This window comes from Neovison vison, chromosome 1, assembly GCF_020171115.1.
Source record: "Neovison vison isolate M4711 chromosome 1, ASM_NN_V1, whole genome shotgun sequence".
Taxonomy (NCBI): domain Eukaryota; kingdom Metazoa; phylum Chordata; class Mammalia; order Carnivora; family Mustelidae; genus Neogale; species Neogale vison.
Window position 1 is genome coordinate 7,647,647 of NC_058091.1, and position 52,176 is coordinate 7,699,822.

Below are 52,176 nucleotides of genomic sequence, written 5' to 3' on the forward strand. Positions count from 1 at the left end.
TTATATACTGTTTTCCCCTAGCACTGGAGTTTTGCAGTTCTGTGTGATCAGTGAACTTGCTCTTGGCCCGATGTTCTTGCGGATCTTCTGGAGGAGGGGCCTATTGGGTTGATTCTCAAATGTTTTTGCCCCAGGCAGAATTGCACCACCTCTGCCAGGGGCCAGGCTAAGTAATCTGTTCTAGGGTCACTCTCTGTGGCTTTCATTCCCTAAAGGCTTTCTGCACAGCTTTAAAGGATGAAAATAATAATGGCGGCCTCCCATTCTCCAGCCCCACAGCTGAAAGCTCAGGACCCCACTCCTCTGTGAGCCCTCAGAGAAAAGCAGTCAACCATTCCTGTCTCCCTGGTCTCTGGCTGCTGCCCTGAGCTCACCCAGCCTGTGACCAAGCGTTTCTATCTCTGGCACACGGCCCCATTTGGAGTCTCCACACCCAGCAGATTCCAGAAGCTCCTGTGCCACTCCTCCCAGGGAGGAAGAGAAGTCTTGCCAGTTCTGCCACTTGTTGGGCCCCTGCTTGAAAAGCAGTGATCCTAGTGTGCCATGGATCATGGATTATGGCAACCTGAGCTGGAGCCCACTCCTCAGCTCACTCCTGCAACCGACTTCCCTGCTGCAATACCTGAGAGCTGTGCTGCACTCAGGCACCCCCAGTCTTTCTGTGACCCTGAGAGACATGAGACAACATTGTCCCAGCTTGGGTCTTACCCCCTGCTTAGCTACCCGAGCGACATCCCTCACCAGAGCAGACTTCTAAAAGTTCTGATTTTGTGCTCCACTGCTCTATCACTCGCTAGTACCTGGCTGACAGAGGTTCCCTCCCCCTGCCATCTATCTTCCCATAAATTACCTCAGATTCACCACCTTGCACAAAGTCATCCCTTTTCTATTTGTAGAGTTGCAGCTATTCTTTTCTTACATCTCTGGTTGAATTTGCAAGTGTTCAGAATGAGTTGACAGCTTTCTAGATGAATTCCTGGGAGCAGACAAAACTAAGGTCTCCTACTCCTCTGTCGTCTTGACTCAGACTCCAGACAAGTGGCTCTAGCCACTTAGATTTGCTGTAGTTTTTCTTTGCCACATGTTTTGAGACCTGCTACACACTGGATTTGTACCCCCATCTCTGGCCAGACTGTTCTTTGTATCTTTTACTTGTAATGGGATGGTGATGTCCTGGCATCAAAAGTTTGATATTGGGGAGGAGTCAAGATGGCGAAGTAGCAGGCTGAGATGACATCAGGTAGCAGGAGATCAGCTATATAGCTGATCAAACCATTGCAAACACCTACGAATCCAAAAGGAGATCAAAGAGAAGAAGAGCAGCGATTCTAGAAACAGAAAATCGACCACTTTATGAAAGGTAGGACCAGCAGAGAAGTGAATCCAAAGAGACGGAAAGATAGACTGTAGTGGGAGGGGCCGGCTTCTGGCAAGTGGTGGAACAACAGAGCACCAAATCAGGACTTTAAAAAGTCTGCTCCACCAAGGGACATCGCTCCAGAGGCTAAACTGGGGTGAAGCCCACGCAGGGTCAACATGATCCCAGGTCCTGCGGGGTCACAGAAGTATCGGGGTGTCTGAGTGTCACAGAGCTCGCAGGTATTAGAGCAGGGAAGCTGGCTACAGAGACAGAGCTCTCAGGTCGGGATTACCTTGAACCAGTCACAGGTTGGGTGAGCTGGGAGCCCGGCCAGAGGCCAGGGAGATGGGAGTGACTGAGCTCTTTTCTCTTTTTTCCACGTTGAGGAGTGGGGCCCTAAGCTCTGGGCTTCTCCCGGCTGGAGATTGGGAGGCCACCATTTTCATTCCCATCCTCCAGAACTCTACAGAAAGCATTCAGGGAACAAAAGCTCCTGAAAGTGAACCTGAGCAGATTACTTAGCCTGGCCCCTGATAAGGGCAGTGCAATTCCACCTCAGGCGAAGACACTTGAGAATCACTACAACAGGCCCCTCCTCCAGAAGATCAACAAGAACATCTAGCCAAGACCAAGTTCACTTACCAAGGAGAATAGTGGAATTCCAGAGGAGAAGAAAGCAAAGCATGGAGTTCATGGCTTTCTCCCCGTGATTCTTTAGTCTTGCAGTTAATTAATTTTTTTTTAATTTTATTTTTTTCCTCTGCTAAATTTTTTTTAACTTTTACTCTTTCCTCTTTTAACATTTCTTTAACTAGTTTATCTTAACAATACCTTTCATAAAAAATAATCTTTTTTGAACCTTCATTATTATAGTCATATTTTATCATTCATTGTATCTAACTTTATTTTTTGTATACACATAGGGTTTTTTCTTCTAAAATATTTGGGGTACAACTTCTTCTAATAGATCAAATTATACCCTAAATCTAGCTCTGGGCTTGTTCTAGTCTCCAGCCTGAGCAAATTCTCTCCACTTTCTTTTTCTTTATTCTCCCAATCAACTTACTTTATCAACTCCTTTTTTAGAAATTAAAAAAAAATTTTTTTCATCTTTATAGGCATATTCCATCCCTCCATTGTGTTTACCCTTATATATGTTTTTCATTCTTTAAAATTTTGGGAGGTAGTTTCTTCTAAGAGACCAAAATACTCCCAAAATTAAGTGGGTGACCCTGTTCTAGTCACCAGTCTAATATATATATATTTTTTTCTTTTTTATATTTTTTCTTTATTTGTTTTCCTTTTTAAATTTTTTTTCTGACCTTCTTTTTACTCCCTTTCTCCCTCCCATGATTTGGGGTCTCTTCTGATTTGGTTAAAGCACATTTTCCTGGGGTCTTTGCCACCCTTTTAATATTTTATTTGCTCCTTCATATGTTCTTATCTGGACAAAATGACAAGGCAGAAAAACTCACCACAAAAAAAAAAAAGAACAAGAGGCAGTACTGAAGGCTAGGGACCTAATCAATATGGACATTGGTAATATGTCAGATCTAGAATTCAGAATGACGATTCTCAGGTTCTAGCCAGGCTCGAAAAAGGCATGGAAGATATTAGAGAAACCCTCTTCAGAGAGATAAAAGCCCTTTATGGGGAAATAAAAGAACTAAAATCTATCCAAGTTGAAATCAAAAAAGCTATTATTGGGACGCCTGGGTGGCGCAGTTGGTTGGACGACTGCCTTCAGCTCAGGGCGTGATCCTGGAGTCCCGGGATCGAGTCCCACATCGGGCTCCCAGCTCCATGGGGAGTCTGCTTCGCTCTCTGACCTTCTCCTCGCTCATGCTCTCCCTCACTGTCTCTCTCTCTCAAATAAATAAATAAAATCTTTTAAAAAAAAAGCTATTATTGTGGTGCAATCAAAAATGGAGGCTTTTACTGCTAGGATAAATGAGGCAGAAGAAAGAATTAGTGATATAGAAGACCAAATGACAGAGAATAAAGAAGCTGAGCAAAAGAGAGACAAACAAATACTGGACCACGAGGGGAGAATTCAAGAGATAAATGACACCATAAGACGAAACAACATTAGAATAATTGGGATTCCAGAAGTAGAAGAAAGGGGGGGCAGAAGGTATATTAGAGAGAATTATTGTAGAGAATTTCCCTAATATGGCAAAGGGGACAAGCATCAAAATCCAGGAGGCGCAGAGAACCCCCCTCAAAATCAATAAGTATAGGTCCACACCCCATCACCTAATAGTAAAATGTACAAGTCTTAGTGACAAAGAGAAAATCCTGAAAGCAGCCCGGGAAAAGAATTATGTGACATACAATGGTAAAAATATTAGATTGGCAGCGGACTTATCCACAGAGACCTGGCAGGCCAGAAAGAACTGGCATGATATATTCAGAGCACTAAACGAGCAAAACATGCAGCCAAGAATACTATATTCAGCTAGGCTATCATTGGAATTAGAACGAGAGATAAAAAGCTTCCAGGACAAACAAAAGTTGAAAGAATTTGCAAACACCAAACCAGCTCTACAGGAAATATTGAAAGGGGTCCTCTAAGCAAATAGAGAGCCTAAAAGTAGTAGACCAGAAAGGAACAGAGACAATATACTGTAACAGTAACCTTACAGGAAATACAATGGCACTAAATTCATATCTTTCAATAGTTACCCCAAATATAAATGGGCTAAATGCCCCAATCAAAAGACAAAGTATATCAGAATGGATAAAAAAAACAAAACCCATTAACATGCTGCCTACAAGAAACTCATTTTAGACCCGAAGACACCTCCAGATTTAAAGTGATGGGGTGGAAAACAATTTACCATGCTAATGGACATCGGAAGAAAGCTGGGGTGGCAATCCTTATATCAGATCAATCATACTCAAAGGGTCTGTCCAACAAGAAGATCTAACAGTTTTATTTGTTTTGTTGACTGTTTCCTTTGCTGTGCAGAAGCTTTTGATTTTGATGAAGTCCCAAAAGTTCATTTTCCCTTTTGTTTCCTTTGCCTTTGGAGACATATCTTGAAAGAAGTTGCTGTAGCTGATATCGAAGAGGTTACTGCCTATGTTCTCCTCTAGGATTCTGATGGATTCCTGTCTCACGTTGAGGTCTTTTATCCATTTTTAGTTTATCTTTGTGTACGGTGTAAGAGAATGGTCGAGTTTCATTCTTCTACATATAGCTGTCCAGTTTTCCCAGCACCATTTATTGAAGAGACTGTCTTTTTTTCCACTGCATATTTTTCCCTGTTTTGTCGAATATTATTTGACCATAGAGTTGAGGGTCCATATCTGGGCTCTCTACTCTGTTCCACTGGTCTATGTGTCTGTTTTTAATGCCAGTACCATGTTGTCTTGGTGATCACAGCTTTGTAGTAAAGCTTGAAATCAGTTTTAGATTGTTATATTTCTATTGATTCCATATGTTTGATTTTTATTTGTGTGTATATATGCCTATACACACAATCTTACTCATTTTTTTAGTTTATTTTGTCTTCTGAGTGTGTAAAATTACTTATAGAATAGATTATTTTTTTAAACTTAGTTTTATTACTTTTTAAAATTTTATTTTATTCATGAATGTTCTGTAGTTCCTCGAGTACAGGTCCTTTACCTCTTTGGTTAGGTTTATTCTCAGGTATCTTATGGTTCTTGGTGCTATGGTAAATGGAATCGATTCTCTAATTACCCTTTCTATATTTTCATTGTTAGTGTATAAGAAAGTCACTGATTTCTGTACATTGACTTTGTATCCTGCCACGTTGCTGAATTCTTGTATGAGTTTTAGTAGTTTGGGGGTGGAGTCTTTTGGGCTTTCTATATAAAGAATCATGTCATCTGCGAAGAGAGAGAGTTTGACTTCTTCATTGCCAATTTGGATACATTTTATTTCTCTTTGTCGTCTGATTGCTGTTGCTAGGACTTCTAATACTATGTTGAACAAGAGTGGTGAGAGCGGGCATCCTTGTCATGTTCCTGATCTCAACGGGAAGGCTACAAGCTTTTTCCCATTGAGGATGATATTTGCTGTGGGTCTTTCATAGATAGATTTTATGAAGTTCAGTAATGTTCCCTCTATCCCTATAATTTGAAACGTTTTAATCAGGAACAGATGCTGGATTTTGTCAAATGCTTTTTCTGCATCAATTGAGAGGACCATGTGGTTCTCCTCTCTTCTCTTATTAATTTGTTCTATCACATTGATTGTTTGCAAATGTTGAACCATCCTTGTAGCCCAAAAATGAATCCCACCTGGTTGTGGTTGGACCAGATGGACCTCATAGATATATACATAACATTCCACCCTAAAACAACAGAATACTCATTCTTCTCAAGTGCACATGGGACCTTCTCAAGAATAGACCACATACTGGCTCACAAATCAGGACTCAACTGATACCAAAAGACTGAGATTATTCCCTGCATATTCTCAGATCACAATGCTTTGAAACTGGAGCTCAATCACAAGGAAAAGTTTGGAAGAAACTCAAACACCTGGAAGCTAAAGACCACCTTTTTTAAGAATGCTTGGATCAACCAGGAGATCAAAGAACTTAAACAATTCATGGAAACCAATGAGAATGAAGACACTTTGGTCCAAAACCTATGGGATACAGCAAAGGCGGTCCTAAGGGAAAATACACAGCCATCCAAGCCTCCCTCAAAAAAACTGAAAAATCCAGAATACACCAGCTCTCTTTATACCTTAAAGAACCGGAGAATGAACAACAAATTAAGCCAACCCCACACACAAGAAGGGAAATAATCAAGATTAGAGCAGAGTTGATCAATGAGATAGAAACTAGAGATACAGTAGAATGCATCAATAAAACTAGAAGCTGGTTTTTGGAAAGAATCAATAAGATTGATAAACCATTGGCCAAACTAATCCAAGAGAGAGAGAGAGAGAGAGAGAGAGAGAGAAGGCCCAAATTAATAAAATTATGAACAAAAAGGGAGAGATCGTGACTAACACCAAGGAAATAGAAACAATCATCAGAAATTATTATCAACAGTTATATGCCAATAAGTTAAGCAAACTAGATGAAATGGATGCATTCCTGGAAACCTATAAACTTCCAAAACTGAATCAGGAAGAAATTGACAACCTGAATAGACTAATATCTAGTAACAAGATTGAAGCAGTGATCAAAAACCTCCCAAAAAACAAGAGCCCAAGACCTGACGCATTCCCTGGGGAATTCTACCAAACTTTCAAAGAAGAAATAATACCTATTCTCCTGAGCTGTTTCAAAAAATTGAAGCAGAAAGAAAACTTCCAGACTCTTTTTATGAAGTCAGCATTACCCTGATCCCCAAACCAGGCAAAACCCCATCAAAAAGGAGAATTTCATACCAATGTCCCTGATGAATATGGATGCTAAGATTCTCAACAAGATCCTAGCTAATAGGATCCAGCAGTACATTAAAAAGATTATCCACCATGACCAGGTGGGATTCATCCCTGGGCTACAAGGATGGTTCAACATTCACAAGATCTAACAATTTTAAATATCTATGCCCCTAACATGGGAGCAGCCAACTATATAAACCAATTAATAACAAAATCAAAGAAACACATCAACAATAATATAATAGTAGTAGGGGACTCTAACACCCCCCTCACTGAAATGGACAGATCATTCAAGCAAAAGATCAACAAGGAAATAAAGGCCTTAAATAACACATTGGACCAGATGGACATCACAGATATATTCAGAACATTCCATCCCAAAGCAACAGAATACACATTCTTCTCTAGTGCACATGGCACATTCTCCAGAATAGATCACATCCTGGGTCATAAATCAGGTCTCAACTGGTATCAAAAGATTGGGATCATTCCCTGCATATTTTCAGACCCGATGCTCTGAAGCTAGAACTCAACCACTAGAGGAAATTTGGAAAGAACCCAAATACATGGAGACTAAACAGCATCCCTTTAAAGAATGAATGGGTCAACCAGGAAATTAAAGAAGAATTGAAAAAATTCATGGAAACAAATGATAATGAAAGCACAACAGTTCAAAATCTGTGGGGCACAGTAAAGACAGTCCTGAGAGGAAAATACATAGCGATACAAGCCTTTCTCAAGAAACAAGAAAGGTCTCAAATACACAACCTAACCCTAAACCTAAAGGAGCTGGAGAAAAAACAACAAAGAAAGCCTAAACATAGCAGGAGAAGAGAAATAATAAAGATCAGAGCAGAAATCAATGAAATAGAAACCAAAATAACAATAGAATAAATCAACGAAACTAGGAGCTGGTTCTTTGAAAGAATTAATAAGATTGATAACCCCCTGGCCAGACTTATCAAAAAGAAAAGAGAAAGGGCCCAAATAAATAAAATCATGAATGAAAGAGGAGAGATCACAACTAACACCAAAGAAATACAAACAATTATAAGAGCATACTATGAGCAACTCTACACCGACAAATTTGACAACCTGGAAGAAATGGATGCATTCCTAGAGACATATAAACTACCACAACTGAACCATGAAGAAATAGAAAACCTGAACAGACCCATAACCAGTAAGGAGATTGAAACAGTCATCAAAAATCTCCAAACAGTATTCATTATTTTTTCACCACACCCAGTGCTCCATGCAATGAATACTGTTTTTCTGAAAATAAATAAATAAATAATAATTTTTAAAAAAAATCTCCAAACAAACAAAAGCCCAGGGCCAGATGGCTTCCCAGGGGAATTCTACCAAACATTTAAAGAAGAATTAATTCCTATTCTCCTGAAACTGTTCCAAAAAATAGAAATGGAAGGAAAACTTCCAAACTCATTTTATGAGGTCAGCATCAACTTGATCCCAAAACCAGACAAGGATCCCATCAAAAAAGAGAATTACAGACCAATATCCTTGATGAACACAGATGTGAAAATTCTCACCAAAATACTAGCCAATAGGATCCAACAGTACATTAGAAGGATTATTAACCATGACCAAGTGGGATTTATTCCAGGGCTGCAAGGTTAGTTCAACATCTGCAAATAAATCAATGTGATACAATACATTAATAAAAGAAAGAACGAGAACCATATAATACTCTCAATAGATGCAAAAAAAAATTGACAAAGTACAGCATCCCTTCCTGATCAAAACTCTTCAAAGTGTAGGGATAGAGGGCACATACCTCAATATTATCAAAGCCATCTATGAAAAACCCACTTCAAATATCATTCTTAATGGAGAAAAACTGAAAGCTTTTCTGTTAAGGTCAAGAACATGACAGGGATGTCCATTATCACCACTGCTATGCAACATAGTACTAGAAGTCCTAGCCTCAGCAATCAGACAAGAGAAGTAAATTAAAGGCATCCAAATTGGCAAAGAAGAAGTCAAACTATCACTCTTTGCAGATGATATGACACTCTATGTGGAAAACCCAAAAGATTCCACTCCAAAACTGCTAGAACTTGTACAGGAGTTCAGTAAAGTGTCAGGATATAAAACCAGTGCATATAAAATCAGTTGCATTTCTTTACACCAACAACAAGATAGAAGAAAGGGAAATTAAGGACTCAATCCCATTTACAATTATGCCCCAAACCGTAAGATACCTAGGAATAAACCTAACCAAAGAGGCAAAGAATCTATACTCAGAAAACTATGAAGTACTCCTGAAAGAAATTGAGGAAGACACAAAGAAATGGAAAAATGTTTCATGATCAGGGATTGGAAGAACAAATATTGTGAAAATGTCTATGCTACCTAAAGCAATCTACACATTTAATGCAATCCTTATCAAAATCCCATCCTTTTTTTTTTCAAAGAAATGGAACAAATAATCCTAAAATTTATATGGAACCAGAAAAGACCTCGAACAGCCAAAGGAATGTTGACAAAGAAAGCCAAAGTTGGTGGCATCACAATTCCAGACTTCAAGCTCTATTGCAAAGCTATCATCATCAAGACAGTATGGTACTGGCACACAAATAGACACACAGATCAAGGGAACAGAATAGAGAGCCCAGAAATAGACCCTCAACTCTATGGTGAACTAATCTTTGACAAAGCAGGAAAGAATGTCCAATGGAAAAAAGACAGCCTCTTCAACAAATGGTGTTGGGAAAATTGGACGGCCACATGCATAAAAATGAAATTGGACAATTTCCTCACACCACACATAAAAATAGACTCAAAATGGTTGAAGGACCTCAATGTGAAAAAGGAATCCATCAAAATCCTTGAGGAGAACACAGGCAGCAACCTCTTTGACCTCAGCCGCAGCAACTTCTTCCTAGGAACAACGCCAAAAGCAAAGGAAGCAAAGACAAAAACGAACTATTGGTACTTCATCAAGATCAAAAGCTTTTGCAAAGCAAAGGAAACAGTTAACAAAACCAAAAGACAACTGACAGAATGGGAGAGGATATTTGCAAACAACATATCAGATAAAGGGCCAGTATCCAAAATCTATAAAGAACTTAGCAAACTCAACACCCAAAGAACAAATAATCCAATCAAGAAATGGGCAGAAGACATGAACAGACATTTCTGCAAAGAAGACATCCAGATGGCCAACAGACACATGAAAGAGTGCTCCACATCACTTGGCATCAGGGAAATACAAATCAAAACCACAATGAGATACCACACCAGTCAGAATGGCTAAAATTAACAAGTCAGGAAATGACAGATGCTGGCGAGGATGCAGAGAAAGGGGAACCCTCCTACACTGTTGGTGGGAATGCAAGCTGGTGCAACCACTCTGGAAAACAGCATGGAGGTTCCGCAAAATGTTGAAAATAGAGCTAACTTACGACCCAGTAATTGCACTACTGGGTATTTACCCTAAAGATACAAGCGTAGCGACCCAAAGGGACTCATGCACTTGAATATTTATAGCAGCAATGTACATAAGAGCCAAACTATGGAAAGAACCTTGATGTCCATAAGCAGATGAATGGATAAAGAAGATGTGGTGTATGTGTGTATATACACACACACATACACACACACACACACACACATATATATATACACACACACACATACAATGGAATACTATACAGCCATCAAAAGAAATGAAATCTTTCATTTGCAACAACGTGGATGGAACTAGAAGGTATTATGCTTAGCGAAATAAGTCAATTGGAGAAAAACAACTATCATATGATCTCCCTGATACAAGGAAGTGAAGATGCAACATGGGGAGTTTGGGGGGTAGGAAAAGAATAAATGAAACAAGATGGGATCAGGAGGGAGACAAACCATCAGAGACTTAATCTCACAAAACAGAGGGTTGCTGGGGGGAGGGGGGTCAGGAGAGGGAGGTGGGGTTGTGGACATGGGGGAGGGTATGTGCTATGGTGAGTACTGTGAAGTGTGTAAACCTGGCAATTCACAGACCTGTACCCCTGGGGCTAAAAATACATTATATGTTTATTTAAATTTTTTTTAATTATTAAAAAAAAGTTTGATATTGGTTAAAGTTTCCACCCACTCGTTCTTCCTGATTAAACTCAATGCCCAAACCATATCTCAGTACTACCTGTACTGCTTCTAGCCTTCTGTATGGGGACTGGAAAACGGCAAGGCTCTGAGCAGGTGTGGCCCTGAGGTAGGTTCTTATCAGAGGCAGAAAAATAGGAAAATGTGCCCACTGCCTGGGCTCAAAATTTGGGATCTTGAGGGCCCCTCTCCTCCAGCAACTGAAAGTTAAGAAGGCAGAAATTGTAGTTTGAATTAAAAAATTCACTCATAACATCCCTGGGGTTTGATGTCAAAAATCTTAGTGATCAACAACACAGTTTTAAAGTAAGACACACACCACTCCCTTAATGATTTTGGTGTTGTTGTCAAAAGCCAGACAGATCTGTAAGAAATGAGCATCAAATAAAAGAATTTACATATGCTGTTAATTCTTCCACAACAGGAAAAAAATAGGATTACACACTCATTCAGGAACTGAAGTATAATTGTATTTCTATTCTCCATTTGAGAAAAAAAAAGAAAATATTAGTACACAATTACTCAAGCTAAATTAGCCCTGTGGACAGGGTCCATTCAAGTCTTTCTGCATCCTATCATCCTGAGCAACTGTGTTTCCTTCTGAAGTTACTTCAATTGTCTGGCTGTTTTAGTCTGTCTCTCCAAACTAGAATGTAAGTTCTATAAGAACAAGAGATACTGACTCTCTTTCTCTCTAACTGAATCCCCAGGACCTAAAGATTTATGGGCATATAATAGATGGTCAGTTAATATCTGCTAAATAAATTAATGGTGGGTAATTGGGTTAATGGATCTATCAGCAGACAGAGGCATGGTATCCTTTGATTTTAGCTTTTCCCTAGCACAAAATAAAAGTATAGGGGGTGGGAGGGAGAGGAGTCTGGCTGTGCAGCCCAACAATCATGATTAATCCTGTAATAATTAAATATCCAGACAAGAGTAGTTTTCACTGTCTGCATTAGCTACCACATTGATCAGTCTCAGATGGGTCATTAATTCATTCACTGTACTTCTTTGGTATTGATTTTTTGTCATTCTCAAATACAACTTTTCCTTTAACTTACCATTAACTTGTGCATCTTTCTATCCCATGGCTCTCACAGGGACACTGGAGGAAAATATGCTACTTTAACTAAATTAACTAGGATTCTGGCACCAAATTTTAGAATTACCCAGCCTTTTCCCATGGATAGGGGTGGTCCAATATTGCACAACTGTTCTTTAGAACAAAGCCAGCATAGAACAAGATTTCAAGGGCCACTTGTATGTTTTATATGAGCCTCTGGGGTAGGATCCTTTCATTTGTCTTGGAAATCTCTCTTTCTCATCTCAAGAGAGCAGCCTTTGGTTAGGACCCTGGAATTGAACACAGTGGGTATGTCTCCAACTTTGAACAGCCCCCATCATTTCAGGAGCAGCTGGACAATGAGAACCACACTGAAAAAGGAAAATTATTCTGGAACCTCCTAATTCCAAATAACAGTGGGTCGTGTTTTGTTTCCCAAGTCCCGGACAGTATTTCTCTGTGTCCTTCATTTGGGTCATGGGTATCTCACCTTATTTGGCCCCTTCCACAACCCAGCACCAACAGTTAGAAGGTTTTATCTTTTCATTAAGCTTTTGGCTAATTGTAATCAGTAGATGATCATCACATGATTCCCTCAAATTAAAAAAAAGCATAGATTTAAGTGCATATATCTGATAATGACCTTCCAATTAGTAACCAAGGGAAGTGTTTCTACTTCTTCCTTGGTGGTGGTCCCTTCATGGCATGGACCCCTGCTATCCCTGGACCTTGGCCTCTTCCTGTCTGACCAGCCCCTGTCTTCACCCTCCCAGAGCCTATTTGTAACAGCAGGAGGAAGTGGGGGGCTTCTGTGTCTGCCAAACTTCCTCACCCTTTGATGGTTCTGGCCTGGATGGACAGTGGCATTTTGAAGGTGTGACTATAATTACTGTTGAGCAGGTGACTGATCAGGTAGGCCGGAAACATCCATTAGTTTCCAATTTTTCAGTTTCAGTTAAGAAGGCATATCATTTTGGAATACCATTTTTTTTTTTAATCTTTCAAGGAGAGAAGCAATTCTGTATCATTTCCGCCCAGGGCACAACCTGGTGGTGTGTTGTGCAGTTGGGCCCAGGGCAGCAGCTCCTCGCTGGCGTGAGTCACAGTGAGGGCAGCCTCCATAGGCTCCGCTGTCCCTCTACTAGTCCCCCACCCACATGCTAGTCATCCTCTCCTGCATGCACCAAGCAGGCCAACGTTTCCTATCCCCAACCTTCCAATCTCCAGCTTGGACAGAGCCCAGGAAAGATCTGACCTTGTTTTCCAGGTCCAATAATTCTGCATGCCCAAAATATGTTAATATAAAAATACCATATGGTTTCACTCATATGTAGAACTTAAGAAACAAAACAGATGAACATATCAGGGGACGGGAGAAAAAAGAGAGATCAAAATAAACCATAAGAGACTCTTAACTATGGAGAAGCAACTGAAGGTTGATGGAAGGAGATGGGTGGGGGATGGGCTAGTTGGGGGATGTGCATGAAGGAGGGCACTTGGTGTTGTATGTAAGTGATGAATTCCTAAATTCTACTCCTGAAACCAGTATTACACTGTATATTAACCAACTAGAATTGAAATTTAAAAATTGAAATTAAAAAGAAAGAAATGATCAAACCATAGACATTATGTACTTGAAGCACGCTTCACTTCCTCTTTCCATCTGCTTCTCATTATGACTGTGAGCCTTGGCGGTAATTGAATCTTGAGGAGAGAACTCACGTTAGTTGTGTTGAACAATTAACAGAACGTCTTGTAAACTTGATTAGAAACTCGTGTGCTTTTTCCTTGGCACAATTCCTATTATTTTTCCCTTTTGAGTATTATTATGGACTTTTGACTCTTTGTATAGGCTCAACTTGCTTCATTTGACCACAATTACTGTTTTTAGGATGGTACAGTTGTCCCTTTGTGGTCTTTGTGGACCCTCCATGGTTCAAAATACATCTTTTTAACACTACCTTAGCCATCTCCGAGAGTCTTTGGCAAAATGTTTCCTTTCTCTTTTTGAATTATGAATTTTTCTTGTTCCTAAGCCTAGCATAGCAACTCTTCTTGGAATCATGATTTTTTAAATTAATTTTATTTAATTTATTTAAGCAAATTATGCATGAGAGACTAAAATCTGGCCTCCCGGAGTGCACATTTGATGGCCCCACAGGCTGTTGTAGCAAGTGGAGCAATGCCAGAGGGCACCTGGGCCATGGAGTGAAATGACAAATCATTTCAAGACACTTGACTGGAAGTATAAATGAGGACAGACATGAAAATCAGGCCACAAAAGCCTTGCCTTGTACATGTCGATGACCAAACCAGAGCAGATAAAGACCAAACACTCTGCAGCTTCGAGCTGATGGCCAGTTGCAGAGGGTGTCTGCGAGCACCAGCACATGGGGTCAAAGGCAATGACATCAGCACTTGGGAAAGAAGTCTCAGAGATGGGAGATGGGGTGCACTGACCGATAACCCAGCTGGCACAGGGTGAACATTTTCATCACCATTCGAAGGTCCCCGAGGCGCGGATGCAAACTGAAAGCGTTTCTGGGAATTAGGTTAACTGTGTGATCAAGATGATCCTCTGAAGAGTCCTGACCCTCCCTCTAGCCCTGGTGTGAAGCACAACTAGTTTCTGATGGGAAGGATGGAGGACAGAGCCATGCCTTACCAACTTCTCTTCCCAGCTGCTCTCTGGCTCTTCAAAGACCCTGTTATTATCCTCCTGGGACTAGCAGAGGCTCCATCTGATGTCACCAGCCAGGGTCTGGGTGAGAAAGAGCCACTGGAAGATGCGATCAATTTCTTTTTGACCATGTGGCTATCATGATCCCTTTTGCTTGTAGGCAGTGAAGGGCTTTGTCACTGCAGTAAGAGAACAGATGTTCTAGACCTCAGCTGTCACTGCACATGAGAGCTGTGCCAGCTCTGGGACACCTGGCCATCTTCCACATCCTCACCTCTTTCTTAGCAGGTTAAGGACGTGGTGTGGGGGGTGGGACATGGGAACTGCCTGACCTATACTGGGCCACCAGGCCAGATGAGCGCCTTATTCCCACATCTCCTTTCCAGCTCCCTTCGTCCCCTATTTTTAATCTACAAAGCAGATTTGCACTCCACAGAAATCTGGGCAGCCGACTGGCATTCCCTTCATTTCCTTGTCCCCATCCCAACCCTGTCTTCATTGGTGAAAGGTCCCGGCGGGGTCTATTTGCTAAACTAAAGGCCATCTGGTCCGTGGGATCAAGTATGTCCCCAAGGGGACGGCAGCACCGCAGACACAGACGGAACTCTCTCTTCCTAAGGGGCAGAAGTTAAGAACGTTGTGTCTCGCCTTTGAAGGCATAGTACTTAGTGGAGAGGGGAGTTATTTAATTAAAACAGAGCAAACTTTTTCACTGCCAGGTTTGGGAAATGTACCCACTGAGAGATTTCAAAAGCAGTCAGCCACGTTTGGGGTTATTTTTTATATGTAATGTAACATGTGGTGTGAAATGTAATGTATTGGTAGTGTGTGTGTGTGTGTGTGTGTGTGTGTAGAGAGAGAGAGAGAGAAAGAACAAGAACAAAATTAATTCATAAGATAAGGCAAATAGGATTTGGTTCAGCAAGCACAGTCAGTTTGCACACAAAATGCTTGGAGGAGCAGAGATAGATTCTTTCCAGTTTTGACATTTCTGACACACGCCAGAAAAAGAAGGTGCTAAGGTGGGGTTCGTACCTTGACTCACTGGCTTTGCTCCACTCGTTACTATGAAGCTTTAAGCAAGAAACCAGATCCATGTGCTCACAAATGGAAAAAATGTTGAAAAAGCACGTTGCCAACCGCGGGGCATGGCTCTCAGGCCGCAGAAGGTAAACGAGCCAGAAAGGGAGCCTGTTGTTCTCTGATGTGGCTTTTCATCTCCAGCTCTCACTCCGGCAGGTGGTGGAAAACCATATCCTGCCAACTCCAGGAAGCCTGATCGCTTCAGGTTTCTCTCCGAGAATTCCGGTCAATCAGGGCATTTGCACTCTCCTCCCCTGGCCTCCCCAGAGAGGAGACTTGGGTCTCTGGAGCCTCCCTCGTGCCACGGCCAAGAATGCAGGTCCCCTCTCCTCCCAGACTCTCAGATTTGTTTTGAAGGGTCAGACATCCCACCAGCCAGAGCGGGGACAGCTGGTTGTCCTCCAATGTCCATTGTCACCACTTCCTTGGTAATAAAACCCCAGCTTTATGTGAGTCCACATGCCCCCTGGTTTCCTGTTCTTTCTAGATATGCTGCTGGCTGGTGAGACACAGGGCCTAAAGGAAGACTGTGCTCCTCCTTGTCCCCCATCTCCTGTGATGCATATACCCGCAGAAGGGGTGGCTGTAACCAGTGATTTCCAGAAGCCACCTGGGGAGGGAAGTCCTGCCTAGCACAGCAGTGAACCAGCGGCCTCGGCCCTGCTCTGTGCCACCCCACCAGCTCTGGGGGCATCCTCCAACTTCTTAAATGTGAGAAAGAAATAAACTTCTATCTTGTCAAAGACCCTGATACTTGGAAGATTCTGGTAACTCAGAGGCAAACTTAAGCCAGACTTCACCACCTTGGGAGCCAGTGCAGAATAGGGGGCCGGACCCCAGAATGTGTTCTCAAAGACCAGCACCTAGCCCTTCAGCTTTTCCCTCCGTGGCCCTCCCGGCCCAGAGCACTGTTGTCTCTTCCGCTGATGGGCGGCAGATGCCTTCTGTCCTGTCCTGAATCTCCACCACCCCGAGCAGACAGCCTAGGTGCCAAGACCTGCATCTTTTGCTTTCCAGCTTTACTGTGACAGCCCAGCGTGGGGCGATAGCTGCTGTTCGTGGCGGCCAGAGTTGGGGTGCAGAAGGGGAGTGGGGGGAAATGCACATTCTTCGTGCTCCCAGACTCGGCTTGCCCGATATTCCCAATATTGCCCGCCGTTTGGGTGTTGAGAGGCAGGAAGGGGACTCAGCCTGCTCTAAGCAGCGCCCCCCTCCCCGGTGTGAGGTCACGTGGGGAGTGAGCAGCTGATCCTCCCTCCATAGGGTTCTGCCAGATGGTGGGTTTTGAAGTGATTTTCTTTGTGTGTGTATGTTTCTTGGTGTTTTTAAGTTTTAAAAATCAAGAGTCAGTATTCAGGAAAGGTGCAGTTTGAGAATTGTGGAGAACTTCCACAGCCCTCGCCAATGGGGTCCAGAAGATCTGAAGTCAAGGCTCAATTCTTTGCTTTATTAGCACAAGCCACTTACCATCTCTGAATTTAGCTTTCTCAATTTTGAAATGCAGATAATAATATCAGCTTTAAAATGTTGCCATGGGGCACCTGGGTGGCGTCTGACTCTTGCTCTCAGCTCGGATTGTGATCTCATGGGTCTTGGGATCAAACCCTGCGTCAGGATGCTTGCTCAGTGGGGAGTCTGCTTGAGATTCTTGCTCCCTCTCCCTCTGCCCCCCACCAAATAAATCTTAAAAAAATAAAAATACAATAAATAAAATGTTATTGCCATGACTGAATGAGCTCCTGTCTGTGAATGCATATTATAAATGACCTTTTAAAAGGTGTCTTTGTACAACGCGTAACCCCACGTCTCTGATTTGCTCTGGCGACATCTGAGAACATCAGGCATTCGACCTTCACCTTCACAGAGGACATAGAGGTGGAGCAGACACTAGGACACAACCAGGCACAGGGAGCTGGTCGGATGGCTTGGTTTCCTCTCCAGCTAGAGACAGTTGACTCCCATGTACGATACAGATGCAGGGCCCATGTTACATGGAGCCTGACGGGGTGTCCCCGGGTGGTGCTCTTCAGCTTTCCATATCCTTCTCACCACATCCTCAGAGCCTCCTGGAGGTGGGCGCCAGGAGGACACAGAGGCTCGGATAGTTAAAGAGCTTGCTTCCATCCACAAAATCAGCAGATGGTGGAGGAGATGTGGGAACCACTTCTGGGTCATAGCAGAGTCTGGGCTCGTCCCATGACTTCATATCGCCTCACTAAGGCACCATGTCCTAGGCGCAAGGCTGGAAGTGGGCTTCCTGCACTTCCATCACACCCGCCCCTCTTGGGCAGCGTTCCAGGACCTCCAGTCCCCACTTGCTTTTACGTGATGAGTGGCCCCATCCCCATCACTTAAGGACCACTGTGTGGTTTCCCTTCTTCCCTCTCCCCTTCTGCCATCTCAGTGATTGGCCTTCAAGACCCACAGTATGAAATCTCTAAAGGTTGCATGTTAGGCACTGAAGACGTTTGGGGCAGGGCTGGGGAGGTGATTTTCCAGATCCTCCTCATGTCCCTCCATCCGCTGAGAAGCTCAGCTGTCTTGCTCCTCCACGCCCACCAGCACAACCTGACTCACCTCCCAGGGCGCTCCTGGGAGCTCCTGGTCAGGCCATCGGAAGCGTAGCCTGCCTGCAGCTGTCTGCAGGCTTTTCTGAGAGCCCAGGATGACCGAGGCACACAGCAGGTGCTCATAACATGAACTCATAGTACCCCATAACCTTGCCCCCCAGAGGAGGAGTCCAGGGGCCTCACTCCAGGTCCTCACAGGAGGTCCTGACACTTGTGTCACACCTTTCCAGCTCTCCCAGTACTTAGACATCACCTGTCTCTGTGACCGACTTCTCTCCACCTTCACACTATCTGACAAAGCCCTCCTCCACCCTTGCTCCATCTGGATTGACCGTGGTTCCACACGGAGGGCGGCAAGGAGGAAAGGACAGCCTGTGCCTCTCCGTGACGAGACAGGCAACATTTAAATACACTTTCTGTAGGTGGCTTCACTTAAAACCTGGTCACCAGGACCAAGCCTCCCCGCCCCCCACCACTCCCAGGAGAGCAGGAGGAGGAGGCTCCCCAGCGCCCCCACCACACACACTCTCTCTTCTTTGTCTAAAGCCTCTTCAGAAGTTTCATCAGAGGCTAAGAAAGATCAGAGAGGACATGTAAGAAAACAATTTGAAGTCCACAGTTTACATATTTGTTACCAGTGAAGAGTTTATATGTTATGGTCGGAAAGATAAGATATTGGGGAAGGGACTTGCTGGAAAGAAACAGAAATGAAGCACTGGTCCCCTCCATGTATCCAGATGGGTTTTAAAATAGAATTCAGAAGACATGGCTTCGACATGGCTTCCCTTGCCTTCCTTTCCCTTCCTTTCCCTTCCCTTCCATTCCTGTCAAGTGCAAAGCTTCAGGTTCCAAGTAACCAATGTCCATTCTCAAAGGAAGACCAAATGCTGCTTAGACCTGACCACCATGGTTTCATGTCCTGGAGAGCGTCACTGGGCTTAGCCCATTAGGCCAGAAGTGTTTGTAAGACAAGCACCTGTCTCTCACCTGGCCTCCCATTCACATTAGAAACTTTGTTTCCCCATGTGCTCCGAAGACTGGCTATCATGTTGTTTGGTTTATGTCACAGGTAAAGAAATTTTAATATAAACCTTCTGGTGTACTCTAAGAACAAAATCACTTCTTCGACCAGAACAGGAACCATTTATAACTCACAGTAAACCAAACTCCTTTTGATGTATTTACTAGAATATTTTGCAGTTGGCATAGGAGTTAAACTTCAAGAATCACCAACAAGAACAAAAACCAAGAGTGAAATCAAATACAATATTCCTGGAGCAAAGGGGACAAAAACTGCTTTCTAAAAAGTAACAGTTCTAGCCTTCAGAAAAGGATCATATTTCCAACATGATTCGGGTACGGTTTGCAGGAAGTGCAGCCATATTTGAAAACGAAGTGCCCTTCAAGAAGGCAACATATTAAAATACTTTTGCCAAGATAGATACTACAGATACAATGACATTTGCTTTCAAATAGTGAATAAAACAACACTGCCTTTAGGAAACCAGTGACAGAGGCCTCCTTTATAGAAATATTAAATTCTATTAGATCTTCCAAATATTTCAGATAATTAAGTAACTGGTAACCACCGACAGTTCTCGCCAGGAAAAGTAAGTAGATAAAAGATAGGGCTTTGGGAGATTTCAAAGAAAGAAAATAAAGCAAAGCACATTTAGTGTTCTTCAGGTTATTGGTTTAGGGGCAGTCAAGTGTGAGGAAGACCACAGAGAAACGAGGGTTTCTTTTTTTCAGATGAAAACCCCATCTTCCTCTCTGCCACTCAGTCCCCGTGAAGCATCTCTCTCAGGTGCTGGCACGTTCTGATGTTTGGATCTGAAGGTAAATCGTGTTTTCTTTGGGCTTTGCTATCCTGTAGCAGCCAAAAATAAAAGTGAAAGTTAAACAGTCAATGTTTTGATTAAGAAACTATTGCAGGGCTCCTGGGGGGCTCAGTTGGTTAAGTGTCTGACTCTTGGTTTCAGCTCAGGTTATGATCTCAGGGTCGTGGGATCAGGCCCTGTGCTGGGCTCATGCTTAGCTCGGAGTCTGCATAAGACTCTTTCTCCCTCTGTCCCTTCCCCCTGCTCTCTCTGTCAAATAAATAAATCTTTAAAAAAAAGAAAGAGGGAGAGAGAGAAGGAAAGAAGGAAAGAAACTATTGCCAAAAAAGAAAGAAGAAACTATTGCAAAGTTGTCTGTGGGAATAAATCTCAAAACAAAAGGTTTCCTGTCTTGCTAATTCAATAGACGAATGGATAAGGAAGATGTGGTCCATGTACACTATGGAGTATTGTGCTTTCATCAGAAAGGATGAATACCCAACTTTTGTAGCAACATGGATGGGACTGGAGGAGATTCTGCTGAGTGAAATAAGTCAAGCAGAGAGAGTCAATTATCATATGGTTTCACTTATGTTATGTGGAGCATAACAAAAAGCATGGAGGACATGGGGAGTTAGAGAGGAGAAGGCAGTTGGGGGAAATTGGAAGGGAAGGTGAACCATGAGAGACTATGGACTCTGAAAAACAATCTGAGAGTTTTGAAGGGGCAGGGGGTGGGAGGTTGGGGGAACCAGGTGGTGGGTATTGGAGAGGGCACGGATTGCATGGAGCACTGGGTGTGGTGCAAAAACAATGCATACTGTTACGCTGAAAATAAATTTAAAAAAAATTTTTTTTAAATCTCAAAACAAAAGGTGAAAATGAGATTAGCAAGCAACAGAGGCCAGCAGAGGGAGGTCTCAAGAATGAGCAGGTGTCTATGAACAAATTGTACTGAAACGGCTTAAAATCTGCTAATCAACATTAGCTCTCTGTCAGCAACTAGAAAATGTGTTTACAATTAAAATAGAATGTTTGTTCCTTATCAGTAGTGAGACACCCAGAATTTCTCAAAGTCAGGTTTAGTTATCACTTAAATGCACTTGGTTGGCGGAGTCTATTAAAAGCACAGACTTCCTGGGTCCCACCCTTCATTTACTGAGTCAAAAACCTTAGAAGATGGCCCAGGAATCTGCATTTCAGTAAACTTCTTTTTTGGTGATTCTCCCGCATACCAAGTTTTGAGACTTACCAAGGAGTTCACGCAAGATGCGAGAAGAATGGAGACAATCTCAGACTTACTGAGCACCTACTTTGTGCCAGGCAATCGCTGGTCATCTACTTTATCTTAAAATAATAAAATGTCATCTACTTTATCTTCAATAAAAAATAAAATGTCACCTATTTTACCTTACTGCATTTTCCCAGCAACCCTCCAAACTGAGTACTAGTGTGGCTCTTTCTCCGGCAAGGAAGTTCACTCTCTGTGAGTTTCAGCAACATCCCCAAAGTCACATGGCCACGTGGATGACTGGATTTGAGTCCACGTCTCTCCGACGCCACAGACCATTGTCTCTCCTCATCACAGGGACACATGTGTCTTTCCTATGGAATCCACAGAGTGAGCCTGGAGAGGGAGCTAAGTGGCCACCTCCTCGAGCACTGTTTATTCCTTTCCTTTCTTACCACTTTAAGAGTAGCATCTGAGGGGCACCTGGGTGGCTCAGTCCGTTAAGTGTCCGACTCTTGCTTTCAGCTCAGGACGGGAGCTCGAGGTCATGGGATCCAGCTCCCGGTGGGCCGCGTGCTCAGCAGAGAGTCTGCTGGAGCTTCTGTGCTTCTCCCTCTGGCCCTTACCCCCCATACTCACTCTCTCTCTCTCTCTCTCTCTCTCAAAAAACAAAAAATGAAAAGAGAAGCATCTGAGACTCCATTAAAGCACTTGTCCCTGGTACAGGAATGAATGTTTTACATTGTTCTCCTTTGTAAAGAGAGTCACTAAAGAGTCTGAACCAACAATTGTTGAAAGGACAGATTGATTTAAAAAACATTCCCAACAACACAGAGCAGTTCACTCCGGGGATGAGCTAGGGACTCAGTCCTCGGTCAGTCAGCATCTCAGACACAGATTCTCCATCCCACAGTTTAGAACCGATAACTGCCCACTAAAAACACGTAATTGTGCTCTCCAGTCTCTCCTTACGCAAAGCCACTGGTTGTTTGTCTTTCTCTCTCCAGCAACTCTGGGAGTAATAAAAAATGCACACCATACCTGCAAAGCTCCTACACCCTTACGACCAAGAGAGGACATGCAGGCACGTGGCCCCGAGTCTCTGAGCACCATGGGCTTACCTCCCGAGGTTCTCCGCATCCTCGATGGTCTCTGGCAAGGTGACACCTTTGGTCTCAGGAAGAAGCAGCGTCATTCCCCCGGCAACCAGGCCCAACCCCGCTTCAAAGGAAACAGAGTTCACATAGAGCCCTTAGAGCACAGCCAATGGCATTCCGAGGGATGCCGGCCGCTGACTAAAGGGCTGGTGGTAATGAACCTGGTGGTTTTTAGAAGTCAGGAGCATCTCGGGAAAAAGTTGAACAATAGGATTACTGGGAAAATGTCCGAGTAAGAATAGGGAATATGGCCTTCATTTTACTTCTATGTAAATTCTACCATAACTGATGTTTAAGTATTGGGGAATTTATTTATTATTATACATAATATGTATTATATTGATTTTAGTTACTGTATAGAAAACGATACATACTAGATAATTATATTATAATGTATTATTTTTATATATAATACATATTATAGCTACTATAAACTATAAAATATATTATAGTTACTATATGTTAATATTATATTACTATATATGATATGAAGCATAAAGAATACATTTTGGTCAGGGTGGGCCACTCTTGTTTCTCCCTCCCCTTTCCTCCTCCCTTCTTTCCTCCCCTATCCTCATTTCTCTCCCCTCTCTCCTTCTCCCACTCCTTGGTGGGTCTGCCTGGGGTGCAGACACAGCAGCTCTCTGCACACAGACAGCAGTTTTGCCTTCTGCCAAACAGGTAAGCTGGGTCTTGGAAGACCCAAGGTCTTAGTCTGGGGAGGAGGAAAAGTGTTCTCCTCCTGCTCTACTCCAACATTATCACTAACAAAGCTAATACCTCCTTGTGTCTATTCTCAATTGTTAAGCAAAAGAAGGGCGACAATTTAGCATCTTCAAGCTTCCCACAATTACATGTTATATGCAAAAAATTGGGAGTCAAATTCATAAGAAAGCGAGAGGCTATGTCAAAATGCCTCCCAAATTTTGTCCTATGGGATGAATTATCAGACTCTAGAACCTTAAAATGTAACATCTGGCCTGCCTTCTGGGAATGGCATCTTATCTTTCCCTTGAAACAAGACAGAGTGAGTCAGAAGACAATGGAAGGGCAGGCACCGTCCCTGTCTCCTGTAAACTCACCACTGAGTTTGACCAGTTCACTGGTCAAAGAGGTCTTAGCAATCATGCTGGGCTGGAAGGAAAGAATATTGAATAACCCATGAAGTCTTACCAAACAAAATGAGTGGCAAGCCTTGCCAAACCTCCATCAGCCTGAAGACCAGGAAGGGGGTGATGATTCCACCCAGATCACACAGGGAGGAACACACCATCACTCCAAGATTCCTGATAAAATACAGAGAACAAAAAGGATGATATGTCTGTGATTCAACTTTCCAGATGTTAACCTTATCCTAGAGCAAGAGCAGGGAGGGGAGAGAGGCTGGAGATAGAGTTAATCACCAATGACCAATGATTTTTAATTAGTCATGCCTACGTAACAGAGCATCCATAGAAACCCCAAACTATAAGTTCAGAGAGCTTCTGGGTTGGTGAAAATACCCATGTGTTGGGAGGGTAGCCCACCCCAAGTCTATGGGGACAGAATCTCCTACAGGGGAAAAAAGGTCCTCCTGTGCTCAGGGGACCTTTCCAAACCTCACCCTAAGTACCTCTGCATCTGGCTGTTCATTTATAGCCTTTGTTATGTCCCTTGTGATAATAAACCTGTAAACATAATTAAGTGTTTCTCTGAGTTCTGTGAAACATGATAGCAAATTATTGAACTTGAAGAGCAGGTTATGGGAATCCTGATTTATACCAGTGAGTCAGAAGTGCAGGTGACAGCCTGAGACTTGTGCCTGGCATCAGAGGTTGGGGGGGGGCAGTCTTGTGGGGCTGGGCCCTTAACTTGTGGGGTCTGCTCTAACCCCAGGGGGTTAATGTCAGAATTGAATAGGATACCCCAGTGGTGTCTGGAGACTTGGAGAATTGGTTGGTGTGAGTAGAGTTCTTTTTTCACATGAAGAGATAGGGAAGGGTAGCAGAAGGTATTGAGAAATAGAGAACAAAGAAAGCTAGAGGGGAGAATAGAGAAAAGATCTACCTGGAAGGATCCCCTCTATCCCTTGTAATAGTCTTTGCTCTGACACCCACTCTGTCTTCTGTGAAGATGGTCACTTTTGATCAGTGTTTGCATGGAATGTGCTTTTCCATCGCTTTACTCTTAAACAATCTCCACCACTTTTTTTTAAGATTTTTTATTTTTTTATTTGATAGACAGAGATCACAAGTAGGCAGAGAGGCAGGCAGAGAGAGAGGAAGGGAAGCAGGCTCCCCGCTGAGCAGAGAGCCCGATGTGGGGCTCGATCCCAGGACCCTGGGATCACGACCCAAGCTGAAGGCTTCAACCCACTGAGCCACCTAGGCGCCCCGCCACTATATTTAGAGTGAGTTTCTTGTAAGCAGTACACAGTTGGGTCTTACATTTTTGTCCTGTCTGACAATCTTTGCCTTCTAACTGGGGTGTTTAGAACATTAATATTTCTTGATAGATTTTACATTGTTTAGTGCTAGATATTTTATATTCCTATAAATAATCTTGACTTTGTTTTTAAAATATGGTGAAATTAGGATAAATAAACTGGGAAAAGCTTTATTCTTTAGTACATTACTTTTAAGTCTCCATTATGCTCATTTGCATAATCTCTTTCTCCCTACAATTGTAATTATAAAAGTAGTGCATTGCATTTCCTTTCCAAACCCCCACCACTACCTCATCTTAGTTGGTTATATCATTTCTTAGTGTTTGCCATTATATTTTTAAATATATTTATAACTTACTTTATCAGTGTCTAGTGATATGTTTTTTCTTAGCTGGAAATAGAGGAAATTATATGCAAAATTATCTATCCCTGTTTTATGGAAAGATTGTAATAACAACAGCAGATGTTGAATTTTATTAAACGCCCTTCACTATCTAAAGAGATAATAGTATAGCTTTAATTTATTAGCGCTATAAAAACTCTTTCAATATACTTGCATGAATTATACTATTAGATTTTTTAATATTGAATTGTCTTTGTGTTCCTGAATAACTCATCTTAGATATGATATATTATGATTTTAATGTCTCCACTATTCTCTTCTGATAATATGCTGTTTGGGATTTTAATCAATATTCACACATAATATTTGCCTATAGTTTCCTTATTTTCTTTATCTTTGTTGTTCTTTGATACCAATATTATTCTAGTTTTATTAAAATGTTTTTTGGGGGCACCTGGGTGGCTCAATCAGTTAAGTGTTTGCTTTTGGCTCAGGTCATGATCTCAGGGTCCTGGGATCAGGCCTCACACTGAGCTACCTGCTCATTGAGGAGTCTGCTTCTCCCTTCCCCTCTACTGCTCCCCCTGCTTGTGCTCTCTCTCTCTGTCCAATAAATAAATAAAATCTTTAAATAAAATAAAAAAATTTTAAACCTTTCTCCTTGTTCTATAGTCTAGAACAGTTTCAGTACTATTGGAGCTTTCTATGGATTAAGTGTTTTATAAACTCTCTGTGTGAAACCATTACGGATTTCCTCTTTATCATTGTTAAAGGACTTCCTTATCTTATTAAACACATTTTTGACATAAATTCAACTTTGTCTGATAAGATTATGGGTCTTGCTATATTTTTTGTTTGCATTTACTGATAAGCTTTCATGCATTCTTTTCTTTTCAACCCTTGCAAAGAAAAGTTGTACTTCAGCCATGCAGCAAAGTGTTCAGTTTTGCTTTGTAACCAAAGAAGTTTCCTTTTGTCAATAGAGGAGTCGAGCCTCATTGTATTTGTTTAAATGTCAGAAGCACTTAGAATTACTTCTGTCATTAGCTTTTATACCATGCTCTTTATTGCTTCTAGTGTCTTCTTTTCAGTATGTGTTGGCTATGTGTATTTTTTTCTGATAATTTGGAAAGTTTGTATTTTTTTAAACTGTATTTACATATATATATATATATTTAGTAACCTACATCAAATGTGGGGCTCAAATTCAGGACTCTGAGATCAAGAGTCCTATAGTCCTCTGTCAGAGCTGGCCAGGGGCCCTGGAAAGTTTGCGTTTTATTCAAATGTTAAGCTTTATAACTTTATATAATACATTTACTGCTCTATTCCTTTAGGCAGTATTCATTAACTTCCTATTATAAACAATTATAAAATTTATATATTTCCACTTCCTCCATCCTTTCATGCACTGCTTTCAGTAAATCACACCACTATTTTGGTGTTTGCCTTACCCTTTACATCTTAAAGTACACCTAAAGCACTACATAATTTACCAGCTTTTTTAAAAAAAATTTTATCTATTTATTTGAGAGAGAGAGCCCACAGGCAAGCATGGCAGAGGGTAGAGGGAAAGGGGAGAAAGACAATCTCAAACAGACTCCCCACTGAGCTTGGAGCCTGATGTGGGACTCGATCTCACAACCTTGATACCATGACCTGAGCCAACATCAGAAGTCAGATGTTCAACCCGCCAAACTACCCAGGCACCCATATCAGCTTTTAGTAATATGGCTTTTTCCAAGCTGGAAAAAGTATACTAAGGATACCATATGCAACATTCCCTCTCCTTTCCCTTCCCTGTCTTCTAGCATTTCTTTATTGTCAGATTTATGACATTTACCGCTGTTCTGTAGTCAAAATCACATTCACTTTAATCCCACATTCAATGATTATATGACATTTACCGCTGTTCTGTTGTCAAAATCACATTCACTTTAGTCCCACATTCAGTGATTATCAAGCTGATAATCAACTTGATATTCTCCTTATATCTGTGACTTACAGTTTGGGCCCAATAATGTAACTAGACTATTCTATATCATTGTTCCTTCTGAGTCCATTTTTCTGTTACCCTGAGTGCCACTTCAAATCGTACAGTCAAACCTTCTTTTATTTCCAGAAGTTTCTGTAAAGGTTTTTTTCCCCCCCTTGAATTTTTTTGTTTCGTTATTTCAGTTGTCTTCTTTGGGACATGTGTGTGTGCGTGCATGTGTGCACGTGTGCTTGGGATCTCCAAGACTTTTAAACTTTGCTTATTTCACTTTCATTTTGCAATTCTTCATCCTACCTTGCCTTTCCCTCACTAGATCGGTTCTCCTCTGCACTGCTTTCAGATAGTTTCCATTTCAATCGTCTTGTCCCATACTCCTTCAAGAACTTTAATCTCTGCTTTAAACTCTTATTTTATGCATATGACCGATTAATTAATATTGCATTTAATTGAGGTATGTGGGGCTACAATTTTCACCTCCATTGTGACAATATTTTTCCAGAGAGTATTCTTTATCTGTCATTTGCTTTTTCTGTTTCCTTTCTCCCTTTCTCTCATGATGTGTTTGTATAACTGGGTGAATTACTTTCTTATTATTCATCTTTTAATACTTGATTTCTTCCTGTATCAGCCCTTTCAGAAGAACTCATGGGGAGGGGCCAGATCATGTTCTAAGCTAGTAAATTCTCTGTTCAACCAGGGTTGTATGAGAACAGGTGCTTCAACATCTCTCACTCCCAGTCTACAGGGGTCGGCAGTGCAGAATCCTCACCACACAGTCTCCCTCCTCCACCATGCCTTGCAGCCTGCTGTTGTCCCCAAGGCCCCTGCAGGTTCTCTCCTGGACTCACTCTCCCTGCTTCACCTTCAGCCTCCTAGTGTTCGGGGAATGAATCCTCTGCCTCTGACCCCTATACCCATCCTGTTACTGTAAACAGAGGCTCGTGGGTTATACCCTCCCAGGTATGCTTCCTGCTTTGGAAAACTGCTGGCCTTGTCCCAGAGTTACTGTCATGGTGTGCATCCCTGGAATCTTCCAGACCCTCTGCAACCTCACTGCATTAGGCAGCCCTTCTTCTCACACTTGTCTTTCAGGGTCATCCTCATTGCAAAGCTGGAATTTGCAGGGTTTTTAAAATTCTCATTCTTCGGATAACTTCAGTGTGATGTCCAAGAGGAGAAAGAAAAGGCACCATTGTTTTTTATTATTATTTTAAGAAACTGTGTCTTAAAAAAAAGTAAAAAATTGAATAACCACACAGAAGCTGGAAGAAGTAGGGAACTAGGTCCCTGATGTAAAAGTCACAGTGTTGTGGGGCTTGATTCATTCAGTCGCTCTAGAAGTACTTAGTGACTGCTTAGCACAATTGGAGACCGGGTGCAGAGGCACAGAGATGTATGGCGTGTCGCTCCTTTACTCAGGGAACTCATTCCATACTGAGGAGACGAAAAGGAGAGACCGGTCTCAACACAAGGCAGTGCCTATTGAAACCAAAAGAATGTTCTTGACAATATGTGCTGTAGTTAAAAGGAGACTATTGGGGACGCCTGGGTGGCTCAGTTGGTTGGACGACTGCCTTCGGCTCAGGGCGTGATCCTGGAGTCCCGGGATCGAGTCCCACATCAGGCTCCCAGCTCCATGGGGAGTCTGCTTCGCTCTCTGACCTTCTTCTCGCTCATGCTCTCTCTCACTGTCTCTCTCTCTCAAATAAATAAAATCTTTAAAAAAAAAAAAAAAGGAGACTATTGTTCACTTCTAATACCTCCTGTGAATAAGAAGCACATTCGAAATGGCTTTGATAATAATTTTTTGACTTTGGAGTCCTTGTAATAAAGTAACTGAAATAATCTTCTTTTTTTAATGACTTAGATTCGATTCCGTTGAAAATATCAGAACTTTCACGAAAGTCTTCTTGCTATGTGTGTGTGTGTGTAGGTCATGGTAAAAGTCAGTTCTCAATGTCTGGCTTCTGTTCCCAGTTACCAAGAATCTTCATCACAGACCCTGTGCGCAAATGGTCAAGGGCTCCTTGAGATTCGCTGCTTGGCCTTCTTCCACGCAGGAGCAGGCCCTCAGGACCTTTGACAGTTTACACTTTCAGTCTGTCCCTTGGGTCTGGTGGCCATGACAATGGAATTGTTTGGCCCAGCTATTTTAGACTCTGGGCTCAGGACAGTCAAATGTAGATGTTCTCTTTAATTTGCCTTCATCCCTTTGCACTCAGTCCAAGCAACCTTTTACAGATGAGAGTAGAAGACGGTCTTCTGGGCTCAGGACAGTCAAATGTAGACGTTCTCTTTAATTTGCCTTCATCCCTTTGCATTCAGTCCAAGCAACCTTTTACAGATGAGAGTAGAAGACGGTCTTTTAATGAAGGACAGATGGGGAAGAGGAGCAGACATCAGAGCCACGCTCGCGTCTTCTGGCTGACTGAGGGGCTCAGATTGCTGCACAGCTAAGAGACTGAGGACCTGGAATAGTTCTGAGAAACCGCTGGCACGGGAAACAGGAAACCATACAGACAGAAAAAAAGGTTTCAGGAAACATACCACATTCTAAAGAAGGTCAGAATTGGAACTTTAAAGCAGTTAATTACTTTTACAATAAAAATCATCTTCACTTACAACTGAGTCTCCTAAAACACAGATGGCAGTAAATACAGACAAAGATGCTCGACATTGTCAGTGATGAGGCAGATGTAAATTAAAGTCACAATAATACCACTACCTCCCTGAATGACTTACACAATAAAAAAAAACCTGACAGCAGCAAGCGCTGATGGAGCTGTAGAGCAGCCAGAACTCTCCCCCGCGGCTGGTGGAACGCGAGATGGCCCGCCAGTTTGGAAAACGTCCGATAGATCCTCATACATTTAAACACGCACCTATGAACCACTCTGAAGTTTTTTCCCAAGATATATGAAAATGGATATATATGAAGATATATATCCCCTCCAAGACCCATACCTGAATGTTTCTGAGCAGCTAGATTAGAATCACTCCAGACTGGAAACAGTGAGTGCCAATAAACCAGCGAATGGCTAAGGAAATTGTGGTGCATCATTTCCACATTGGGACGCCGCTCCGCACGCAGAGGGAACAGGGCATGCATGGATGCCTGCAAGCCCGTGGGTGGCCTCCGTCATGCTCAGTGAAAGGAGGCGGGCACCAAAGGCTACAAGGCCATGTTCCTTCATTTACATAATAACATTCTGGAAAAGGGAAAACCGAAGGGAGAGAGATGGTTGCCAGGTGCTAGAGATGGGAAGGGGCGGACTGACTGCAAAGGGACCTGAGGAAGCCTTGGAGGCGATGGCAATGTCCCCGTTGTGACTGTGTGGCAGATTAATGAATACATATACAATCAAAACTCAGCAAACTGCGTGTGACAGTGAATTTTGGTCTAAACCTGACTTTACACAGTACATCTCCTAGGCCTGGGGCACCTGCGTGACTCCGTCGGTTTAGCATCTGACTCTTGATTTTGGCTCAGGTCATGATCTCAGGGTTGTGGGATTGAGCCCCCCTCTCCCCATCCACAGGGCTTTGAGCTCAGCAAGGAGTCGGCTTGAGATTCTTTCTCTCCCTCTGCCCCTCCCCACCTTCTCAAATAGATAAATAAATCTTTTTAAGTTACGATGAATCTTCTAGGCCTGTTGCTACGTTTACAGAAAAGCATTGTGTCGTCCCAGGAAGAGCCCACCGTCGAGGTCAGAAGGATGCCCTGCCACTTTCTGGCTCTGTGCCTCTTGCAAGTGCTCTTTCCTTCTCTGAAACTCAATTTCCTCATTTGTAAAATGGGCATAATGGTGACATTAAAATGACAGATGTCTAGAAATGTTTTGTGTGCCATCATACGGTCAGAGCTCTGAGCACATTATGTCTACAGGTGTCTGCATGGCTGTGGACTTAGGCAGGAGCTGGAGCTGAGGGCTGGGCTGAAAGTCGGTCTCACACTCCCTGATCAGGGCTCTCTCCATGCAGACGCTTGTTCTCCAAGGCTTGCCTGCTGCACACTCCATTCCAAGTTCCCATTTCATGTTCTCTCCTGTAATTAGCCGTTGACCCTCTCTCTAACGCCCAGCCCCCAACTCAGTGTCCAAACGGATTAACCTCTGGGGGAGCCTTGAGCAACGGTCTTGGAAGTGCTGGCTAGTGCCCAGCTAGGTCAGTGGCAACCACACCACACTCCCCTACCCCCCGCTTTGTGCACCCACCTGATGAACGTGGGGTACAGCTCGGCGTTCACCAGGCACACCAGCTGGAACACGATGGTAATTCCCATGCGGCCAAAACAAGCCACGGTGATGTTTAGCCAGTGTAGATCTGGACAGGAAATACACAGAGGTGGGGAACGCACATGGGGACTGGGCCCACGAGTGCCCCACCTTGAGGAGCCCCATTAGGAAGCTTGGACTCCAGAGCTGGAAGAGCCAGAAAGAGTGCCTTGTCTAACCCTTTCATTTTGGGATAAGTAAACTGAGTCCTGCAAGGTTTCAGAACCTGATGGTGACACAGGAGGGAGGCTCCTTTGCACAGAGGAAAGAACATGTGTTTTGGATCTCAGCTCTGCCTCCCGTCAGCCACGTGACCTACCTCTTTGGGCCTTGGTTTCTTCAGCTGTAAAATGGGAACAGTGATAGCCAGCCTACAAGCTATTACAGGACTTGGAGATGACAAATGTGAAATGTCCACCGTGACTGCTCCAGAAACGTTGGCTTCTTAATTACCATGCAGCAGTGTCTCTGCCAGAGCCTGACACAGGAGGGCCACAAGAAATCCAGCCCCTCGGCCGGCAGCCCTGGAGCTGAGGGACTGGATTTCTAACCCTCAATCTAGCCTTCACTTCCAAACACATTGTCTTAAAGGAAACACCTTTCAGGACAGTCTCAGACTCAAGCACTAGGGAAGCAAACCCTTGCTGCATCTTCGCAGACGGCTGTGGGGCTCTTCACTCCACGAGGGTCCGGGAAGCCCTCCCCCTACTGAGGACCGAGGAATTGGGCCCCATCACTGGCTCCACCTGGGGTACTCCACACACTAACAAGCAAGTGGCTTCCAGGACATGCCAGGAGACTCATTAAAGCCTCTGGGGTCACAGACATCATGTCTTCTTGACCCCTGTCCCCAGATACGGGCCATTCATGGAGGACATGCTCGTTTCACTCTGCCGGCGTGAGGGTCCCCACAGAGAGGACACGGTGGCCTTAGGAATGAGCTCCCCACCGGGTCCGACTCAGTCTCCCAGCCCCCTGCTGTTCACCACCTTGTGGTGGGAGCCAAGCCAGATCATGGATACCCCCAGCCTCCCGAAGAGAAAAGAAGAGGAAGTTCACTCAGGCAGGATCTACAGGGAGGGCCTTGCATACACACTCTGGGGTCTTTAATTGGGTGAGCAGCTCTACTGTCCTGTTTCCCATCGGCGCTAGGGGCACCTCTCCCTCCCCAGGGGGACCGTGGGGAGCATCCCTGACCAAAGCCCCCAGTGCTTCCTTCCATATGGGGGACACCGTCCAAGGCTGCCTGCTGCTAACGCCCACCTCTGTCCCCCAGGTCCCTCCCTGCTCTCCCAATTCCAGGCACAGGGCTCCTGGCTGCTCCTGGACTGCTCAGCTCGACCCTCCTCCGCGATCCTCCCGCTTCCATCCTCCTGCCCGGAAGCACATTCCCCAGATGGTGACATGGGTCGTTCCCCTCATTCAGGTCTCCCACGGCCGCCCCTGACCTCTGCACAAAGGATTAACACCCACCATGCTTCGCCTGCACGTTTTCCCTCTAGAACGTGAACTCTGTGAAGCAAGAACGTTCTCTGCTTTGCTCATGGCTGTGATCCCAGGGTCGAGATGTGTGCTGGCCACACAGAAGGTACTTGTAGTATTTCCTGGGAGGGAGTGAGTGTTTATCATCTCACCTGACAAAGACTTGGTAGAGGAAAGTGGAGAGGGTGGGGTGGGGGGAGAAACCTTGGGGGTGGGGATGGGACCAAGGAGCACAGTGCCTGGGTTCCGTCCTGATGATAACTGACAATCTGAGATCTTGGGTTCCTTCTCTACCCCCATTGCAGTTACTTAAAAACAAACAAACAAACAAACAAAAAACTTCCCATTTGTCTTTGCAGGATTCCAGAAATAGGAAAATGGGGAAGATGGTGGATAAGGTCTATTCCAGACGGACTCTGCTCCTTTCCCTGTCCTCGCTGTTCTCTCCATGCAAGGAGGAAGAAGAAAACTGAGTTGTCTTTTTATTTTCAGCCTGATCCATGCAGCCTGGTTCTTGAGAAAACAGTTTTCAGGAAACACGTCCCACAATACCCTCTCTGTAAAAGCTTAACGAAACAGCTCATTTAACCCACAAGGGCAAAGCACAAGCTAACTGAGGAAATGGAAATCTGCCTTGTGCTTCTTCAACCACCTCCCCAAACGTAACAAATAGGAAAGGCGGTTGGTGTGCTCAAACCGAAACTGACCAAAGTCATTCTGCTTTGGATTATCCTAGGTGGTAAGGACGATGGACGAAAACATACACCCGCCAGAGAGGCTGGTGTCAAAAAGACTGGCAATACCCAGTGTTGGCAAGGGTGTAGACCCTTTGGAACGCTCAGGCATCATCAGTGTGCGTTGGTCCAGCTGCTTTGGAAACCTGCCTGTATCCACTTCGAGCTGCATATATATCACACCTGACCCAGCAAACGCACTCACAGATTTGTACCTGAGGGAAAGGAGAGTCTAGACCCATGAAGAGATGTGTGCCCAAGTGTTCCCTGCAGCTTATACCCCAGGAGGCAGACGCTGAAAACCACACAGGTGTCAGTCAACGGGGGGACAGGAAGTAGCACAACACTTGTCATTTACTCGTCATGTGTACGTTATACCAATTTAAAATTAAAACACACACACACACACACACACACACAGCTGTAGACTTGGGTAACACCCTGACTTTGTCTTTGTTCTCGTTCGAGGGGCATATGCAGGGGCCAAAACACTGTTCCACAGTTCGATAATACGATCATCTAGAGAATGAGGGAACACCCGACTCACCGTGGGAGATAAAGATCATGACGGCGCAGGCTGTCCCTGCCACCAGATTGGACACCATCAACGGGCGGATGAGGCCAAAGCGGTCAATGGTGGTGAGGATGATGAAGGTCGCCGGGAATTCAACCAGAGCCGAGTACAGGAAGTCCAGGTGGAGGTTCCCGCCCGTGGCGCCCACGTGCATGATGAGGCCCTGGTAGAGTACGGAGCTCGTGAACCTGAGCACAGAGGAGAAGCAGAGGCTCAGACCGAGGCTCCTGTCTGTGGGATGGGGGAGAGTTCAGAGTCTGGCCACCAGAGAGGAACAGGTGTCGCTCGATCTAGAACGTCCTGGAGTGACATGAGAAGAGGGGATGAAAGTCAGGAAGGGTGTCCTAGAGGGGCCATCTGTGAGAGGCTCTCTCAGGACTGATGTGATGTCATGACTTCTGGGGTACAACCCCATGACTTGGGCCAGCAAACGAGGACCCTGAGGCCACAGCAGCTATAGGGGGATGGGCGGAGGGTACCAGGAGTGAGCAGGTTCAGCGATCAGATGCTGTATGAGCTGTGTGATCTTGAGGAACTTAACTAAGCCCTGTCTGCCTCAGTTCCCTCATCAGTAAATGCAACAAATGGAATAAGATCTTGTGAGAACACTCAGCACAGTCCTATCCTATCCCAGCACCCAGATTCAGTCAGAGCATCCTTTCCCAGTGGAAGCCCCTTGTTCTACCCTGACAAAGGGTCAGCAGGCTTGTTCTGACCACAGATGTGTAAGACTTAGCGGCCAGCCTTCATTTGAGAGACTGTGTCCTCCTCCAGTGACCCCCACAGATCAGGTTTGCCCTCCACAGAATGGTGACAAAAGGCGCATGGATGAGCGATTTCTCTCCACAACCCTCTCTTCACCCCTTCCCTGTCCCACACTGAGATCCTGGAGTGATTCCTGGGACATAGAAAGCACTCGCTAAAGATGAGCGATTACTGGTGTCATCATCATCTTCATCCCAAGGTCAAGTCCACAGAGCACAGCCCCGCAGACGCCAGCCAAGTCTTTCCCGCGGCACAGTGGTGCTGTCATTAACAGCACCGTTTCCCTCTCTCCTCAACCCTGCCGCCCGCCGCAGGATCCCTCCATCTGTACCCCGCCGCAGGATCTCTCCATCCGTATTCCAGGGAGGAATAGCAGGGGTACTGAATACGGCTCAGACACTGATAGGGACTAGCTAATTCACTCCAGGAGGTTTTAGAGAGTCCCGGGGTTTGTTTTTTGGTGACATTACGTAATTTCGGAGGATAGAAACATTTGATCATTATATTGGTATTTACAGTATGAGAAGAGATTTTGGTTGATAAGAAGTTGCGCTCTTGTCCCAGCATGTAAATTGATTGCCTCTTGGCTCTAAAACAGATCACAACTGATATTTCTCATCAATTTACTCCCTTGTTTTATACAACTGCCCACCAAGAAGCATTGTGATGCTCTTGTTTCTAGTCCCGAATCATTCCTAACTTCCGAGGGTCTCACCATGCCCTCCCTTTGTCCCAGTTAAGTGGGAAGAGTCACCTATTACTAATAAAGAGATTGCTTTAAGAGAAAGGAATGTAGAAGCTCGGTTTTCCAGTCAAAAACCAGTTAGCAAGTGTGCAGTGCTGCCATCTTTTGGCAGAGCCCATGAATTGCATGTACGTGTTAAAACAGCCGTCCGCGGGTCTAGATACATTCTACAAAGCCCTTTACACAAATTATCTCATGAAGCTGCCAACATGCCGGTGAGGGAGGTGCTGCCGTGATCCCCATTTGCTGACGAGGAAGCTGAGCCATAGAGAAATGGAAGCTGTCTGGAGTCACAGGGCCGGAAAGGGCTGGGAGGGAAGGCCAGCAGGAGGGGGGTCCAGGGTGGGCTCATGGCAGGCCATGGAAAGGGATTTGGTTTTATCCTCAGTGGGTTAGGAAGCCAGCGGAGGGTGTAGACAGGGGAGTTCTGCAGAGCAGAATGTGCAGGGGGGTGGGTGCAGGAGTGTGAGAGCTGAGGGGCCAAAGCACTCCCCTCCCCCTCCCCCCCAGAGAAGAGTGCATTAGGGGATGGCAATGCGGGCAGTGAGTGGAAAGGGAAGGAGGGAATTGGGGGGGGGGGGGACAGAAATGCACCAGGCAGCTGGGTGTGTGCAGAGGCTCCTGGGACCATCATGCGGCTGGCTGCAGGACTCTGGGGCCAGCACAGTGACACGCATGTGACTAGTAGGGGCAAAGGGAGGGTACGGTCAGCCTGGCTGGCGCCTCTTGCACCATGGATGGTTTCTATGGTACTGTGGTTATTCATGCGACCTTCAGCGAATATTTGCAAGGTTACCATGTGCCAGGCATCACTCTATTAGCTTGGACCTTTGTTCTAGTAAAAGCTTCCTGGAAGCAGAAATGATTGTACAAGAAACAGAGTGGCTCCAGATGAAGGGGGAGCCCCAGGGGTTGGGGGAGTGACTGCTAAGAACCACCCATGTCAAGGACAAAGAACCACCCATGTCAAGGACAAAGAACCACCCATGTCAAGGACAAGGATGTCCTCTGAAGGAACAGGGTGGGGGACTGCAAGAGAGCCGCCCGGAGAGGGGTGCAGACCCTGGGCGTGGGCCAGGGTACATGGGAGAGGTCCTATGTGTGAGTGGGTTTTGTAATCAGTGGGCGATAAAGGCACAGCCCTGCCCACGCAGGGTCTCTAAAGTGCCCAGATGTGAGGAAGGGCTCTGCGTCTTTGGAAGCACCGACAGCCACTGAAGTCTAACGCATTTCCATTGACCACAGACAAGTCAAGACAGGTCTGTTCCCAGAAGACAGACCCGTGAGAGGGACGGCAACCCTGGGACCCTCCATCATATTTCACTCATCTTGCCGTTGACCCCCCCACGTCACATGCTCTTCTCACTGGAATGCTGTCTTTCCCTCATTACTCCATCCTCAAGGGAGAAATCAAGATGTCTTTCTACGAGCTCACTGACTGCTTGTAATTCATTTAAAAACTCCTTTTCCGCCCGCATTGCTCCACTGCCTTTAACTCAGACCCCAGGGCTCGGGCAAGCATCCTGATTCCGCGCGGGGGAAGGCCCAGAAGGCCCCTTACCACAGGTACATCAGAATAAGGGTGTGCTTCCTCAGGTGTGGCATGCTGAACAGGTCTGCAAAAGAGGGGCTCAGCTTTTCGGTGACATCCTCTTCGAGAGAGAGCATCTAGGAGGGAGTAAGAGCATCAGTGACGTCCAAGCTCAGGGGGCGGAAGAAGCCCTCAAAGCCACCCCCATTCCTGTGCTCATCACCCCAAGTTCTTCCAGGGCCTTCCCGCTCCTCAAGGCAGCCCCCGAAGCATTTTCTAAATCACCCGGGGCACCTGGGTGGCTCAGGGTTAAACATCTGCCTTCAGCTCAGGTCATGATCTCGGGGTGCTGGGATCGAGCCCCATGTCAGGCTCCCTGTGCAGGGGAGAGTCTGCTTCTCCCTCTCCCACTGCCCCTACCTCCACTGGTGCCCCCCGCTTCTTGCTCACTCTCTCTCTCAAATAAATAAATAAAATCTCTAAAAAAAAATAAGTAAATAAATAAATCATAAACCCAACCCAAGTTTCAGTGATGTGAGAAACCCCTTGCTACTTTGTCACCTTGAGATCAGGGAGAGGCGATTTCCCGTTCTTCTGGGCAATGTGGTCAATTATCTTTATCACTTGAGTGTTTCTCTTCTGTGACAGCAGCCACCGGGGAGACTCGGGCACGCACCTGTGGACATGGAGCGTCACCACGTGTGGGCACCTCCAGAGTGCACCTGACGCGAAGGCCTGTTTGGAGCGAGGCCACGGCTCCGAGAAACCGACCCTCCTCACTTCGGGACTGTAATCCTCAAGCAGCTAGTGGACAAGGGTCTGGGTCATCCCGGACCAGCCCAGGGATCCACAAAGGAGCTCTGAGGGTGGGTCCCTTGCACTGTCAGTGCCACCTGCTAAGATTTAGGGGCAAAAAGGGAACGGCTGCTTTCCTCTGTGGCCTCCATTCCACGGGACAGGGGTCCCTTTCTCTGCAAGCCATTGGCCGCCCTCCTCTCCCTGGAAACTCCTGGTACAGAATCAATGCTCCGTGGGCTCCCTGACCCTTGTGGGACAGCAGGGGGTCTCTGCGTCATACAAGGGCAGTTGAACAGGTCCCCAAATATCTCCCAAACCACATAAATAGATAGTATGTGGTCATTTCAAAAACTGGGTAAGAATGTTACAACGTGAAGATTGGGAATCTCTGGCATGAGGTCTTCTGGAAACCCTCAGGCTGAGGCCCATGCTGCGGGGCCAGCGAGACTCAGCCCGGGCATCCCCCCCCACGGGGGAGCCCCGGATTTCACCCTGATGTGGAGAGAGCAGGCTCATCCTGGCCACAGGTATACGGCTCCTGGCGGCGAGCCCTGCTTTAGAGACTGGGTCTACTTCGCCACTACCCATGGTAATTTGTCCTTGGAATGGTGATGGGGGTTGCAAGGGTGAGATATTTCTCTCCACAGCCCTCTGCACACCCCTTCCCTGCCCCACAATCAAAACTCAGAACTCACCTGTCCAGCTGTCTGTGCCTTGGGACCCTGCCAAAGGCTGTCCACTAGGAAGATTAATACGTCATAGGACTGGTTTGTCTCACAGTGGCTTCATGCACACATTCCCCAGGAACTCTCACGCATTCATTCATTATTCATTCATTCACTCAACGGACAGCAAACGCCTGCTCTGTGGCTAGGTGGCTTCTTATCTGACTTGAAGCATTGTCCCTCTCTCTAGGGGGATGCAAATTCGAAGAGTTTCTGTTTGAGGGTAGCTCCCCCACGTAATGGGGCCATCCTGTAATATTAGAACACCCCAAATGGCACAAAGGGCGGGAGTAGCCCTGTGCCTGAGCGACAGGTCACCGTGGCCGCTGGAGGATGGCCCATGTGGCCCCCGAGGTCACCGGGCAGTCGGAGTTCACCGAGCGTGGTCCCAGGGGTGGAGAGAGAGCAGGGCCCCGTGGAGGACCCGCGTACCAGTAGCAGAGCAGGAGGAGGAAGGTGGGCAGGGAGGTGGCCAGCTGGAGCCACCGCCAGTGAGGGATGACGTAGGCCAGCCCGGAGAGCAGCACGAGCCCCACGGTGAAGGCCGTCTGGTAGAGGATGGCCACCATTCGCCGGTGGCCCAGGCCCACGAACTCTGTGACTGAAACAGGACATGGGTCACCATCAGGGCTCCTGTGCTCCCCGTGGCCTCCTTCCCTCCGGGCGAGCCCCCACACCTTGCCCACCTCCCCCTGCCTGACCCCAGCTCCTTCCCCTCGTCCGCTGATGCTCCTCAGCTCAAGCCTGGCTGTCAGTCCCCGCTTCTCTCCAGCGTTTTCTTTTTTAATCCCCCCTTTTACTGTCTATACTGTCCTTCGGGTGCTTTAGAGCTCAGTTTGCCTGAACACGGGCCCTGGCTCCTCCCCAGAGCTTTGCCCTGAGAGGCTCCAGACCGAGCTGCGACATTTCTCATGGCCCCGGGACTGTAATTCACTTAACAAGCATCTCTGGGTGCCCACCAGGGACCCGGCACCTCTCCAATCATCCGGGGCGTGTCCTCAGCCTCCACAGCAGAGTCGTGCCCTTACAACCCCACATCTTCATGGGAGAGGGCAGAGGGCACACCCAGCAAATGAGCAAATGCCAGGCCAGAACGCACTTTGTGCCCCCGGGGGACGGAAAGTTAACTGGTAGGAGGGGATCAGGCGCTGGAGAGTGAAGGGATCTCAGTGTCTCAGAGAGCAAAGCAGGGGGTGAACCTCACGGGGGAAATTCCAGGCAGAGGCAACTGAGGAGGATCTCCAGGAAGAGGTCGAACCTGCGGCCATCCTGGGGGCCCCGCACAGAGGCTGGCCTGGGCCGCATGAGGAGAGCCCGTGCCCAGAGCAGCAACATGTTCCCACGCCCACAGCTGAGGTGAGACAAGGGACCCACGTGGAGGTGAAGCGATGGTGTTGGCCTGGGCCCAGGGGCAGGGACAGAGAAGAGATGGTGGCCCCGGGTGTGCTGTGAAAGGAAAGCCAGCCGCAGGACCCCTGAGGGGCCAGAAGCAGGAGGAGAGAAGTAGGGGCCGTGCACAGTGGGCTGGGGCGGGGGTCTGTAGGTGGAGCAGTTTGGGGACGGGGAGGACAAAGTCCTGGGTCCCGCCACACGGAGGGATGGGGAGAAGAGAAGCCAATAAGGGGGACCAGTGAGTCAGCAGCAGAGGCCCAGGGAGTATGTGACCCACAAGCCTTCTGGGGAAGGGAGGGAGGGAGGAGGGACAGATGGAGGGAGGGAGGGAAGGGGGAGGGAAGGGATGGGGGAAGGGGGGAAGAGGGAAGGAAGGAAGGTGAGAAGGAGGGAGGGTGAGAGGGAGGGAGGGAGGCCGTCCCCACATAGTGCCCTGCCCGGTGAGACAGGCTGTCACATGCACCTAGACTCAGCACAATTTCTCTAGACCCTGCCAGTGAACCCTCTCCCCCTAAATCCCCCCACCACCTTTGGCTCCATCCCCTTCCACTGGCCCGGTGGGAAGGCATCCCAGCGGGACACTTACTCAGGATGTAGCCGGACGTCCAGCTGCCCTTGCTGACCAGCCCCTGCAGCAGGCGGAGGAGCAGCAGAGACGTGTAGTCCGGCGCCACGGCCGTGAGGACGCCCAAGACGGCACCGACGAGGGTGGTGGCCAAGAGACATAATTTTCGGCCAAACCTTCAGAGGCGAGGAGACAGGGAAGCGGGGGTGAGTGTTGAGTATTTGGGGTCCGATGGGCACCAAGCGACAGCGAGGGTCTTGATCGGGAAGCATGTGTCACTGTGTCCTGCGGGACTGTCACTGTGTCCGAGCCAAGGGCCCAAATGTGTGGTCCTCAGGGACCAGCGGCCCTTGTGCGGTTCATTAACTCACTGTAAGGAGGAAGCCAGGATCCCGATGCTCTCCGGCGTGTGGCATCTCAGCCAGGGAGGGTTGCTCCCCTGGGGGCTCTGCAGGTCCCCACATGTGCCCCCCTATCGCCCAGAAGACTGCGTTATTATTAACATGCCAGCCTTATCAGGGCCTCAGAAACTTTTCTGGGAGAATACTCAGTTCTCATGGTATAACAATTGAGGATTATTTCCCTTTCTTTTCTTCATGAATGAAACGGGCAAATCACTTGCTAACTCTTCATCGCCGGTAGGGAGCGTCATGGACTCCATCCTTCCAACCTGATCCCACACTCCAGCGGCTACTCGAGGAAGCAGCGGGCCAACCTCGGTGGTCACACGCCCGACCTGGTCCCTACCCCCACATGTCCCCACCCTGCAACCTCGGCGTACCCCGCCCCCTGCCTCCTAGACTCCAGCCCGGGCCCAACATCCCCTACTCCTTGCCCCGCGCCTCCAGCCCCATGCTCCGGCCCAGCACGGCCCCCGCCAGCGAGCCAACATCCTCATCCTGCACTAATGTGGACCCTCCCGTCGGACGCTCACACCCGTCACCCCCAAACAGTCAGAACTAATGTTGTCCGCGTCCACCTCCATCCCTCCTGCTGTGCCTCCGACCAAACGCTGCTCCACCAGCTCCCCAGGCACCCAGCCCTTCCACGGCCCCGTGGGTTCCTCAAGCCCTACGTGGTGTTGTCACCCCCGTCCTGGACCCTTTGCCTGTCCCCCGTCCCTCCCACCGCACTTGCCTTACAGGGTTGTCCACACACCCACACTGTACTTCCTCCTCTCTCGCTTCTCCTCAGCCTTCCCCTGACACCATCCTTGACCCTGATAGTCGTGGGGTGCCTTGTCCGCAGATCTGGGCCACTCCTCCCCGTCAGGCCAGTCCCGTCTTGCGTTCTATCGCTCCGCACTATGCTGGGACAGTGGGTGTCCTTCTACCTCCCTGTCGTTTCCTCTACATCTCCTTTGCCAGCAATTCCTTCCCGAACAACCTCTGTACGCTCCGCTGCTTATGTCAAGCACGGCTGACAGCTTTAGATACCAGCTCCTGCGCACAAATCCCAAATGTTTATCTCTAGCACAAACCGCTCCTTCTGAGCACAACTCACGTACCCACTCCCTATGTGGTAACTTTTCTTTGCCTCCTGGGCTACGCTTAGCACAGGACCAAACTCGGGATGGCTCCCCACCCCGTCCCCCCACAACTGAAGCCTTTTTCTAACCCCCTCTGTCCCTACCCTCACCTCACCCAACTGCTGCATGTGTATACCTGGCTTTGTCCCGGCTTCTCTCAGCCCACGACCCAACTATGCAATGTGCATGTGTTTGGGCCCCCCAAGTCCGTCCTGAATCCCCACCCTTACTCCATCTTGCTACCCTACCCCTCTCCAAAGCTCTCTCCCTCAGCGTCTGCGGTGGGTTTCAATCAGCCAGACGCTCCCACCACTGTCCCCTGTGATGCCTTCTCCTCACGGCATCGCCGCTGCCTTCAGTCGGCTTGGCCTTTACGTACCGGTCTGCAATGTAGCCGACACCCAGAGAGCCCAGGAAGAAGCCCAGGTTCACGCAGGACTGAAAGAGGTCCACCTTCCAAGAGTCGTCACACACCAGGTTAAACTGAGGATCACGCCGTGGTCGGAGGGGCCGGAAACACAAGACGGTTTGTAAGTCCAAGTGTCCCTTCTGTCTTCTCTCCAGACAAAATCAGTGTTTACCCCGAAGTGTGATAGACCAAGGGTTTCTCATCATTTTTTTCTTACCACATTTTCGTAAGACAAATTTCAGGTTTCTGGTGAATCTCACCTGCTACGCTATATCCCTAGTATCTTTGTTTTACCCTCACCACTGTCAAGAGCTTTGACCTTGGCCGTCAGTTATTGAAAGACAACATGGCCAGCAGATGAGTCTTCTAAAAAGAAGTATAGCACAGCAATTTCCTCAAGACAGAAATGTAGCCAAATACATCGAACACGTTTTTCAGAACTGGTCAAAAGCCCTCGATTAAGTACCTGTTAATTATATACTTAATTATCTGAGGTCCACCGATGATCCTGGAGATTCTGTCATGGGGGGTGTGGCCATGAGTGGCCCCGGGAGGGGCTGAGCAAAGACACTCGGGCAAGAAGCCAGGCTTGGTGGGAGCAGTGTGGGCGCTGGGGAACAGTGGGGCACTCGGGACCCGGGGTGGCCGGAAACTCAGAGGGGGCATCGCGCCCAGAGCCAGCGAGGGGAGGGACAGGGCAAGGGGGAGCCAGGAGCAAAGGCAGGACAGACCCATCTGGGGAAGGGCTCTGTTGAGTTTTAGGGGAAGCCACACCACAGGGGGCACACACTTGGGCACTGAGAAGCCCTCACCAACCCTGAGAGGAGGAGGAGGAGGAGGAAAAGGAGGAGGAGGAGGGGAAGGAAGAAGAGGAGGACGAGAAGCATCCCACCTCCTCACTGGGGCGCAGAGAAGGTAGAAGCAAGGTGTGCGGCTCCACAGCTGGGGCCCTCACATCGTCCCCGTTCTTGGCACAGCCCTGGGGCACACCCTTCCTCTCTCCCTGTCTCTGTCCTGCTCTAAGTACTTCAGATTCATGGCTCCCCCTACCAGATGACGCTGGGCGATGTGTGACGGTAAGAAAGTCACTTCGCCACTGTTCCCAGTCTGAGCCGTGTGTATTGCGCCTGTCCCGACCCACTCACAGAGCTGGTGTGAGCACACAAGAGGAGGAGTCCTGTGAACAGGGTTTAGGTAAATAACAAACACTTTACCCTCTAGAGTAGAGGTTTGACTATACCCCACTGCCCGCAAATATTTCAGGTGCTGGTTAAAGCCAGCCCCTTCCCCCCACCCCCAGTTTCGGGCCCCGGGGTCGACCATTAAGGGCCCCAGGGCTCTGGGCTCTGTCAGCCTGGGAATCCCTCTGACTGGCTGCTTACTTCCTCGACATGAGCACTTTTCAATATAAAATCTGGGTAGCACTCTGGGTCACCACTTGACTTTCAGAAAAGAATCCCAAGCCTGTCCTGTGGCCTGCGACCCCCGCCTGCACCCCAGGGTTGGCTCCTGGGAGTGGCTCAGCTCTGGGAGGCCCCACAGGCTACCACTCAGCACCATGGGCATTCCGTCTACCAAACCCAAACATTCTCTCCCTTCAGCTGAAAGCACAGCGTCCCCGCAGAGTTTCTGCCGTCTTCCGTCTTCCCGGCCTGCTGTGGGCCCTGCCGTTAGGAAACGGAGGGACAGATCGCTCTTGGGTGTTATCCGGCCGTCCCAGGGTCTGTCTCTCCAACCACCCAACTGTCTTCTCGTAGCCTCTACCCACCTGTCCAAGACCACATCCCGCTTACACTGCATTGGGCACCAGTTTGTGTCTTTTGTTCTCATCTTCATCATGCGCGTGTCTGTAAGGTGTCCCTGCCCCCCTTCCTCAGATGGCCAGGGTGCCATCTTGTCCCCCAGACTGTACAGAAACCAGAGTGCTCACGGAGCCGGAGGAAGGGGCATCTGTCCTTGCCTGTGGAGATCTGTGCCCCCACGAGGCTCAGGGTCTGTGTCTAGGGTCACCTTACATGCCTCGTGCCCCCCCCCCCCAGCTCACACACAACCACTGCCCCCCAGCACATTTGTGCCTACCGGGAAGACAGACCCAGCCCCCAGGAAAGCCTAGGGTGGTGTGGAGTGGGGGGCACTGGATGGGTCGCTGCTCCCACTGGGGACCCGTCCGGGCTCGGGCTTGGGGTCTCAGAGACAGTCTGTGTTCTCCAAGCTCCTCTGATCGTGAGAATCCCCCAGAGTCCTTGTCAGAACACAGACCGCTATAAATCCGGTCTCAGCAGATCTCAGGCCAGAAGCCAGGAGATCTCTAGGATGAGACATGTTTGGGAACGGTGACAGAGCCCTCCCGTGACCTGGGGCTGAGCCCTTTCTCCGGCTCACACTCACAGGCCAGGGAAGACGGAGCTAACCAGCCAGAAGGGGGACCCCAGCCCACTGGGGGCTGCAGCTGGAAGGGCAGGGGACTCAGAAGTCAGGGAACATGCACGTTCCTTCCCCAGACGGAGCCCCAGGCCCCACCCTGAGCTCGGGAGGGCAGCGCCGCTGGATGTGCAAACGGGCTGCTTCAGCGTCCCCCCTCAAGCAGGTTCCAACGTCCAAGGTGAGGCGGAGTTAAAGATTATTCCTGCAGCAAGGAATCACGAAGGCAAAGCCCCTGAGAATAAGCGGCAGCGCAGGAGGGGAAACAGAGGGGAAGGCGGGTTTAAAGGCGTGGGGGTGGGGGGATTGCCGAGGGCTCCTGCCGTCTCCCACCCTAGAGCCCCCGCGCCCCCTGCCTCCAGCACACCCCCACCGCCGGGCACACGCACACTCCGTCTGTGAATGAGAGTGCCAGGGGCCCCTCAGTCCTTGCCAGTGCGTAGATCAAGGGTCTCCCGGGAGCCCAGCCCAGACTGTCAACTGTTTCTGGAGCTTTTTCAGTCCCCTTGCGTCTGACCCTGCCCCTCCCACCGCCCCTCTGTGTCCGCTGCCCCACCCCTCCTGGCCACCACCCTGCTGGGCTCCTCCGAAGCCCCAACCCCTCCTTCTCCTGTGGTCCAGGCTCAGGCTCAGTGGCCCTGCTCACCCCCCTCCCACCAAGAGCCCTCAGGCAAGTTGGGACCCTTCCCCCCAGCCCAGGCCAGGCCTGTGTCTCTTCTGGGGACGCACCCCGCATCCAGACAGTTCCCAATGTCCCGCTAGGACTGTCTTGCTCCTCTGCAGAAACCAGACCGAACCTCCTCGTCTGGCGTGAAGGCAGAGTCTCCAGGCTTAGGAAAGAAAATCCAGGGTGTCTGGTACACTCTGAATTTCAGATAAACAACACATTTTTTTTTTTTAGTGTAAGTGCGTCTTCGTGCAATATTCCCGCCTCGGTTATCAGCATCAAACACTGTAACATCTGGGACATAATTATCTTTAAAAATTGTTTATCATTTATCTGAAATTCAAATTTAACTCCGTGTCCTGCATTTTTTCTGGCAACCTTCCATAAGGACTCTGCCCTCCGGCGGAGAGGGAGGGGTCTCCACCCTTCACCCCCACACTCCTCCCCAGAGCCCTGAATTCGAATCAGTGTTGACAGCTCATTATCCCCAAATTAGCACATGCTGTCACCAGAGGAAGCCTTGGAAACCAGGTGTTCATGCGTTTTCAGGTAAAGTAAGTCACACCAGCACCTGTTCCTCCTGAAGGGAAACTCCTGTTCCGTCCCCTTCCCAGCCCGACCCCCCAGCAGGGACCCGATCAGGCCAGAGGAGAGGACACAGCCCCTTCCTCCAGTAAGAACCTTGTCTGTGTTGACGTCAAAACCACTCAGTTATCTCCGGTTTCAGGTAAGCACCCAAACCAAACTTTGCTATCAAGAGCGCCTCTGCATAGCTTCTGGTCTGTGGCTTCAACAACCAACCGCGATGCCAATTTCCAAGGGCCCGTGCTTGGCAACACTTTCAAAAAGATCCACAAAGGAAAAATAATAAAATCTGGTGGCCTTTGACTAAAATATTCTCGAGACACAACACAGAAAGGACCCACTGCACTCTGCAAGTGAGGCCCTTTGACCTCATGACCCCCTCCTGCAGGCCAGGAGTGGGTCCGCCACCCACAGCTGAACCCACTGACCCTGTCGCAAGCGGATATACCTGTACCTCCGTGACGCTGGGTAACATCCTCAGGGATGCCCAGCGGATCTGGGGCACGGCCGGGACTGAAACAGTCTGACTCCAGCTTCCAAACCACCCCAGCGGGCCCGTAGCTGTCACACGAGTGAAGGTGGGGGCCCACCATTCTAACGGCACCCCAGGTGAATTCTACAGGCTCTTGGAGAAGCCAGTGGGGCAGAAAGAAGAGGAAGCTGTCTCCCCGTAGACCTGTGTTCAACAATCCAGTCTGGCTTGCAAAGGGCTCCCCGACCTCCACCTGCCCCTCCAGTGCCCAGTGTCCGTAGGGGACCAGATGGCGGAAGGGCGCAGAGCCAGAAGTGTCGTAAGTGCTCAGTGGATAGAACTCTCCTCCCTCTGACCTGATGTGAAACCAAACCCCCTAGGATTTGTTGTGTGTTTCCTCCCTGCTCCTAAAACCCACCTGCTCCCCCAGACCCGGGGCCTGCCCTTACCTCGGTCACAATGGACGAGCCGGGCGTGTCGTACACCCAGCCGTGCCGACAGGGCTCCAGCGGCAGGTGACTCCTATTGGTGGCCAGGCCGGCCAGCGGGTCCACGCAGCTGAGGCCGCTCTGGTTCCAGTCCACCTCGTAGCCGCGGCAGTGGCGGGGGAGGGTCTCGCCGGCGGCCCCCGGGCCGGGCACCGTGTAGTTCAGCTCCTCCGCCAGGCTCCAGCCGCATCGCCGGCTCAGCTCGGCCACCCCGGGGCTCAGGCAGCGGTGATCCGGGGTGAAAGCCAGGAAGATGACGCCCACGTAGATGGGAGCGAAGGCAGCGGACAGCAGGCACAGGGTCAGGAAGGCTTGCTTCTGGAACCAGCCAAACTCGCCGACCTGCTCCAGAACATCATCCACGGTGAGCATAACGGGACCAACACCTTCATCGCCTTGGCCAGACTGCCTGGACTTCCCGGATGGCCGGGGTCAAGGTTCCATGCGCACTTCTGGGCCGTGGGCTGGTCGGAGAGCACACCGCCGTCCGAGCATGCTCGGCCTGGAAGCCGACCAACTGGGAGCAATCTTTCACCCCCGCGCCTGGGGCGGGCAAGGGCGGAAGGCAGGAGCGTGACCAGCCACATGGCTTGGCTGGGAAGCAAGTCAACTAGGCAGAGGTTCGAATTCTCTGGAGTCAGAGATCCCTCCCAGAGACGAGAGAGGGAGAGGCCCCTGGGTAACCCGCCCTCCACGACCCCCCCCCCGAGGTCTCTGCAGGGCTCCTCCAGAGAGATGACCTAGTCAAACACTTCTTTTTATAAGCCCCCCCCCCCAAGCAAAGACCGCAAACTGACCCCGGACAGCAGCGGAGTCTGCATAATCAGGCAGCTCGCACTCCCACTCGCTTGCCGGCCTGAAGCCCCCACGCGGAGCCCCCACTCCTGCTGTGCCCCTGGTCACGGGCCCCCCTCTGCTGGGCACGGGTCCCATTTGCTGCTGAGGACCCTGCAGGCTGGCATCCTGTGGGAAAGGGAGCAGTGAACGAGCACAGGCCAGAGACCCAGCCGTCAGCCAGGTCAACCCTCGACGGCCGGTGACAAGGGCCATCGACCGCCAGTTCAGGGCTCCAACATGGGTTCTCGAACCCCTCACGATGGCCTTTGCGGGAAGTGCTATCCCTCTCTCCACTGCACAGCTGGGAAAACAGAGCCAGGCTTAGGGAGCCAGCGGCAACTTCCCAAGCTCACACCGTCATTGAACTTGAACCTTGCTCTGCTCTGGAGCAACATGCCTTAATTTATTAACCTGCGTTAGCGCTTCCGCTCCCTCGACAAACACCTGCAGGATCCCTCTGTGTCTCAAGCAGCACCAGGCCCTGGGACACGGAGACAAGCAGCCCCTACCCCCACGCAGCTCCAGTTTGGGGGGGCATAGACTCACAAAGGGACGGCTCAGGCAGAGGGCTCAGGGGAGCCCCTGCAAGCCGGCCCCTCAGCCTTGCTCTAGTGGTTTGACAGCATGGTGGGGCTGGACGGCGGCAGGGGTTGGACAAGCAGGTGAGGAAAGGCAGGAAGGGTGTGGCGGGCAGGGAGGGGAAGGTGGCCCCGATGACCCTGCCTCCTGGTGCTCACCTCCTGAGACTGGCTTGTCCCCGTGAAATTCCGCAAACGTGGCCACGCTCTCGTGGGATTACATCATGTCCAGTGGAACAGCTGCCCTGCTGGGCATCTGTCCCCCCACTGCTGGCTTTGCTGGAGCGCCTGGCCCCGTGGGGGAGTCCACAGGGACACGGGACACCCCGGCTGACGGAGACCCTCGGGCCTACAGAGCAGGGACTATGTGGGCTCAGAAGCGGATCTTTCCCCAGACTGTGGAGGGCCCAGCTGCACTGCAGCCGCTCTCCTGCCCCCCAGACCAGAGACAAGTGTGCGTGGCCTTCTGCGGCCCGTGTCATGGCCATGTGGCTGCGCAGCAGTACAGGGGAGCGACACCGTGGGCTCCTGGGAGCAGCGTCTTTGCTGTGGGCGGCGCCACGGGCTGAACGGGGAAGCAGCCTGTGGCTTTCTGGCTGGCCGGTCCTTCAGCCTGGGCACGTGGTGCGAAGGAGCCAGGGCCCCCAAACAAGCCCATTTCCCCATATCCTCACCCCGACACGGGACAGCCCGCTTCCCAGAACCCTGTGGGGCTCCACCAGCATCATCACCTGATCATTTCCCGGGCAGCTTCCAGCTGCTGGCTTGTAAGACCACCCGACACGCGGGATGCTGGGTCCAGGGGGCCATCTAGGCACAGGGCGGGACCCCAGGAGCCTCGGGTGGAGCTGCTGACAGAGGACATCAGCGCGCCCGTCAGGCAGGAAATACCTTCTCCGGGCCCCCATCTCCACCCTGGGAGGACACAGACAAGGACAGGTCGCGCTATCCCGGGTGCTTTGGAACAAAGCAGGGACCACCTCGGGGGGTTGCGGCTCTGAAGTCCCCCTGCCACCTGGGGCTGCTGCCAGAGGGGTGAGCATGGCTGGGAGGGCAGGAAGGAGGAGGGCGGGGGCAAACCTCCCCCAGAGCAGGACCTCCCACGCTCCCAGCGGAAAGGCAGTTCTTCCTACTGGCATGAGATCCCAGGGAATGTGTGCAGGTGTCTGCCCCGGTTCCTGGCACAGAACTCCTGAAACTCTTATAATTTCCTGGGTGACAAGCATGTCCTTCGTTCTAATGAGGTGACTCCAGATGGCTCCTGGATGGTTCCTGGTCATGGGACTGACCACGCCATGTACAGAAGTTTGGAACTTTCAGGCCATCCCTGTTCTCTTGAGCAGGAAGAAGGGCTGAAAACAGAGCTCACGGTCCCCGTCAAGCCTCCATGACGAAGCCTCTCTAAGAGCCTCAAGAGTGCGGGGCCTGGAGAGCGGCCAGGCTGGTGAACACGGGAAGGAGGGCACGCCCCGCCCCACGGCTGCAGACGCTCCTGGGCCTGGGACCCTCCCGGTCCTGGCCCTGCCTAGCTCTTGGTCTGGCTCTTCCGCTGTTCCTTTGTCATATCCTTCCGTAAACAGGTAAATCTAAGTGTGTCCCTGAGTCCTGCAAGCCGGGTTGGCAAACCGGCGGGGAACAGGTCACAGAACCCCGATTTGCATCCAAGTCGGCCCGAATTATGGGTCACCTGGGGACCGACGATTTGCAATTGGCATCTGAAGTGGGGGACAGTCTCATGGGACTGAGCCCTTCTCCTGGGGGGACAGATGCAAGCAGAGTTGCTGGGTGTGAGGGGACATCCCACACGTTTGGTGACCAGAAGCGAAATATCCTGGCTGAGTAGCAAGGGAGACACACAGGAGAGGGGAGAGCTGGGTTTTCCCTCCACAGGAAGAAAAACAAGTGGTTTTTTGTAACACAAATGCACTGGGTTCCCTCACACAGGTCGTCTGCCACGGAAGGGAGCAAAGGGCCTGCTTTCAACACATTCTGCAGCGGAAGCAAGGCCCCTCCCTGTCCCCAACTCCCCAGTGTCCACTCTCAGGGGAGAAAGCAGCCTCCCTGGGTCTCGGTCTGGGCAGGGGCCTGGCATGCCCTCTCTTGCACAGACCAGGCCCCTCCCCGCCCCATCTCCTAGTACCTGGTTCAGGTGCATGGAGGGGAGGCCGGGGACCTCTCAGGGATCAGAATTACAACAGCGAGGAGAAGCAACCGAGGACCACAACCGACCACCGTGCCCCCACCCCGTGCGTGGGCCTCCTCCATGCTCCCCTCGGCCCCATAGCTGTCCCAGGCTCCAGCCCTGGGTTTGTAGGGTCCCTCTCTGTGCTGCCAGGAAGGGACCACCATGTCCTCTCCTCACAGCCTTCCACCCGCAGTACCTTCTCCCAGACGGCACCTTTAAGGGCCTTTAGGGACGGTTCCAGTACACGGAGGAGTCTGGAAACCGCCAGAAATGAGGAACGAGCATGGGAGCCACGGGGAGGCTTGACTGCGTCATCAAAGGCGTTGGCTTCCTCAGTGACCGCAGGCTCCTCCCCGATGTCAGGGCCTCTCTGATGACTCTGCTTTCCCCACGCCAGACCCAATGATGCAGGAGGCCGTAGGCAGGATGCTGCGCCCCAGGGCTCAGCCAGACGGCCAGATGCAGGAGCCTCCTGTCTCTCAGTGTCCCCCTCCAGGCACTGGGACCATCCTGACCCAGTGGCGCGTGTGTGCCTGGCATGCCCATGACCATCTTCTTGTCTCCATCTGTCCCACACACAGATCGAATGGGAGCCACCTAGCATATTCCTCCTTACTCTCCTGCCTCCAGAGCCCGGAGGACCGAGTGTTCACGGGTGTGACCAGCCGGCTGGGGTCCCAGAAGCACGGGCTGGTCAGCACAGGTGAGTGGGGTTACGAGCCAAGGCTATCTGCTGGACTGTTCTCAGCTCCGTTCCCCACTGGGTGCCGGCAGCCCAGTCCCAGAAGCCTGCACCCACGTCTTCAAGGTATCTGAGTCCAAGCCTGGCCCACGAGAACCCGTTTGGCTCTCAGTGACCCACCCACCCTATCCCCACAAGGGAGCCCGCAAAACCACCCGTACATTCACTCATTCATTCTCCACCAGGCACAGAGTCCATCGCAGGTCCCGGGGCGGGGTTGGGGGGCTGGTGGAGCGCAGCCTTGGCCCTGGACACAGCCACGGGTCCTTCTGGGCCTGATGGCTGCCTGGCCCCTCCAGGCCTCGGATCCTGGATTATGTAATGAAGCCGTCGGGCCAGGCGGGAAGGTATTATGTCCCAGTCCTGAAGGTGGAAACTCCAGAACCAAGGTAGGATTGCTTCCTTCCCAGGGCAGTGAGGGGAGGGTGTGTTCCAGGCCTCTGTCCCCGGCTTGA

At 48.6% G+C, this 52,176-nt stretch overlaps 1 protein-coding gene across 2 annotated transcripts; it reads right to left on the reverse strand.

Moving 5' to 3' along the window:
• Positions 1-19,419: 19,419 nt before the first annotated feature.
• Positions 19,420-47,864, reverse strand: SLC22A1 (solute carrier family 22 member 1). 2 transcript variants are annotated; one of them, XM_044242790.1, is made up of 11 exons: positions 47,341-47,848; positions 42,717-42,820; positions 40,831-40,985; positions 39,285-39,453; positions 37,891-38,005; positions 37,360-37,466; positions 34,262-34,476; positions 31,439-31,547; positions 23,634-23,746; positions 22,425-22,524; positions 19,420-20,122 (listed from the first exon to the last, which is right to left on the reverse strand). In XM_044242790.1, exons 1-11 carry the CDS (start codon positions 47,749-47,751, stop codon positions 20,056-20,058), a joined length of 1,665 nt encoding a protein of 554 aa, XP_044098725.1. In that variant the 5' UTR covers positions 47,752-47,848; the 3' UTR covers positions 19,420-20,055. The 2 variants fall into 2 exon arrangements, with proteins under 2 accessions (XP_044098725.1, XP_044098734.1); XM_044242799.1 differs by lacking the exons at positions 19,420-20,122; positions 22,425-22,524; positions 23,634-23,746; positions 31,439-31,547 and adding an exon at positions 33,180-33,417 and having other exon boundaries at positions 47,341-47,864.
• Positions 47,865-52,176: the final 4,312 nt, after the last annotated feature.

Bases quoted from the DNA above. Each gene is read 5' to 3' on its own strand.
- SLC22A1 (XM_044242790.1), bottom strand. From the start codon at position 47,751: ATGCTCACCGTGGATGATGTTCTGGAGCAGGTCGGCGAGTTTGGCTGG. The intron at 37,467-37,890 runs GTGACAAAGTAG...ACTCCCTCCTAG, and splicing joins CGCCTCTCCCTGATCTCAAG to ATGCTCTCTCTCGAAGAGGA. The intron at 22,525-23,633 runs GTAAGACTTCAT...TTTCCTTTGAAG, and splicing joins CTTGCCACTCATTTTGTTTG to CGGGGTTGGGCCTGGTTGCC.